This window comes from Podarcis gaigeae (genome assembly GCF_964106915.1).
Source record: "Podarcis gaigeae genome assembly, chromosome: 1".
Classification (NCBI taxonomy): domain Eukaryota; kingdom Metazoa; phylum Chordata; class Lepidosauria; order Squamata; family Lacertidae; genus Podarcis; species Podarcis gaigeae.
In genome coordinates this window covers 89810073-89882161 of record NC_139678.1, presented here as the reverse complement: position 1 = coordinate 89882161, position 72089 = coordinate 89810073, and the positions used below count along the sequence as shown (strand labels likewise).

General features: G+C 42.6%; 1 long non-coding RNA gene across 3 annotated transcripts; it reads right to left on the bottom strand.

The window, feature by feature from the left end:
- Positions 1-33487: 33487 nt before the first annotated feature.
- Positions 33488-59963, bottom strand: LOC310852492. 3 transcript variants are annotated; one of them, XR_014568125.1, is made up of 5 exons: positions 59404-59847; positions 56362-56473; positions 47895-48007; positions 33879-34007; positions 33488-33744 (listed from the first exon to the last, which is right to left on the bottom strand). It is a non-coding gene; the product is annotated as an uncharacterized lncRNA (long non-coding RNA). The 3 variants fall into 3 exon arrangements; XR_014568124.1 differs by lacking the exons at positions 33488-33744; positions 33879-34007 and adding an exon at positions 59894-59963 and having other exon boundaries at positions 47634-48007; positions 59404-59501; XR_014568126.1 differs by lacking the exons at positions 33488-33744; positions 33879-34007 and having other exon boundaries at positions 47634-48007.
- Between the last annotated feature and the right edge of the window lie 12126 nt (positions 59964-72089).

Below are 72089 nucleotides of genomic sequence, written 5' to 3'. Positions count from 1 at the left end.
TAGATCACAGTTTCTTGGGAGTGCCTGTTCTATAGTTATGGAACTTCCTCTTCAGCTGGTAGTTTTAGGTGGAAGGCAAAGGCTGTCTTGTCTACTTGAGCTTTTGCTTCAAAAATTCATTTTGCTAGAATTAGGCTACAATCCTAACCTTTCTTAGCTGGAAGCATGCTTCAGTGAATTCAATAATACTTATTTCTGAGTAGGCATAATTAGGATTGTACTGTTAATTGGTTTTGCATTTTGTCATTTTGGGGTGTGAGGTAATGCTTATAGTTTTGCCTTTCGTCCAATGCAGCACTAAATAAATGTCTCATCTGTGCAAGGATTTACTCCTGGGGCTCCCTCAACTCTTCAAAACAAATTTAGGGAGGATGCAGAGTGCATGCAAGGAGAGAAAAGATGGGATAGTCCCATTTTAAAACAGAAATCCTTGTGCTGTATTGGACACAAGCCTCAGTTTTAAATTTAATTTTGATTCATAAGGGTAGCTGTTTGAACCTGTCCTTATCAATTTTATCTACCATTTTTGAAATGACAGGCTCTCCTTTTATCCACTGCCTGCCTGGCTGTCTTTTTCATTGCTATAATATTTTGTTGATTTGCTTTAATGACTTTATATGCTGCCTTTAATAAAAAAAATTGACAGAGAGTTGGCATTAGCGATGTTAGATTTTGTAGAAAATATTGAGCTGAAAAAATGTCTTATGTAAATTAGGCTAATATTCACAGCGTAATTTACATGGAGGAGAAATTCAGTTGTGTCAAGAAAATTTTCTGATGCCCTAGAAAGTTATCTAATTTAACGTGCTTATTTAACTTGCTTTTAGGAAACAAAGTTGGTAATAGCAAGCTTGCCTACAATTATATTTACAATTGGCATCCATTCATAGTTATTAATGAGCTCAGGAAATGGGAAAGCTTTCATGGAAAAAGAAAGCACCAAAAATATTCTGTCCACATCACTGGATGGCATAGATATAGTTTGTGTAAATTCTAATTGGCCAAGTTATTTATACCTGAAGGAATCATTCTGTGCTTTTAGTTGACCATCTGCCCAGTACAGATTGTAAACTAGAGGAGTATTTGTTTTATGATGGAAATCATAAATACTGTAGGTAAAAACAATGCCAAATGCAACATCCAGAAAATAATTCTTGGACGCAAGAAGTAAAAATATTGAAAATGGAATACAATTAGAAAAATGCATGACTACTAAGGGTATGCTGTTTTAAAATTAGTAAATAGATCTGCTATTAATCATACAGACAGAGTAATTAAGTAACTGGAAACAAATCTACAGCATTGATTCTAACAGCCTCTGCCCCTTAAAAGTGGTTTTGTAATAAGGGGAAGAAGTTTGAATTGAAATATCTCTCCATTCCTCTATTATAATTCTCATCAGTGCATATTTTTATTAAAAACAGACTCTTATGCACTCAAATATTAAAATAAAGCACTTTACCAGAATTTAATTCAGCACATATAATTTGATGGTGCTTATTCTGCCCCCCTGTGCTGTGAAGTGTTATCGAATATGAGCAAAATATGCTTGCATTATATTCCACAAAGGCTGGCATATGAGCCAACTGTAAGTGCAATTATTCAGAGCTGAGCTAGCAGAATTCTTACAAGGGCTGAAAGAAGTATCTAAATATCAGATTAATAATTGGATTCTGACAAGTTTGCAATTCATAACTGTGTATTAGATGTAAAAAAAAAATCTGTTTATTCAGCACTAGCATGAAAAACAGAAAGATTTGTTTTGTATGGGACATTTTCTAAAGCAGAGTAAGAAAATAAATGGTGGAGTTTTTCATCCAGTTTGACAAACTATCTGTGCAGTATGGGAGTTTTCAAGAGGGACATCAATATAATTTAAAATTAAGATGACTCCAGAGTAAATACGTCAAATGCTAATATATGACTTCCACAGATGTTGTGTGTTATGTACTGAGTTGAATAGGATCCAAACTGCAGCAGTCTGATTGGTCCTAGAACAATAGGATTCAGAATGCAGCAGTCTGATTGGTCCCAGAACAATGCAGCAGTATGATTGGTTAGCAGGAACCACCCAATCATGCTCCAGATAGAAGTGAATCCACAACCTGATTGGCTTACAGTAGAATTCCGGAATTAGCCAATCATGTGCATCCCATTGTGTAAATAATGTATATAAAGCAGATACTTTGAGGGGACTTTGATTCATTCCTCCTCACCACTATGAGCTGAATAAAGAGCATGAAATCACTTTGCGACTCTGAGTATATTTCACTGGCGACGAAGGTGGGATCCCGCTGAGCTGACTGCCACACACAGCACCGCAGCACCGCCACCTGCCGCACCGCTGCCTCGCACCGTGTATCCAGGCTTCAGCTCCGGGACACAAGGAACTCAGAATGGCAACCAACAGCAGCTTCTCGCCGTTCAACCCAGCATCTGGAGACTGGGAAGCGTATGCCTCCCGTTTCACCTTCCTCCTAGAAGCCAAAGGGGTCACCGATGAAGAAGACGCCAAGAAGAGGGCAATATTCTTCAGCGTCTGCGGAGACGTTTGAAATCGCCCGGGCTCTCCTTGCACCTGAAGACGTCGCTACTGTTCCATACAAAACAATAATGGAACAGCTGAAGGGGCACTTTTCGCCACAGCCCTCAGTGGTGGCTCGTCGAAATGCCTTCTACGCAAAGCGGCAAGCCCCTGGGGAAACCATAACTGGGTTTGTGACCTCTCTCCGCCAAGCTGCCCGGTTCTGCAACTTCTCAGAGCTGGAGAACATGCTTCGTGACTGCCTCGTCGGTGGTCTGAAGGATGAGAAGCTGCAACGATGCCTCTACGCTAAGAAGAACCTAATGTTCCAGGTTGCTCTGGAGGAGGCCCTGGCAACGGAAGCTGCCGAGAGGTCGACGCAAGAGGCACGGCCGAGCCAGCCGTCCCAACCGAGGGTCCACCACAAAGACCTCACCGACGACTCAGGATCCAACAGGGAGGAGGTGCACCGAGTACAGCAGCGCACTCAAGCAGCCCACATACCACAGCTGCCTCTACGAGAAGGAGGGAACTGCGCAAGCTGTGGAGAAAGTCACGAGAGGAGGACCTGCCGTTTCCGCAACGCAGAGTGCAGGCAGTGCAGAAAATTGGGACATATCGCCCGGGTGTGTCAGGCTCGGCCCACCTGACACCAGGCATCAGATGACCAATCCAAGAGCCCCAGGTCCCGGGGCCCAACGCACCAAGGCAACTTGACGGAGCTCACAGACTTCCAGGTATACCAGTTGCCCCACCCAAACGTAGAGAAAATTTATGTAGAGGTACAGATAGAGGGGGCCCCATGCCACATGGAGCTTGACACGCGTTCAACTCTATCCATAATCTCGGCAAGGACCTTAAGGAAACTGTGTCCTACTGGAGGACCCAAACTCAGGCCGGCCCCATTCACCCTCCGGGACTTCCAGAAACGTAAGGCACCATGGTCATGCCTGCATGTGGACTTCGCTGGCCCCTTTCAGGGGAAAACATTCTTCATAGTGGTGGACTCCTACACCAAATGGCTGGAAGTCGCACTGGTGCCGTCCACTTCTACATCCGCAGCCATCCGGGTACTACGCAGGCTGTTTGCAACCCACGGGCTCCCTGACACTCTCGTCTCAGACAACGGGACTGCATTTACGTCAGGAGAATTTCAAACCTTCACAGTGCAGAACGCCATCCGCCACATCCGTTCGGCGCCATTCCACCCGGCCACCAATGGCCAAGCAGAACGCATGGTGCGGACCACCAAGGACACCCTTCGCCACATGACGCAAGGGGATTGGGAGTACCGCCTTGCCACATTCCTTCTAGCACAGCACAGCACCCCCAGCTCAACGACTGGCCGGAGCCCCGCTGAACTACTAATGGGTCAGCGCCTTGCAATCAGATTGGACCGCCTTCACCCCGATAGAGCTCAGGATGAGGTAGGGGTGGGGGAAGGCAGGAACCCCCGCACCTTCGTGGCCCAGGACCCAGTGTACGCAAAGAATTTTGGGGCAGGCCCTGCATGGGTACCCGCCACAGTCACCAGGGTCACTGGCCCCATGTCGTACGAGGTGCTAACAGATGGGGGGGCAATGCTGGCGCCGCCACTGCGACCAGATACGGCGACGATTCCAGGGAGAAAACCAGGAGGAGGAGGACAGGTCAGAGGAGTCCCAAGGGAACAGTGGGGCAGTGAGGCCCATAGAGCAGCAGGGGCAAGCAGGAGAGGCAGAATCAGTAAACACAGAGAGGACCCGTGAGGCTGAAAGGACACCGGAACCAGAACCACGACTGAGTGAGCCGGTTGCGCCAGACCAAACAGCCCCATCACAGCCAGCATCCTTGGAACACGAGCCAGAACCTGAACCCCGGACCAGGGAACACCCCAGGCCGCAACGAACACGTAGGCCGCCGGCGTACCTTGAGGACTATGAATGCGACCTCCTGGGCAGGACTGGAACTTAGAGGGGAGGGGTGTTATGTACTGAGTTGAATAGGATCCAAACTGCAGCAGTCTGATTGGTCCTAGAACAATAGGATTCAGAATGCAGCAGTCTGATTGGTCCCAGAACAATGCAGCAGTATGATTGGTTAGCCGGAACCACCCAATCATGCTCCAGATAGAAGTGAATCCACAACCTGATTGGCTTACAGTAGAATTCCGGAATTAGCCAATCATGTGCATCCCATTGTGTAAATAATGTATATAAAGCAGATACTTTGAGGGGACTTTGATTCATTCCTCCTCACCACTATGAGCTGAATAAAGAGCATGAAATCACTTTGCGACTCTGAGTATATTTCATTGTGGCAGGTCATCTTTTTCTTTTTTCTTTTAAGTGTAGGATTGTTGTAAAAAATGTGGAAAGTGACTGACATTTCTCAGGTTATGTAGTAAACCATGCCTCTGCTTCTCTACAGCACCGTTCAGACATTTGTCTGAATATATGTAGGGATCACGATCACTTGCCTCCACCCACGGGCACATTCAGAGAAATGCTGGAAATTAGCCCATGCATGCAGACATTGTGCGTGGTAAGATGTGGCCGCACAATGAGGCTGCAGTAGCCACCAATTCTGCAAACATAACCTACGATATGCAGTTGGTGTGTGCACCTGAAGAGGGCCAGGAGTGAGTTCCCTCTGTGTACATTTAAAGCACGTTTTGCATGTTTATAATAAGAATGCAAAACAGCATAGAGTAACAATGTGATGGGCTGGGTTGAGTTCTTTCGCTATCCCAACGTAATCAGTGTGGATGAACAACACTGCCAATTTCCATTTCTCTCAATTTTTCACTTTTCCAGTCTTTAGCTTCTGTTTTCCACAATTTTGCATCAGCTTTTTTTTTTTAAGTCCTCATGAAAATTCATCAGCATTTTAGTGTGGTTATATACATTTTTACAAGCAAATGCATTTTTCATAGAATCATAGAATTGTAGAGTTGAAAGGGATTGTCTAGTCTTCCCCTCCCCCCCCCCCCATGTAGGGCTTGAATCCACGACCCTGAGATTAAGAGACGCAAGCTATACCAACTGAGCTATCCATCATGTTACTTTCATTAATTCCTGCATTAATGAACACTTTCCCCTAATATCCACATTTTTGTACAGAATATTGAGTTTGACAACTGCGCTGTAACCTTTGAAAAAGTGAGACTTTTGAGGGATGCCAACATTTCAGTTTCAGAGAATACAAAATGAGGGCATTTCATATTTGAAATGCAAACTGAGCTGAATATCTCCCGCATCCATTAACAACGACTTTACAACTCACTGGCATGCTTGAAAATAACTTTGTTGAAAATAGCTTTACAAAAATGTGTATGCTGGGTAAAACTGCACATGAAAATGTATATATTAGGAGAAATCATGACTGAAATTCCAATGAATATTCCTGAAGACTGAAAAACAAACAAATCACACACTGATTCGGAAATATGGAAAACTGAACATGAGATTGGAAAAATGAGAAACTGAGAGAAGCTGAAATTGGGATTCATTTACCCCTTTTAGGGTGTGTGGCTGACATTTTTGAGAAGCTACTGGGGTGTTAGGGGAGGCTTGGTACCTCTGGTGGGGGGGCATGTCATGCTCCTTCTGGGGTAGCTTGTCCACCTTTGGTCCCTACCCTGAACTCAGGTCTCAATCTGTGGCTCCTAGAAGCTGCCAGCATGTGACAGTGGCCACATCCCAGGAATGGCTTCAACTGGCCAGCTAAACCAGATGACGGTAGCCGATGGGTCTCAAACCCTCAGTGAGTTAGGGACTTTGCCTGCAAGTGAAAATAGGCTTTGGTGGATTGAGCAGACAAGACCAATATTTAGTCCAACAGTCAAGAAGACCATTTCTGCATGTGCTGTAGAGGGAAGTGAGGGGAAGATGGGACTCGTCAGCCTGGGAAGGTAGCCCATCTAGGAGTTATGGGATATCTTTGAGAGAAGAAAAGGCTAAGGAGTAAACCCTACACAAATCTAAGGGAGTCCCTAAGATGGTTGGATGGTGCTCTGTACGCCTCCTTCCAGCAACTCCTGCAGCCAAGCTAGTGCCAAGCATACTGCTCTGCTTTCCTTTGGATGACATCAGTGAGACCAAGAGTAGAGTCTTGTTGTCTGGGAAGTCCAGGACCTCCACCTACACTATCCAGGCTTGCACCCTGGGAAGGTCACTTTGGTCCTGCTAACATGGTGGTTTGACTTCACCTCAGGGGTGCACTCCATTGTCTCTGAAGACAGACAAATACCAACAACTGCTAAATCTGAAAGAATAATATTGGAATTTTCATAGCACAGGATAATTGCTGGTTTTTGTTTGTTTCTAACAAGTTGTATTGTTCACTCATGATGCCATATTAATAAAAGATAACTTTAAAGTGTTTACATATACCAGCTTCTACCTGCTGTGCAAGCTGTTATATGAAAATTTGATAGCCCAAATAAAATACTAAGGAAGTCAAAATTAGGCTAAAGGCTTTCTTATGTAATTGTCACGCTACACTCTCTGGAGTTTCAGCAGCCCAAATTCATTCTGGTAAACAACGGTTTTCTTATTCTCATTTCCAAAGCCATCTCAGATTTTTGTTGCAGTTATTTTTGGTTGGTTTTGCAATATTTTGTTTTACTATGATTAAACATTGTTGTTTTATTTTTGGTCTTTAGTTTATGGCCATATTGGTAATGATAATGGAAAAATCAAACTGTATAATAAAAACCCTCTTTTAGAAAATATGTTTTTCCCCATCTTGGTGTGAATATGCTGGAAAACATTAAATGTTTGTACAGATAACCTGTGGAGAATAAGGCTATAATAAGGATCTGATTTCTTTCCGCAGGGCCTGTAAGACAGAGTTGTTCCACCTGGCCTTTGGCTTGGAGCCAATTTGAGTCCCTCCCCCTCTTTCTTTTTCCTTTCTCCTCCTGTGATGAGGCTGCCTTTTAATATTTTAATGTTTCAATATTTTTAATGTTGTATTTTAATCTTGTTTTTAAGTTATATTCATTCAACTTGTTTTTATTATTGCTTGTTAGCCACCCTGAGCCCAGCCTTGGATGGGGAGGGTGGGGTATAAATAAAAATGATGATGATGATGATGGTGTTCATCAGTGACCAGTGAGGGAAGCCTCCAGAATGCGGCTACTGAGGTGAGAAGGCAACCTGATCAGAAAGAGTCAGGAGGCCTTGGTGAGTTCAGGCTCAATTGCTAAACTGTTGATTGGCTCTTGATATTCAGTTTAGGCATGAGATAGTAGCCAATCAGGATCTGTGCTTTTTCTCCAGTGATGGCTGAGATGCCCCACTTACTCCATTGCCAATTCTCAACCATTTCTGGTAAGGGTATACTTTCAAGTCCCTACTAGAACCACCTCAGTGGCCACTGCTGGCAATTTGAAAAGGCATCTTCCTAAAAGCCAGTGTGAAATAGTATCATGTACGAAATAGTCTCTCCCTAAGAGCCCCAAACCCAGGAAGGAAAAGTTAAATGTACAGCTGATGCGACCACTTGCGCTGATCTGTAACATTTCTGCAACCGTAGTTCATGATGTCTTTTTAAATTGGAATTAATGATTGGTGGAAGTTCAGAAAGTCCCCAAAAGGCAATAACTTTTCTGTAGCATGTCTGCTTTGTTCTTCTGCTACTCTGTACTCCTATTTGAGTAAACTGATTTGTGGCGATGGAATCTTAACTGGAGGGCTACAGAAATGAATTTCCCCCATCTGGAAAGCTGCAAAACATTACACAATCAGTTCAAACCCTCTCTCAATCTTAAGCCTGGCTTGAAATAGCAACTAGCCATATTGGCTGTGTCATACTTCCACTGCCAATGGTTGGGAATCACAAGTTGGGAGAGTGCTTTTTCACTTGGGTTCTGCTTGCAGACCCAACATCAGGCTGGTCACTGAGAGAACAGGATACTGGACTAGATAGGTCCTTGGTTTAATCCAGCAGGGAACGTCTCATGTTGCTGTTGTCGTCGTTAATTGAATTTATATAACATCCTATACCCGCAGATCTCAGGGCAGTTCACAGAATAAAATCAAAATATAAAACCACAAAATACATAATCAAAATAACAAAAACCCAATAACACCCCCCTACACACATCTTTAAAGGGCATAGGATGTCAATCAAATCAACCAAAGGCCTGGTTAAAAAGGAACGTCAACTCAGTATCAACTGCCTCTACACTCAGGCTTACTGGTCATGCCCACCCCAAAAAGCACCCATATAAATGGGGGAGTGTATGATCATCAACTGGAAGGACTGGTAGGAGGAGTAATATGTCATATTTAAGGACTGGATGCTTATGTGGACTATGCAGAAATGCTGAGGAGCATGGGAAATGTTGTTTACAATGCCTCCCAGCTCAATCCATAGACCAGAAAGACACTGGAAATTATATTCCACATACTGTTCCGAAGTAGTAGGGGCATGGAAACCTTAATCCGTTGCCTTAAGTGTTAGGAAAAAGTGGAATATTGAGTCTTTGAATATATATGCCACTGGCGTTCCCTGCTTGCCTCTTGCACAGTGCCAGCTCTCATGGCCTTTTCATATGTGTAATTTATGGGGTTGTCATTGTGTGGAAGATCTTCCATTCTTGCATTAGAAGCCAGAAGAGAACCCTTTGGCTCAATCTCTTTCAGCTTTTTACAAGAGATCTCCAAGACAGCTAAAAGAGATTGAGCCAAATATGAAGCAAGTCAGTGGGAAATTGCTCACCATTAATTCTGTGGAATGTACTCTTAGTTTAATAAAAATAACAGTACAAATCACAGTGCCCCAAATACTTATTGCTAAATAGAAATTTGTTTCTAATATGCTTTGGGCTGCAAATATATACCACTAACCTGGGAGTAAACCTTTCATCTCAATGAGATTTAACTTCTGAATATACATGTAAAGGATTGCATTGTGCATTGCATTGTGCATATTCTTGCCAGAGAGTGCCTTCTGTACAGGGATAACATTCCCATGGTACTCCCCTCCCAAGGTCCTTTTTGAACTTGAGAAGCAATAGCAGATTTTTAATCAAGGCTCTCACCTTTTCCCTCCTAAAGTCAACTGCATCACCAAGTTAATAACTCTAGTAATTTCTGGTAAGCCTTTCATTTCTAATATTTTTTTTGCTGACACACAGTAAAAGTTCTATTGAAGCTGTACACGCAAAGTCAAAGGAAATCTCTCCTTAATTAAAGGGAGTGCATAAAATTGATTTAATAAAATTCTAACATTACTTAATGATTGCCCCATACGAGGTTCTTAGCAAATATAGTGACATTTTACCTTAATCGATTCATGTCTTATTAAAATCGATACACTCTACAAACTATTGAATGGAGCATTAATAAAAATCTAATCCACTACACTATGAAAAACAGTTTATTCTAATACCAGGACTATTTGGTAAAAGAATTAAGCACACGTAAACTGAATTGGTTTAAATCAGATATTTGCTTTATTAAATAAATTCTTGGAAAGATTTCATTTTATCCAAGGTGGAAAATCATACTTTCTAGATTCCATTCACAGATGAATCTGGCTATCACGAATGAACTTGATTTCTCATCTCTTAATTAATCATACCTGTTGATATGCAGTTGAATATCTGAATGGACTCCATTGCAAAACTCTGCATATGAGTGGACACGATGTGATAATAGGGAGCTTCTAGCTATGGAGGGTTTCCACAATGGCGGCTCACCCACCTACGTAAATTGCCAATTGATGTGCTAAGCAACATGGAGCTAAGGGGAGGAAGGAATGAAGAAAAAAACCTGAAGTGGATGGAGAGATGGAAGGTGGTAGGAAAGCACTGCCCATGCCATTGGTTCATACTTTTGTCAAGAAAGGGGGAAATCCAAACAGATGAAGAGAGATGTATGGGGAGGCAGGAAACAGGAGGCAGAGCAAGAGATAACTTTGCAAGCCTTCAGTGTTGCAAAGTCTGTACACTATTGGCTCCACCCTGCTGACTTTCCAATGGATCTACAGCCCTGGGCAGAGACAAGGTTCCTGACAGCTGATCTATATGCTCATTCATTATTAGGACCATAAACAGAGATACAGTGGTACCTTGGGTTAAGTACTTAATTCGTTCCGGAGGTCTGTACTTAACCTGAAACTGTTCTTAACCTGAAGCACCACTTTAGCTAATGGGGCCACCTGCTGCCGCTGCACCACTTGGAGCACAATTTCTGTTCTCATCCTGAAGTAAAGTTCTTAACCTGAAACACTCTTTCTGGGTTAGCGGAGTCTGTAACCTGAAGCGTATGTAGCCTGAGGTACCATTGTATACCCATATCCAGCTATCCAACCTAACATGCATAATAGCTGCTGCTTTGCAATGAATACTAATAACTATAGAAGTTATTAGTGTTATTATAATATTTTATAATTAGCATTTTAAAAGTATCTTTCCTTGTTTGGATTCCCAGACTTTGAAACTCTATGCATTGACATAAGGAGCTGAAAGTCCTTTAAAGTTAATCTTTTTTTATTTCTGGGAGTTTTTGCAGAGGCAAAATCCACTCTTTGTATTCCTCTGTATTATCTAATAATTAAACCACAAAGCTTGGCCCATTAGAACAGCATCTGCTAGAATATTTGCAGCTTGTTCTTTCTAATATGTATTTCCTTTTATGTTTAAATTAAGCTGAAATTAGCAGGCAGAGAACATTTTAGCTGAATAACCACGTGAAGAGAAACAATTAGATCTTCATTTTTGTCAAGTTTTCTTCTGATAAAAAAGCATTTCCCTATTCATGAGGAAGAAATTAATACAAATGGAACCTAAAAGTTTAAAACAAGATTAGTACATTTGAGAGGAACTTTGAATGTCATGTCCCAAGATTCAATATGCTAGTCGTATATATGCCCTGGGAAAACCGTTGAATTTTCAAGCACTGTCCAAACACCATTTCTCTGAAAGCTTTGAAATGATTGTGTTTTCCATAATTCATGTATGTTAATCTGAAAACACAAAGGCTCACTTCGCTGCTTTAAATTGAGAATTGCTTTGCTTAGTTAGATACACAATATTTGCTCAAGTCCTAATTTGCAGAAATTAAAAACAACAACCCACTTTCCAGGAGAGCTTCAAAGAGCTGTTTGCTTTGCCTGAACTCATGCTTAGATGTTAGGCTACTTTCAAACATCCTACATGTTACAGACTACTCTGTGGTGAAGACTTTAGATCTGTGTCTGCCTCTGTTGCTCTCTGGAAAAATAGACTGCTGTGCCTGTAAGTGCTGCCTAGCGGACAGAATTTCAACTCTTCCTTGTAGACTTAGGTAGTGATTCAAATGCTTTAACTGTTGAATTTCTGCCTTTTGAGTAGCTGTGGCCTTAAGCCTCCAGTTAGCATCTTATCTAATGCAACTGACATGCAATTGAGTCATGTTGGCTGTGTAGCTTTGACAAGATAAACAAATGACTGTATGAATATATATCTATATCTATTGAGGTTAAGTACTTAATTCGTTCCGGAGGTCTGTACTTAACCTGAAACTGTTCTTAACCTGAAGCACCACTTTAGCTAATGGGGCCTCCTGCTGCTGCCGTGCCGCCAGAGCACGATTTCTGTTCTCATCCTGAAGCAAAGTGTTTAACCTGAAACACTATTTCTGGGTTAGCAGAGTCTGTAACCTGAAGCGTATGTAACCTGAAGCGTATGTAACCTGAAGCGTATGTAACCCAAGGTACCACTGTATCTAGTCTGGTAGCACCTTAGAGAGCAACTAAGTTTGTTCTTGGTATCTAAGGTGCTACATGACAATATATATATATATATATATATATGTGTGTGTGTGTGTGTGTGTGTGTGTATCTATATATCTACTGTGTCAGACAAACACGGCTACCTACCTGAAATGACTGTATGCACATTTTGTAGATCTTTGTGGAAATCATGGAGTAGGCGGGAATTATGAGCGGTAATTCTTGTTCTACTTAAACTGACTTACCTCTACTATGATCAGTAGAAAGCAGCTATTCCTCCATCCCCGTGCTCAATGTTTATGCCTAGCTAAGCAGAGGTAATACACACACCCATGTACTGAAATGACAACACGACATGAGAGTGGCCCTAGCACTCACATATTCTCACAATGCATAGAAATTTTTGTGAACTGAGCCTATGTTTATGTTAAGGATAGAAGAGAAATTCAATTCAGTATGCATCCAAAACCAACTGAAATACTTGATTGTCACTTGTACAACTTGTATACAGTGAGATTACACAAATCTATCAAATTCATAATTTTCAAAACAATAAGTGAACTGAAGTGCAGCTATTCTCTCCCCACTGCAAATCACAACGATCTGAATTTTGCAATGCAATTCTCCAACCAAACAATGTTTACAAGAATGCAGATATTAGGAGAGCATGTAAAAAAAGGAAGATATTAACGAAAAAATTCTTATCATTATTTATTAAATTTGTATGCCACTCTTCATCTGAACATCTCATTTTTTTTTAAGCAAATAGCTGCAAAATCCAGAGAACTGAATTTAAGTGTGGTTAAATGAGGAACTGAGAGAGCCAAACTTGACAGATCCTTTCATCCTTAGTTTATGCATTTGTATGCAAACAGGATTTGTCCCTCTGGCTCTGTCCCCACTGGCTCTGAATGAATATACCGTATTTTTTGCCCTATAGGACACATCGGCCCATAGGACACACCTAGTATTTTTTTTTGGGGGGGAATACTTCCAAGCTTCCCCCAACCCCCAGAACAGGCTGCTATCCGCAAGCCTAGGGAGCCTGGTGGAAATTCCCGCCGGTCTCCCCAGGTTTCCGGATATCTGTCCCCCGAGCTTGTGGGGCTGGCGCTGGGGAGAAGCACGCTTCTCCCCAGCGCCAGCCTCCAAACCAGGTCGGGGAACAGCGGGATGGTGGCGCTGTGCCTCCCTGCTGTCCCCTGAGCTTGTGGGCTGCAGGCTGCTGCCCGCAAGCCTTGCAAGCTCGCGGGAACTCCCGCCGGGCTTGCAAGGCTTGCGGATAGCTTCCTGAAGCCTGCATTCACCCCATAGGACGCACACACATTTCCCCTTCATTTTTGGAGGGGAAAAAGTGTGTCCTATAGGGCGAAAAATATGGTATATTCCCATGAAACCTGGCTCATGCAAAACTTTCTGTAAACTGTGGGTAGGTGAAACTGAGGTTCACTCTTGTAACCCATTACATTCAGGTCTTAACCTGCTAGGACTGGAATTGAACAACCCTTGGACAAAGATATATTTGCATTTGTTGGAGACAGAGGAAAGATCAGCAGCCTGAGCCAGTTTTGAATATCAGTGCTGCAATAAAAAGCCAACCCTGTTTTATTTCTGGTGCTTTGAGGAACTTTCAGAGAAAAGCTGCAATGATCAGATTTTGTCATGGACCGGCAGGACAGTGAGGAGGAAGAGGATCCTGGTGAGGGGGGCAGATGCGACTTGGACCCACCAGGACAAGCCGGGGATAGGGATAGATAGGTTGGGGTTGTGGAAAGTACACATGGGATGATAGAGGACAGCGAGGGGATGGGGTCAGTGTGCAGGGACCAGAAGAGCAGAACCCCTGATCAGAGCCAGAGAAGCCCCTGTCTTCACAAACAAGATGGGCTTTGAGGTATAGGGAGTCATGGAAGGCACACTGTGGGAGACTGAGGCAGGCAAGGGCCCACAGCCCAGGTAGGGCTCATTAGCTCTGGAAGGAGGTGTGTGATTCCTCAGCTGGAGTAGGTGGGAAACAGATGAGGGCCACATGCCTCACCAAGCCCAGATGCTGCAATGAGCATGCAAGGTATAAAAGGGAAGCAGAGCTGAGGTGTCTTTCCAACTGCCCATAGTTAATGGACCTTGGCTTGGATGCTACAGGAACTTCATGAGACTGTGTCTCCTGACTGCTGGACTTTGGACTTGGCTTACGTGGATTGACCCCAGGCCAGGTTTCCTGACTGTTGAACTTGGGCTTGATATACTGTATACGCCAGCAGGACTTTCCATCAGGTAGGCTGAGTGTACACGACAGATTTTCCCAGAATGACAGATTATGGGCGCCGTGTACAGTAAAGAACCACAGGCAAATGTTTTGGCTTCATAGTTAATAGCACATAAGCCTTTTTTTGTACTACGTAAGAACACTAGCAAGAGCATCTTCATTAGGGGAGATGTTGTCACGGCTTAAAATTAGCTGCTGTTTCTTTAAAACAAAAGGAACTGAGTCAGCATAGTCAGCAGCCTACAATGAATCGGCAAAGCCTGCCATGACTCTTGCAACCTTTCACCTACACATGCCTGTAGAATGGTCATTGATTGTGTGTGGTGTGGGTTGGTCGGATGGTAAAAAGTTGGCTGAGTTTGGCATGTATAAAAAGCTGTCGGTCGTAATTGGAGAAGATGATTTTTAAGAATAAAAGCAGCAATACTCTGCAAAGATACTCTTTCTCAAGGACTCTTTTGTGCCAACTAGGGTCTGAGGACCAGGGGAAGGAGTCAAAGGAGGCCAGAACCTTTTCTTTTTTGAACACTGACAGATGTAATTAGAACTCCTTCTGAAATTCCACATTCACACTAAAGCTGGAAAAGTCAGCCTCCTACAAGTTTGCAAAGCTTTGCCCTCTTTCTAAATTGTGCATAGCAATTCAACCAACTTTACAGAGATGGCATTACCTGGAATGTCTATTTAAGCACTGATGACAAATCAGGAAGGAAAGGGGAGAGTGAGAAATTGTTGAGTATAATAGCTTGATACAACAATTAGGAGAATAGCTGCATTCAAATGACCTGGCTGCTATTGTTGTGCTCAGCGGAATATTTGGTGAAATTACATTTCAGTTGAAAGCTTGGGGTCAAGGTTCTGTTGAGGCAGAGTAGAAAAGTTGCGTTCATGAAGCTAAGGTGTTAAGGTTGGAGTTACCCATCGACTTTCCTGTATGCATCATAACTGATTTGCCTCCACAGTCCTTTGACAGATCACTGCTTTTTGCGTAAAATGGCATTGTCTTCCGAGGAAGATGTAGGAGATGCTGCAATTTTCCCAGTGGTCCTTTGCTTGAAAAGAAAAGCCTTGTGTAGTATTACCGAAATTAAGTAGGTGTAGATAAAAGATGAGGAATCTGTGGCCCTCCATATGTTGTTGGAGGATGGTCAATGGGCAGGGATGATGGGAGCTGTGGCCCAGCAGCATCTGAAAGTTTTGCATCCCTGGGAGGGAGGGATGGGGAACCTGTGGCCTTCCAAATGGCTATTAGTCATGCTTGCTAGGATTTATAGGAGTTGAGAGTCCATCAAAATCTGGAGGGCCACAGATTCTCTATCCCTATCCTGGTCAGTGATTTTTTTCTGGGGGTACGCATACCCCTAAACATTTTGTGAATCTTTGTACTTTTGTCCATTTACTGTCTTTATTTTTCCTGATTTGAACTATAAAATGGTGATTTTCTTGAGCCAAAATAAGAGTACTCCTAAACATTTTTGTTTACAAAAAAAGCACTCATCCTGGTTATAACTAGTCTTGAATCCAGACTGCCAATCTGGACAGTAGTTTTTATTAGTTTATTTGAACCCCTGTTTAATCAAATGGTTTAGATGCCCCTCCCTAGGCATATTGCACAGCAAAAGCTTCCCTGAGTTTCCATTTCATCTTTGAATATGAGCAGCTCCATATTTTGTGTACACTTTCCCTACTTGCTACAGTGCAATACACATTAATCCTCAATGAATCTCTCTCTCATGTTTGTGGATTAACGTGCTTCTGTGGCATAATGAATACTCTGTTCTCAGCTTTCCTTCCTCCACTCTGTTACCCACAAGGCCTGTTAAATATATTTTAAAACCATTGTGTTTTTGTTGAAGGTTTTAAAAACAAATAGCAGATGCCTTATTAATTTTGCTGGCTGTAGGTAGATTTTCATGTTGTGATTGTTATAAAACTGATGGAGAATTAAACAAACTTTACTAAACTGTAAATTTTGCAAGGATAAACAAATGGTGCAAAGGTTTAACTTATGGTGATGATGCAGTGGTTTTTTTCATATTAATGAAAGGAACTTTTATATGGAGCCAGTTCTCATGATTATTAATTTTTTTTAAAGAATTCAGTCATACATTGTACAAAAACTCATATTAAAGAGCATGAGAATGGAAAGCAATCATGCATTTGGGCCTCAGTACATATATCGGTAAGCCAATATGCATACAAATAACAGTAATCAAATAACAAACGAACTTCAGATTCACAATTAACAGTATGCAAAATTTCTTAGATGAAAAAGATGTTTATATTGCATGCACTGAATGAGTGCTACTTAAAGTATATTAGAGCAAACACAGTTGCAATCCTAATGCTCCTTGCCAGAGAGTAAGCCCCAGTGGATTCAGTAGAGCTTACTTCTGGGTAGACTTAGTTAAGATTGTACTGTAAATCACTGGATTTAATTGCCTTATAACCTAAGATAAACATTCAGAAGCAAGCCCTCACAAGTGCAATAGACCTTACTCTCCAGTAAGGACACAAAGGATTGTGCTTTAGGCTGCAATGCTATATGTGCCTACTTTGATGCAAAGTTGAGTTAAAATTGAGGGGGTCTCCCTTTGTGTGTGTGGGGAAAAATGTCTGTCTTGTATGTTTCTTAATAGACAGGGTTTTAATGGCCGGGGGTGGGGTGGGGGTAGTGTATTTAGAGTGAGGTCACTGCTGCAGGAATAATCAACACTCACACTTTACATTGTGGGTGCCCTTTGCGGGATCGTGTGTGGTGCTATAGTTCCCAGGGAACTTAATGGCAACACTGAGAGGCAGGCCAGTCCCTGTTTATTATTTGAAGGTTCACGTCCAGCCTCAGTGGTTAAGTTTCATTGCTGGGATTTGGGGCCAGTCCCATTTTTATATAGGGGGCAGAGCCGACAGTAGCCAGGCAGTTGGCTCAGAAGATTCACCCATGCTACTCTCCCTTAGTTTAATGTTTTCTTGTTTGCAAGTTAACTTTTTCTTCCTGTTTAGTGGGTGCTGCTGCGGTCTTTGATTGGTTGATGTTGAAGGACTGGGAAGAAATTTTCCTGCATTGGCAGGTTTTGTCTTCCCCGGAGCAACTCGTCACAACTTTGGTGGTTTATGGCCTTGGGTGGAATCCTTTAGTCTTTTCTTCCCTATTAATGTGTGGGTGTGGGTGTGTGAAATGGTGACTCATCCCCCTGTGGCGTCGATTCCAGGGTCCCCTCTAAAAAGGGGTTATATAATGGGGGTCACTGACCACACACCGAAAGACTGTCAGTGAACTACCCTGCGTGCGGGGATATGGGCTGGGCTGCCTGCAGTGCACCCCCATATCCCATTTACCCTGATGTTCCCCAGTTCCCCTGGCTGGGGGGCTGGGAGGAGGACACGCCCAAGGCTTAAGCCAAGGTCTTCTACATTTCGGAAGTTTAATAATGCTGTGGTCTAATTAAATTCCATAACACGTTGTCAGAGTCTTTATTCCTTTCCTATGATCCCTGGGGGTTGGGGCTGTCGTGGCATGGTCACACAATTGCCCTTAGTCAGCAACAAGTACATTTACTCTCAGTGACATCATGGTGAGGTTAAGTCTGATTGGCATTATGAAGTCATTGTGTTCATCCCTGGTGGTCTTTCCATAAGGGCAATGTGATAGAGAAACATTGTTGCTTATCTGAATTGGTTTTTGGAAACATTATGATTTATTATTAGTCTATTTATTTTACCTCATCCTTCCACACACAGTACCCAGGGCAGTAAAGGACCTCTGGATGGTTAAGTCCAGTTGCTGCACTTATCTCGCTTTTCAGGCCAAGGGAGCCGGAGTCCAGGGCTGGTAAACAACAACCATACAATGCAACATTTAAAACTGGGTTGAAACCACAAACTACAATATAGTACAGTAATCAATAGCATATAATTATCAGTGATGCAGTTGTGTCAGTAGGTTCACTCCTACTATGATCTAAAGGGCTACATATATAAATTGGTATTAAGCCTGAATGTAGTGTGTGTGTGGCTGGCGCCTGGGGTGGGCACCTAAGGGGGGTGGGCATGAGCCCAGGGGTAGTACACGCTTCTGGGGATGGGGCACAGAGGGTAAACAGAGCCCATGCCTAGATTTGGACCGAGGGAGATTTGTATTTAAAATGATGGATGGCTATCCACATGTGCCCTTGTAGATTGCCAGACTTTGAGCAGGGTAGAAGCTATTTGCAGGCTATTTTAATTTCCTGGTTTTCTGCCTGTTGATCAACAGCTGTAAAAAGCAAACTACCTGTTTATTTAGCAGCTAAATCTTAGACGAATCACTATTCAACCTGATTGTAGTGTCATCACGCGTGTCAATGGCCAAATGACTAGAATCCTTGCATGTGGCTGAACAGCTGCTCAGAAAATCTATTCTTAGTAAAAATCATATGAAAACGACTCAAGGCAAAAAGAAAAAGCACAAAATGGAATTGCTTTCTTTTTTATTTATAATGAGTGACATGGGATAATATGATGAAACCAGTGCGTGTTGGGGGAGAATTGAGATGAGGAGACAGAGGCCCACCCCCCTTCACAGACGTGTATCACCTACAGTTTAATATGACTTCTTGTAAAAAAAAAAAGGTAGAAGACTTCGTATTAAAATAGAAAAGAAAATTTCAGATAGTGGAGCATGCAAATCAATTATCTCTGAAGGCTTGTGACTGCTGTGAATCTTTTTAAACAGGCACGACTTGAGACTGTGAACATGAGCTCTCTGTGGAGCAATATGGCAGAAATAGTTTCTCCCCCCCCCCCCCGCCAACAACAAGGATGAAAATTGCTCTTTAATATTAAATGAGAAAATTTGTGGAGGTGAATGGGTGGCAAATTGGGAATCCTGGTGTGGAATTTCTCTATCAAAGAACACATTCTTTTTTGGGGTGGGTGTGGGTGTGTCTCCGTGTCAGAGAGGGAGAGAGAGAGAAAGATTTAAATTTTTTAAAGAACATCCATTTGCTTCATAGCAGTGCTGCTGTGAAGCCAGTTATGATTTCTTTGCTACATTTCTCTGGCTACGTCTGATCATGTATAAGCCAATATATATCCATCTCTTAAGTGTGTGTGTGTGTGTGTGTGTACAGAAATAGTTACTTGAATTCAAGCAAAGAAGGGGAGAATCATATACTTTTTGTACCCTCTCCCCACCCCAAATCTGACATTTTTTTGTGAGAAAGACACTGCAATGAATCTACACTACAAACCTACATTGGTTTTATTTCTTTTGAATGGTCATGGCTTCCCTCAAGGAACCCATGAATCTGGTGAGGATGTTGAGAATTCTGTTCGAAATCCTTCATCCTGCTCACTGAAATACAGTCCCCACAGTTCACTGAAATAGAGGTCCTCCAAATGACCTGTTTATTGAGCGTTCACCCAGAATTACTTGCACAAAGCTTTCATAGAGGCTAGATTATATCTGGACTTTATTGAGCATTAGTTCTGATTTGCTTGTGGTGTGGTTGATACAACAACAAGCATTCATCCAGCTTCATCTTGATTTGCTTGTTGGGTGTTCACATGTCTTCCCATTTGTCATTCAATCTTCACACACTTTTCAAAGCATTTGCCCATCACTTTCCTAACTGCAAAAAGTCAGGTTCTTTTTTAAAGATGGGTTGGTTGCACAAAGGACTTTAACCCACTTACAGACCTAAAGTTCTAGTATGCACGTGAATCATCCTCACAACATAGTGATAGTATGGAAGCATTCTAAGGCTGTAGTGTAGAGATACTCTAAAAGTATCTCAAGCAAGAGTTTTAGGCTACCATCATGATTTAGATGTTGCAATATACATCCCCACCAGCCTGCTCATACCTACTTAAGGACTAACACCCACTTACCTGCCTGTTGCAAAATGTCAGGTTTTCTGGTAGGAAACTGGGTGTCTGCTATAGACTGCCAAGCCAGACTGAAGACTTCAACGATTCCTTCCTACAGTAGATTACCAAACATTCAAATACTGCATTCTTCAGAGATTTTGTTTTTAAAAATCCTTTTCTCAGTACATTTCAGCAGCTTCCTAATTTGGAATTGCAGCAAGGGGATATAAGTGATGAGGAAAATGAGGAAAAGAAATCCTATCTCATCAAACCATATGCAAAGACAAAAAAAGGAGAAAGAGTGCTTTGCAATTACTGTAATTATGGACCATTTGCTGTGATATTTGGATGAGAGGCAAATATTTCCCACCATCCCCAAATGATGATAAAAATAAATTAAAACTCTTCGCTAAGAGCAGACATTGCAGCAGGGGGAAAAGACTTTTATTTAAACATCTTTATTAGTTTTTAAAGAATCAGTTCCTTTGATTTTACTCCAACTACTTTAACTATTCTAACTTTGACTTACTTTGTAGGGAAGCAAAAGAGATTGACAAGCTGGAATTCGTATTTATTGGCTCCATTTCAGAGCAAGTGAATCACATGTTGTGTTGAAATTATTGGACTTGAGTGAGTTGTTGTGACTAACTTGCCCAGTCTTTTAAATAGGATAAAAAAGGACAAACAAGGACAAAAGGAGATTGCTCTTCTCTCTCTCTCTCTCTCTTAAAATAACCAAGTGGTAGATTCGGGTTAAATATTTGTTCATGCTGCATATGTGCACAACCATCCCTGAAAAACTGTGATTCTTATCAAAAGGTGTTTTTCCCTTTTGGAATTCCTGAGGTGTTTCTTCTAAACAAGAACCTCCATATGTGTCTTAGTTATTTTGTTTAGGGCAAAATTGGCTGGCAGTTCAATGTTGGCACCAGCTGTACCTTTTAGGGTAGGGCATTGCAGAAACAGGATGTTACTGTGTAGAAAGTCCAATTATGTATCACCTCATGATGTACATCATCCTGTGGTGGGACAATGAGAAGGGACTGATTAGAGCATAAGGTAGGCTGCTACAAGATACCAAACACGCAGGTCATAAAAGAAGCCTGGCTATTATCCATGTAAATTGTGTCCTACATAGAGCATTTCCCAGAATCTTGGGCACACATGAGTTTTCTTGACAGGTATTCAGGAGTCCCTCCAGACATTTTTATGGGGAAAGTGTTCTTACAAGTTCAAAAGTTTGAAAACCACGGAACTAAATTTCAGAACAATAGATTGACACGTATCTGCATGTAAACCTGTCCTGAGCACTGGTGATATATAACAATTTTAATGAATCCATTCTGAGTATGACTAACATACCTAATGGATATATCATCCATAATTCTCTTCCTAAATTCCTAATTCAAGATTTGCAATGGCTCTCAGTGAGGTTATGCTTAACCCTTGTGCTCACTTCAGCATCTATCCACTGCCCCCCTCCCCACTTCTTTCACAAAGAAAACCTGAATATTTCTCATGAGTTTGCCCATCAGCTGAAAGTCATAACATTGTAAAGGTTCATAGCTGAATCTTTTTTGCTTTTGCATTAATCCATTCTTCTCCATTCAAGCTTTAAAGTAACATTATTAAGACATCCAACAGTACCAACATTTTAGCATGGAAAAAAAGACGTTTTTCACAAATAGAAAAGACTTTAACTCATTTCCTCTAAGGGAATCAACTAATTATACAAATCTGCAGTAATATGGTAAAGAAATACAGTAGTTTTATTGAAATCCAGATTACTCACATTAGAGATTTCTGTGTGGCCTGGGGATGCTTTTAAAACTAATTTTCATGTGTATATATAGTTGTCAGCAAATGTAACCACAAAGTTCCCAACACTTTTCAGGAAATGCTTCTAACAGTGTGAGTTTATCCTCCACTAAGCATTGGTGCAAGATAGGATTGCACCCAAGAGCTGGTGCAGATGGTGCTGCAGCCAATTTCTCAGTGTGATTTTTCTAATCACAGAGGAGCAGCCACTATCTTCTGAGAGTATTAGGGATGCTTGAGGAATTCAATTCCCCCTCCCTGAGATTCCAATATGAAATTAGCTGATCGTTACCTTTCAGACCGACGTGTAGATTGGAACCTAGCTATCCACCAAATTTCACACTTTTCCAAATGTTGCAATGTGATTCTCAGGCATTTACATGTAACAAAATGCCGATCTAATTTTCAGGTTAATGTGGCAATGGAATGGAATTATGAGGAAAATACACGACACTGATATGGACTTGCAATAGAGCCATCTATCCCTGTTGAATCATGCAAGTAGGCCACATTTGTGAGCTGGTGTTTCTCCCTAAAATAATGGCTGCATGTGTCTGTGTGTTTCTATGTGCTAACATACTACAGTGGTACCTCTGGTTACGAACTTAATTCATTCCGGAGGTGCGTTCTTAACCTGAAACCATTCTTAACCTGAGGTACCACTTTCGCTAATGGGGCCTCCCGCTGCCACCGTGCCGCAGCCACGCGATTTCTGTTCTCATCCTGAGGTAAAGTTCTTAACCCAAGGTACTACTTCTGGGTTAGCGGAGTCTGTAACCCAAGGTGTTTGTAACCCGAGGTACCGCTGTATATATATACAGTATATAGAAGAATTGGAATTAACTGGAACGATTCATTTGAGGATGCCCACTGAGAAATGTTATTCATTTGTAGGCAAAACAAGTAGATATTATAAGAAATATTGAGCTGCCTCCTTCCCCACCCCAAAACCCCTAGCTGAATCCATGCTGCATTCACTCCTCTCCATATCATGTAATGCCATGTGCACTGGCAATACTTCACTTTCAGAGCAAGATCTAAAGCAGGGTGGGGAAATCTGTGGCCCTCCAGCTGTTGCATACTACAACTCCCATCACCCCGGAGCATTAGCCATGCTGGGTCGGGCAGATGGGAGTTGTGGGTCAACCACATCAGGAAGACCACCACTGATTGAAATGTATATGATGTAGCACCCTTTCTGAATCTAAATGGGTCTAGATCTGGTTGGTGTTTGGAAAAGACACTGCCTCGGAATTTCATATTCCCCATGCTGAGTGTAAATGAAAGTGGAATATACAAGCACTTAAGTAACTGAGAATACCTTTAATATTTTGATCATATCAGTGATTGAGCCTGTAATGGGAGCAGCCATGTGGAATACAGGAAGCGGCCTTATACTAAGTCAGTACTTCTCTGTAGACAATCTAGCTCCCTATTGTCTACACTGAATGGCAGTGGCTCTCCAGGGTTTCTGAGGGTGTCCTCTCCCAGTCCTACCTGGAGATGCCAGAAATTGAACCTGGGACCTTCTGTGTGCAAAGCAGATGCTCAAACATTGAGCCATGGCCTTCTCAAGAGTCCATTAATTCTCATAGGAGTGAAAGGCAGCCCTTTGCTTAGAAAGCTTGTGTCCTCTGGAAACCCTGACTAGTATTTTTTGTGTGCTTTAGAGCAGGAGTAATCATGGTGCCCTCCAGAGTGCCAAAGCCTTTCTATTATTTTCTAAATGCTTATCTTAATGCAAAGTCACAAATCTAGTTGATAGACCCCATACTTCCTAGGAAAGTGTTGAGGTGTCTTTCCACTTGGACATCATACATGATAGAAGCTGGAGTGTTGGCCAAGGAAGTGCCCCATGTATCTTTTCTGTGCTTCCTCCCCAATATAACACAGAAGTATTGCATAAATAGCTCAGACACCAATAGATTCTTATGCAAAAGGCACCTAATCTATAAAGCATATGGCATTTTGAAATATTGATCTCTTCTGTGCCAGCAAGTAAGAGATATTAGTGTAGCATGGGATTCCATTTGTAACACTGGGATTAAATGCAGGGAAGTGGAAAATTGGAATAGACCAGAATTCATGTGAAGTGGAAAGTGCAGCTGGCAGTGTTACTAAAGCAAGAGAATAGAAAAATAAGGGGAAGCATTTCTTTGTATTAAGAAAAACCCTTCGTGGCAGCTAAAAAGCTAGCTGGGCTGGCTGTGGACAAATGGATGTTCTAGATCCAATTGCTTTCCGTGTTGCTGGTGCTTATTACAAATGCAATGAAGCACCAAATTAAGGCTAAACTACAAGTGAAATGGATGAAAGAAGGGGCCTGACACTGCTGTTAAAATAAGAAAGAGCAGTGTGTGGTATAAAAGCAGCAGTGAATTGATTCATAAGGAGTGGGTGTGTGTTTAATTTTTTTAAAAATCCCAATCTCAATTAGTGTTAATTAACTCTGGCAAATGTTATAAATAACATACTCAGCATGATGTTCATGTATGGTAACTTCATCGTCTGTTCATCTGCTTGAGTAGATAGCAAATACAGAACACTATCTTTCTCTTTCTACCCATCCATGAATGCATCCATTTGCTGAAGTCATACATCCATACTTATGACTTCAGAGCAGCAACATTAATATCACATAAAGCATTATTATACCACTTTAACAGTTATAGAGAATCCTGGGAACTGTAGTTTAAGGGTGCTGACCTCACAGAGCTACAATTCTCACCACCCTTAAGCTTGTTATGTGACGTGTGCAAATGCCATTTCTAGCTTGGCTCTGAGCTGGAATGAAGGATTTCTTCCTTTTAATATGTAGCCTTTTATTTGGGTTTACAGTAGGATTCAAATTTATTAAGCAAAACTTGAACTTTTCCCATATCCGCACCATTATCAAACTGAAAAGCTATTACATACCTCTCTTGCTTCTTTGCCTGCCTCATGAAGAAATGTCATTGACTGAAGTCTCTCAGTGTTTTTATCCACTTTTGGATCTACTCCACTTGCAATAAAAGTCTATTCAAATGCTTGTTCCAAATTTCCCTGGTCTCTGCAGCATTCCCCTCCCCCCTGACACCAGTATTCCTGGAGCTGTGGTGTTTTCCTTCTGACATTAGAAAAAAAATGTGTTACTGCTAAGTTTATAAAATGATGCTACAAGAAACAAATCTCACTTAAGACTTTGCAACTTTGACAGCTGCTCTCAAAAGTGGACACTGCTCTCAGCTGCAGTTATTTTCTGATGTTTTCCAGAACTGATCTCCATGGTTCCTATTACACCAGCCTCACAACACAACCCCTTTCTCTGTAACACATGTACATTTCAAGGTAAGACCTCACTGCCACAAGTGCAATTAAGTTCAAGATCAATGAGGTCACTTCCTGGCACCCTCCCTTTCTCTAGTTTCACTAGTTTTATGCAATGCAGGAACATGATCCCAGAACTATGTGCCAGTGCATGAAGACCCAGTGAAGGAATGTGTGTACATGCAGTGGCAGGTATAAAGCCAAGGTTACATTCAGCAGCATTTGGTATGAGTGTGAGGCATTTGCCAAGTGTGAGGTTTTATCATCTTGTTCAGTGTTACATGCTATATGGTGAAAGTATAGCATGGTGAGCTAGCACAGTAAAGTGCTAGTGGATCTTTCTAACACCAGAGAACTGTATTATAGTAGATTAGTTCATAGTTCATCTCTTAAAGTTTATGTAGCTAGTGTGTTTATGCTTGTCTTGTGTCATGAGACAATAATCACTTTATACATTTAACTGAACCATGTGGGCAAGGAGTATTCTTAACTGGGAACTCTAGAAAGGGCTGGCTACTGGAGAGCAAGGAGACTCTGATGTTCCGCTGCATGTCTCTGCCGGAGCTGTGCATGCTCTGCTCATCACATTGGTTGAAGTGTGGTGTATTATCAACAACAGATAGTGGGCCCAGTATAACAGGTTATGTATGGGCCAACTGAACTGTAGGTCTAACAGGCCCTACCATTAGGCAACTGAGGCAACTTCTTCAGGTGACAGTTTATTTGGGGGCAGTAGTAGCATTTCTCCTGAGGCCCCCAGCCATCCTATTCTGTTGCCCCAGGGGCCCCAGAAGTGACTATCTCAGATGTGGTGGAAGATACCCTATCACCAGCTGCCTGTCCAATTAGTTTCATATATCTGGAGTTAAGAGTGGGTGCATCTTGTCCTTTGCCTCAAGCAGCAAAATATCTTGGATCAGCCCTGAGCTAGCTGTAATGGTGATGAGAATGAGAGCCCACAGAGAGAGGAGTACAACAAGGGAGCCTTGCTCAATATCCCTCCCTTAGAGCAGCACTGCCCAAAAGAAAAATCTACAAATGGAGACAAAAAGATGTCAGTTTGGGTTCTTTCAGTTTCTCATTTTCCTAATCTTAAATTCAGTTCCCCACATTCTGTGATTAAAAAATAATAATATTGAACATTCATCAGTATTTTAATGTGAATTCCTCCTAATAAATACATTTTGTATGCAGCTTTGACTACTTTACTCGTTTTTGCAAGCCGTTTATTGTATCTTACTTTCACCAACATCAATCAATCCAATCAATCAATCTCCTTTACTGGCATGGAAACAGTGCATCATAAATATGGATCAGAACACAACACAGTTAATGAAACATAGTGGGAGATATTTTAGGATAAAACTGTCCAAACATCATGAGGTACAAAAATGGCTTTTTAGGACCTATGGTGATGTAATTTCATAGCATCACTCAAAATGATGCTCCACATTCTCCACAACATCATTACTACAATTGTTCAGCAGATGTCATGTATCACCTTCATTTTTATACATACTTCCCCCAATACATGCATTTTTGTGAGCTCTGTCTGAGCAGAGAACTGCATCACAAAATTCAGGAAAGTGTGAATTTCAAATGATAGCTGCTTTTCAGTTTCCATATTGTTTGAGGAAGTGAGAATTTGAAAGATTTGTCTTTAAATGAAAACAGAACTGAATTTCTCCTCCATCCCTATCTACAACCTACATTCTCTTTTATTCACAAGGCTGGTTCATTTGATTAATTACAGCAGTAGCAGCATGCTGACTTTTATATGTTTGTGAGAGCAATCAAAACTTGGCTACAAACACTACTACACCAGTGCCTGCCAGTAACCAGTCGGCACTGGAAAAAACCTCTGACCTGTCTACTATAGCTCTCACCTGATCATAACATTGCAACACCTTTCACATCAAACAATCTCATGTTGCTGTTATTTTGAATACCCACAAAAAGGGCAGTACCACTGCTTCCCTTTGGCTGGTCTCCCAGTGAGTTGTCATCATGTCTTGACCTGTGCTGAATCTGCAAACTTCTAATTGGAGAGTACAGGAGAGGCAGTGCCTTTCTATTGGAGTGCTTCTGGATAATCAAACCACTGCAACTGCTCCTAAAAGCATTTAATAAAATGACCATCGCAGTCTTGGAGACTGATAGAAACTGGGGAAAAACAAAAAAATTCCTTCCAGTAGCACCTTAAAGACCAACTAAGTCAGTTCTTGGTATGAGCTTTCGTGTGCATGCACACTTCTTCTGTATCTGAAGAAGTGTGCATGCACACGAAAGCTCATACCAAGAACTGACTTAGTTGGTCTTTAAGGTGCTACTGGAAGGAATTTTTTTTGTTTTGACTATGGCAGACCAACACGGCTACCTATCTGTAACAGAAACTGGGGAAGTTTTCAAAGCTCTTTGCCATGTGAAAGGTAACAGTGCAGTAAAACACTAACCATGCATTGATCTTGATTTGAACAAAGGCTCCTGAACTCCTGAGAAAAGCAGCGAGGAATTCATTATTAGTGCATTGTAGAAACATGGCAACTTGTGGATAGTCATGTAAAAGAAATTCACCCTGATTGTTGGCTAATGAGGGTTTTTCTCCCATTCTGTTATCTATAATGAGGGAAGGGTTTTGTATTTTTTTTTTATCTTAAAGTGAACAAGAGAAGTGGTTTAAAAACATCTGTAGAACCTCAAGGGGAGGGTGGGGTGAGGGAGTCGGCACCTCTCCACAGTGAGGATACTTACATTTGAACAATTCATCACATGGCAGCAACTCTGAGTCCAATACTAATTAGTGTTTAATTGACTTTACTGGAACATTCAGCTGTTTTTCACCTCCTCTAATTATGGAACATCCATTGTGAAGCTACATTTTCAAGCTGACGTTCCCCCCCCCCCCCGCCCCAGTATAATCTGTGATGGTTCAAGGCCTTTTACAAAAGTGTAGTGTGTTGTGCTTGAATTGGTTTACAAAAAAAGGAGGAGGGAAAAAATACAGGCATGTGTCTGTCACAGAATAATTAATAAACAACTCCTTCAGTTCTGGAGAGGGGAGTGTAAACACTAATAAAATGGATGAGCATTTAATGATGTGGTTTGCACCATAAAAGGTAAATGGCACATTAAAAAAGAAATGTTTCTTTGCCAAATGTTCTCTTTATCTAGCTACACAGGGCTACTCAATGATGCTACTAGGAGAGTGAAAGTTTCCACTGAATATATATATTCCATGGACATATCTGTGCTTTTAGTTACAACCTGAATAGTTTACAAAATGTTGAAAATGCATTAGTAACATATAGTGAATAGTATGCATAAATTTACAAAGCTTGTCCTTGTAATATCATTTCAATTTGCACTTTCAAAGGAGTGGAAATGTTAATCAAATTACATTTTCTAAAAGAAATCCATGGCTTTGTTCAAAACCATTTGGTGCCATTCTCCCAACAGCAAATTTCATCCCGCTGTTTTCAGCCCTGTAGTTGTTTTTAGGTGTGCATGTATTGAATTGAAATGAGATCTTACGTGGGGCTATAAGCCAATTAGATGCCATATAGGAAATTGGGTATGTATGTTTCATAATGAGTGATAAAGATGCAACATCAATGGCCATGGATTTGAGAAAGTTGTTATCCTGCATAGCCAACCAGACACCATGTTCACCAAGCTTGAGAATAGGACTACACAATTCAAATACATGTTGAAATGCCAAAATGCCAATGGGCACATATGAAAGAAGCTGAACCTGGGACATATTGGGGAAATTGTGTGTGTGTGTGTGTGTGTGTGTGTGTGTGTGTGTGTGTGTGTGATGCAGGAGGGATGAAAACAAGGCATAAATGGTATGGGTTTTCTTCTGTGTTCAGTAGTACAGTGGTACCTCGTGTTACGAACAATTTGTTCTGGAGGTCCGTTCTTAACATGAAACTGTTCTTAACCTGAGGCATGCTTTCGCTAATGAGGCCTCCCAATGCTGCCGGTGCACAATTTCCGTTCTCATCCTGGGGCAAAGTTCTCAACCCAAGGTATTACTTCCGGGTTAGCAGAGTTTGTAACCCGAAGCGTTTGTAACCTGAGGTACCACTGTATATTCAACCAGAATGTGATGTGGAAAAGCAAGAATTTGAGTAAAAGTGCTGGGTTTTCAAATTAGAGGAACCCATTGTCTCTGTATAAGTCCAACTAAAAAAACAAACAAAAACAAATAATGGACCAAGCACATGATCTATTTCCTTTCTTTTGGTTAGAGTTGGTGAAGAAGGGGTATATTTTGCTTTTCAGTTCTCTGGTGCCCTATGGATGCTATGCCTGTACAATATCCTACAAAGCATTAAGATGTACCCAACCAAATGGGTAGGGTGGAGGTAATGCACTGAAGCAGATACCCTGGTTCAAATCTTTACCAATAACCAATAAAAGAACATATATGCATATGTGTTGCCTGTACCCAGTGTGTGTGTGTGTGTGTGTGTGTGTGTGTGTGTAAACATATATAACAAATATTGCACAATTTCAAATACATCTCCAAATATTCAGAAAAGAAACAGCTTGAGTGAGCAAGTCTCCTGTCCCTCCTCATGCTGACCTGTGCTGAAGAGGCTGTGTTACATTAGCCTCCCTGGAAATAGCTGTAATTAAAGGTTTCTGGTTACAGCACTGTCAGATCCTTTTGTGTATCTGCTTTTTTGGCAAAGGCCTCAAATCTGAGAGCAGCATTAAACCAACCATCTGTTAGCCTTCATTAGGCCCTCTTTCATCAACAGCACCATTAAATAGAACGGAGCACACTAAAAGGACTGTTGACATCTGGGCTTTCAGTGGAAACATTGATCAATATTAATAACAAAACTACTTCACCTGAATTTATTATTAATGAAAATTTAAATGCAACATAAATATGGATGCTTTGCCTAGCAGCACACTTTTAACACAACTAATCTAAATGATAGAGTGAAGCCTTTCTTTGCAGTGGCTAAGAGGCATAATAATGAAGACACCTCGACTACCTGGCACTTTGAAATAATGAAGCTGTGGTGTGACAAACATTTCCCAACATCTTGAATCATATTTCTTTGATTTAAATCTCTGTATGTGAATATTTACCATCCCTGGGCTTTAGACCAGACCTTTTCTATTTTTAGGACATGGGAAGCTGACTTACATCATGTAGGGCTCGATGTGGGAAGGGTTGTAGCTTCCCTCAGTGTTGTTCCCTCGTTGGTTGAACATCTGCTTTGTACGCAGAAGATCCCAGGCATATCCAGCAAGAGTTGAAGAATGAGCCCTGCCTGAAATCCTGGAGAGTTGCTACCAGTTTGTGTCCCTCCAAAAGTTGCTGGACTACAGCTCCCATCCTCCCAAACCATTGCACGTTAGTTGGGCCTGATGGGGCTTGGTTTCCATCAGCATCTGGAGGGCTCTTGGCTCCTTAGCCCTGCTGTCGAGATGCTTGAGGAATCTGGCAAGTCCGACTTCCAAAGCAGACTCACCTGATCAGCACCTCTGAGAGAGGAGCTTTGGGATCCTGTTAGATTCTACAATAATGCAGTCTGAGGGCTGACTCACTTCATTTCTGCTTTCTTTTCTCATTTTTGAAAGCTACTAGTAAAGGTAAAGGACCCCTGGACTGTTACGTTCAGTCAAAGGCAACTATGGGGAGTGGCACTCAACTCGCTTTTCAGACTGAGGGAGCCGGCGTTTGTCCACAGACAGCTTTCCGGGTCATGTGGCCAGCATGACTAAACTGCTACTGGTGCATGGAGGACCGTGATGAGTGCCAAAGCACATGGAAATGCCATTTACCTTCCCACTGCAGCGGTAGCTATTTACCTAATAGTAATAATAATTTTTTTTATTTATATCCCGCCCTCCCCGGCCAAAGCCGGGCTCAGAGTGGCTAACATCATACAAGTAAGACAAGCAAGACCTACTTGCACTGGTATGTTTTTGAACTGCTAGGTTTGCAGAAGCTGGGGCAGAGCAACAGGAGCCAGTGGCGTAGCGTGGGTTGTCAGAACCCAGGGCAAGGCAAGTAATTTGTGCCCCCTAACCCGTGGATTTGCGCCCCCTAACCCTAACCCCCAGATGTTGCGCCCGGTGCGGCCGCCCCCCCTGCACTCCCACGCTACGCCACTGACGGGCGCTCACCCCGTCACGTGGGTACTAGCCATCTGGATGGCTAGAGAGTGCAGATCCTGCCGTGTGGAGCTGCAAGTCTCCCAAGAGCAAAGGGAAATGATGGCTCAGTGGAAGAGCACATGCACTGTATGCAGGAGGTCCCAGGTTCAGTCCCAGGCATTTCCTGGGAAGGACCCATGCCTGATTCATTGCAAGGAGGACTGCATACCACAGCACTGCAGCATATCTACCCATGGTTCATTGAAGTCAACGGAAGCCAAGCTTCCCATGCTCAATACCTAGAAAATGTTCCAAGTACAACCTTTGCTTATCTCAGTTGTATAATGCAATCGCATGCATGTTTACTGAGGAGGGGGATGACATTGTATTAAATGGGGATTACGATGTGGCTGGTTTGCATAGGACTGTAAGCTTATTCTTCCAATGACTCTCTGCAGTTTTGGGCATACCATCCAACTTTCTTTTGAATCTCTAATTTCATTCAGCAAAAGAGCTCTGGCACTATCTTCATCAAAGGGAAGTTGTATACATAAATCACTGCCTATAAACACTTGAATCTTCTTCTGTTAGAGAAGTTTCCAATTATATGTGCTGTATAGTCTGAGTTACTGTCCTCATCATATTATGTGAGGTGATAATTTGATCTATTGTTCTGCTTCCTTCCTCACAAAAGATTAATAAACACCTTCATAAGAAAAGCTCTGAGGTTAGGCACTCAACTAACAAATGAACAAATGCACTGAACAATCAAACAGTGGGATCTTAGCAATCCATAACCTAGTTGCCTTTGGCTGCAGTCCTGAACACTCTTTATTAGAACACAATCCCACTGAATACAGCTTGGCTTACTTTAGAGTAAGTTATGCATAGGATTACAATGTAAGCTTGCAATTCTGTATCTGTATATCTGGGAGTAGGGTCCATAGAAATCAACTGGACTTTTTTTCTGAGTAAATGTCCATAGGATTGCACTGAAAAAACTATTGCTTATATGAATTCAATGAACATACTGAAACCTTGTGTTTTTAAAATGGGGATGAACACTGTGATGCCCATCTTAATTTGCATCCCCTGGAAAGCAAAGCAGAGCAACTATATTTGGTCGCCCATTCAACATATGTCTCTAGATGTACACATCACTGAAAGCCATAGATATAGTTACAGCTGGGTGCATATTCCAATGCTTATTCCAATGGGCATTCCATTTGCTTTTGCTGTTCCTATAAGCGAGGCTATCCAAAACCCAGGGTTCCCATCAGTATCTGACTAGATATAAAAGAAGAAAACTACACAGAACTAAAGGGACAAAACCTGGTAACAACCAATCTTTTACTGCAGAGGTTAACCCCTCCTTACTAGGGCCTGCACCAGCTCCCTCAGGTGATTTCCTATGCCCCCTTCCCAATACACCTAAGAATTTGATGGCAGCAGTGGTGCATTTGTTTATACATTCATTTGTTCCTCATTTCCGTTGGATTCTGGTGCAATATAATGGAGTATTTGGCATATGTTTCTGATGCAGAGGAAATAATAAAGAGGGGAATTAGAAATGTGGGGAAATTCTGTTCAGACATGGAATATTATCCTGAAATGGCCATCTGGGGCCACAGGTTCAAATCCTACCTGCCAGAATTATGAGACGTGTGCATGGAGGGGGCCACATTTCACAGCACATGCTTTTTGACCAGTGGCATGTGACCCACAAAGGAATCCTAGGTGTAAATGTGGCCAAAAGCTTTGTTTCTCTCACACACATCATGTGCATGCACACACCCACATGCACAATCCATAGTAATATTGTCAAAACAGAATACAAAAAAAAAAAAAACCTGCTGTGGTCCTTCAGCAATTATTTAATATTATGCTGTTTTAGAATAAAGTATCTAGTCGAGTGTTTTGTAATTTCCCCCCTCATGTAAACAGTGCAAACAAAGCAGATAATTTAACTTGTTTCATATGTTTCCAAGAAGTTGTTTTGAAAATTCTCCAAGCACAATTATATTTCTATAGTGCAGAGATTCCCCCCCCCCCAGTTCCAATTTTATGGCAATTGAACCTTGTTTGAAGAAAAGATGATCAATTTTCTTTTCTGCTGTCCTTGGAGAACTCAAGTATGCCTGAAGTTTAGGTTCTTTAATGAGAGAAGAGATGATTAATGCTTATTTAGGGAGCCGACACACCAATTTTCCAGATACAGATTGCAGAAACAATAAATATAAATATATAATGATGAATGCAATATATAACAAAATGGAATATAATTACTTTTTGTAGGGGGTCACCCACAGTTCTTGTAGATTCACGGGCATGGACAGACAGGCATTATATACCCCTTGGCAAGTTGATCCACATAGATAAACCTAACTGGTAGTGCTGCAAGTCACTACAGTCTCCCTAACAAGGGATAAAGAGATTATCATTTTTATATGTTTTTATGCAAATAAGTTGAATAACTGGATTTACACCCAAATTGTATGTTTTGGACTGGAGTGTTAAATAAATTACTTGGGAGTAAGCCCCACTGAATTCAGCAGGAGCTGTTTCTGGAAATGATAGGGAATGGCATGCATATCACTTATTGTTAATCGGTCACTGGCATTTCCATCACAGTTCCCTTTTCTCTCCCCCCCCCCCATTTCATTTTTTTGTGTCAGATAAATGTAAGTGGCAAAAGACAGCCAAGTAGTCAGTTCTGTAGGTGGCAATGGATAATCTGAAAGGTGGCAGAAAGACAAGCAGTAATAGCATCAACTTTCAGAAACAGAATCTAGGTTATAAGAACAAGCCATTATAAAACTAAAATAGTCTTCAAACTGATGTATGACACTTTAGCCAACGTGATGTGTTAACATACATTTGAAACACACCTTCAGATTCTTCACAACTTGTACCAAAGTTCATAGTAGTTAGCTTTTCATGAACGGTTAATGATTCCGTGGAAGAAAAGGGCAGCTTTGCTCCTTAGAAGGAAGTCTTACATGTTTTAGAGAGGAGGATCCTTAGCTTGTCAAAAGCTGCTCAGATACCCTTTCCCTTGTGGTTTTCTGAGGTCTTCCACAAGAAATTTCATCCGAGATTTGATTTGTCTTTGAGTTCAAAAGCATCTGAACTCAAAAGACAGTGATTCATTGTGTTAACAATTGTCTCAATGACATTTTGCCATTTCCATGGATTCAGAACATGAAAGAAGGGTTGTCAAATCACCATTTGTGATGTAGTGACCTTCACAGCTAACCAGGCATGGGGGCTGATATGCACAGGGAAGGCTGGCACTCAGCCAGATCCATGGAGATTTCCTTTTTACTAAGTGACTACATGGAAGGGTAGAAAACAATAAAGGAAAACTGTTCTTCCCATTGTATGAAAGTGTGGGGGAGGCAAACAGAATATTCAAAGCACAGAAATTAAATCTTTGCAAAATAAATGTAGATGTGGAAGGTCTTGTACCCTATCTCAAGTCCTACCTTGACCCTTGGTTCTCCACCTTCTAGAACTGTCCTCAAAAGTGCCAGTGGAACTGGTGGAAAGCCCAGAGATGGCAGTGGAGCACTTGCATGGATGCCAGGAGTCTTGTGTTTTAATATTTTGTTGGAAGCCACCCAGAGTGGCTGGGACAACCCATTCAGATGGGCATATTAACAACAACAACAACAACATTCCCCATCAGGGATCTCCTCAAGAAGAAAGGTCTGCTTGAGAGGAGGGAGAAGAATCTGCTACCATCAGGGATCCAGCAGATGACCAAGCAAAGGAGGGAGGATATAAGCTTCTCATTGGCTACTGAGTCTTTGATAGAACTTTATTGCATAGCTCCTGCTACAACTGGCGGTCCTGGAATGGATTTTTGGGGTGGTGGTATTGCTTTATTAAGTCCTTTTTACTGCTTTCTTGGTTTTTCTTCATTAATACTTTTTATTGTTAGCTTTTTTGGTATGCTTTTAAGAAAAGTGAAGAAAGGACACTTAAAATAAATAGCTGCCCTATAGTTCTTGTGAGTTACTCATCCACACCACAAGCAGCCTTTTTGTCTTCTTTGAAAGTGTGCATTTGATGCCCAGGGAGAAACCAAAGCATACAATAAGGGACCAGAAGACTTGACTCCTCTTCTACTTTCACTGGTGTATTATTAAGCAGCTCCATTGGATCACATTTAGTTCTACTTTCGTAATGGGGGGAAGGTTAATTTTCTACCTTGTCTCAGTAATACAGCATGAATGTATGAACATCCACAACTGTTTTCCCTCTTCTTTCTCCCCTTCCCCAGTCCTGTAATGTCACAGAAATTAAAATTGACTGACTCCTTGTAGTCTGCAGAAACAGGATAAGAAACATCATTTGTGGGCGAGGAAGAAGACTGTCTAAAGCTTTTTCTTGAAGAAATCTGGACCAGTGTTAATTAAAAAGCCCCCAAAAAGTAGTCGAAACCAATTTTGCATGTTAAAACAGTTTCATGCCTTGGTGAAAGGTTCAACTCACTTTTTAATGCTTCTGAACCTATTAGTCTATCCTTAGCAAGTCAGCCTCTCCCCAGTAAAAAAAGAACAACAAAAACAAAGGAACAGAAGAAAGGTTAAATACTAAATTCTTAACTCAACTTTAAAGTCAGATGTTTCTGAAACATAGTGGAAAGGCCCTCTGTGGCCATCACCCCAAGTTTAATAAGCGTTATTTCCAACATTGGTGACAAAATGCAATTATGCTGTTGAGACAGGTCTGAATGAAAGTCACCACATGAAATATTAACATCCAGCTGCCGTTGAGCTGCCATTGTCTTGGGTTGATGAAAAACAATAATCCCATTTCAGTTTCAGAGGAGTTTTTATAAGAAAATCCTATTTAAAAAACTGAAAAAGAAAAGTTAACATGTTTACTAAGACAGTCTATGTTCAAACCTGGCTGGGCTGAATCATCACTGGAGATATTAAGGAATGTGGGTATTTATGCCATTGCTGTATTCCAAAAGGGAAATGAAAGTATCTTCTCAACCCCCAGGCCACTTCCTGCGTCCTTTGCCATTTCTGACCACTAACTAGAGTTTACTCTGTTCTACCCTGGGACTTGGGATGCGGGTGGTGCTGTGGGTTAAACCACAGAGCCTAGGACTTGCTGATCAGAAGGTCGGCAGTTCGAATCCCTGCGACGGGGTGAGCTCCCGTTGCTCGGTCCCTGCTCCTGCCAACCTAGCAGTTCGAAAGTACGTCAAAGTGCAAGTAGATAAATAGGTACTGCTCCAGCAGGAAGGTAAACGGCGTTTCCGTGTGCTGCTCTGGTTCGCCAGAAGAGGCTTAGTCATGCTGGCCACATGACCCGGAAGCTGTATGCCGGCTCCCTCGGCCAATAAAGCGAGATGAGCACCGCAACCCCAGAGTCGATCACGACTGAACCTAATGGTCAGGGGTCCCTTTACGTTTACCTTTACCCTGGGACTGGAAAAAAGAACATTTTATCACAGGAAAAAAGACTCCAAAAGATTTAAACTGATAACCTCTCATCTTGCTTCTCTTCCCAACTTTGGATGTTGGAGAATTCCAGGGGAAACAGGAACAGAAATGGCTGATGTTTGCTTATTCCTCCAATGTCCTGATTCCAGTGAATATCATTAGTCCCCCCCCCCCCCCAGAAACAGGGTAGAATGGAAATTGATGTCTTCCAACATCCCTATTCTCAATACAGCTTTTCCAGTCCTTCTTTTCAGGAAAAAAATAGTTAATTCTTTAGTACAAACAAATGTTTCCAAAACATTTTCAGCGTGCTTTTCAAAGGAAAATGGCTGGCCCTTAAAACTTACTTATTGGTATTCCCACTTATATGGTTTTGCTTTCAGCTGTGAGCAGCTTGTGATTGCTTTGTTTCATTTGCTTTTGTAAAAGGTTCATTAACCATGTAAATTTCACATAATACTGACCTCACCCTTTGGGGCGTATCTGAGGAGACCACACAAGTGAGAAATGAAAGCAGAATAACACTTTGAGAAGCAAGGGGTTTTGCTTTGAAACAGCTTTGCCTGTTGTAAGCGAGATAATTTCTCCTTGCAAACGAGATGTAATCCAATGCTGATGCTATCAATAGTTGGCTGTAAGATTAAAATATTGTTTAAAAACCACAACAGCTCTGTACAGTTGTGCCAGAAATGAAAATAGTAAACTTAATCTCGGCTTCAAAACTCCTCACCTATCCTCAGGGGTAGTTCATTGTAACCCATTCCCCATCTGGCATAGAAGTAAGGTGGCCACATCACCATCAAAATGAGGGGTGAAGGAGGGCACACCAATTTTTATAATATCTGCAGTTGCTAATTTAGATGTGGAGATAATTTAAATAGACATCCATGCCATTGTGAGGAAGACTGTGACTATGCGAACTGACTGCTCACTCAGCCTCTTGTCCATGAGGTAGCTATGGGTGAACAACTTCAGAAGAGCATCCTTCTCCTTAGGGTGCTTTGCCTTTGAACTGATCTAGATAGCTCTTCAAATAGAGGACTTCTTCAAACAGAGGACTGTCCTGTGGCAAATGGGAGATTGTACTCTGCAAAGTAGGACAAATGGCTATCCTACTCCATGCAAGCATTTTGGTGCATAACATTTTAGACCTCTTTTTTCTGGATCTATCCCTTTGTGCTGTTTATCGAAGTTGTTTGTCACACTTGCTGTCTGCACAAATCAAGGGGCTTATGCCTTCTTCCCTAGCTTTCTTACAAATGCACTTCCAGTAATGAGATTTCAGTAAACGCATTAGTGAGATAGGATAACTATCAGTAACCACAACAAAAGCCAGATCAAATACAAGGTGCAATCTAACTGGGAAACATGTAAACACTTAAATGAGATCTTGGCATCAATAAGGGATTTCTTGTTCTACTATAATTATGTTATAATGGTGAAAGTTGCCTTAGCATGAAATGGACATTGGAATAAATGCAGCACTTTTGAAGAAATATATATGTATGTATAATCCCTTTCATCAAAGACTGTGAAAGACATGTAGAATTACTGTTTTGTACTCTGAAATGTAGGTATTTCACTTGCAAACGATATTTTGCTCACTGCCACTTTAGCCAGAATTTTAGAGTGTGAAATTGTAAAACTGAGTTGTTCTGTGTATGTTTTAAAAAATATGAATGGAGTCCCCCCCCCCCCAGTTTGCTTCCCCTGCTTGTGTTGTCTTTATCTCTCTGATGTGACACTTTTATCATTCTGTTAGTGTATAAGTAAAACCTTTCACCATTACTTTGATTATGTTTATGTAGCCTCCAAAATATTTGCAACTCTGTTATAGAAAGGACACCTATGTTGAAACACAGTTGTGGTCAATGTATTATGCACAAGCAAAAACGTGCAAGGTGGAGTCACACGGATGACAGGGGCATCTGGATGAGAGCCTCTAAAGATGATCTCAGTGCATAGACAGGTTGTTATGAGGATAGACATTACCTTACATTTGAAATTTCTGGGGGGTTTTTGTACAGAAGAGTCCTCTTCACACATCAGATCAAAGCAAATTGTATCACAGAGTGTACACAGCAGATACCTGCAGGCCTCACAAGAGTATATCTCTAAACCATTAACATTTTTAGGTGCATACTTAAAACATTCTCAATATCCTGAGTGATTTCAAGTTAGGGCTCCTTCAGATGACTTGTTTATCTAGCATTCATCCTGATTTGCCTATGCAAAACTTGCTTATTTGTTTATACAAAAGTATTTATATGCTGCTTGTTATAAGAATTTTAAGGTCATACTGTTCATAACTGTATATATATAAACCACAAGTCTGAAACCCCACAGAAAAGGTCCTGAACAAATTGACTTCAAATATTTCTCTGCACGGTCAGAGTGGGAAACCTTGAAAAAAAGAAAAGTTGTGCTAGGGTAACAGAGCCCTTTAGTCCACTTTAATTGCAGAAAACTTAATTTGTGGCATGCACTTGAATTCCTCCCAAAAGATAGTGACAGTCTGCAGGCACTCTTAGTAAACTGTGCTCAATTTCTCAGCACCCGCTACTGACAGTGCATGGCTACTTGTTGCTGACATAGGAAGTCCTTACAAATGCAGTAGACAAAGGCAATATCCAAGAAATGCATTCTAAATGCTGCAGTGTTACAGGGACATTTCTGAGACCCCCCCTCCCCACTTCTGCATGTTTTCTTTGTTTACAATGGGTTAAAAATTCAGGCTTCCATTTAAATGTCTTATTTAAAGCCCTACTGGAGAGTTGAGAAACTGTGCCAGACACTTTAACAAATCTGTCCAAATATTCACAGTGTTACTTATCATTCTCACATCAATTAAATATGTGCTAACTGTAATTATTTCTGCTCTGCTTCATTATTTCTCCTCAGCCTTACTAATAAACTGCTCTAGACCATCCAAGTTTTCTTCCCCACCCTCCTTTTCTTATTAGGGCTCCAACATACATTACAGTAAGGCAATCAATATTCCAAGGTAAGAAAAACACAGCATGTTACACCCCATGCCTTTGCAAAATGTACGAATGTTCACTGTGACCCTCTCCAGAACTGTGTTGGAAATTGGTAATGAGTGATAATTACTACATTATAAGAAGAGCAGCATGAAGAAATTACAACTCCACACTATGTTGCTGCTTGCTACGGATACAGTTCCTTGTAAGGTAAACATGTTTTATGGTGGCTAGTAACTAGACTAAATTCTGTCACAGATATATCAGCGCCCTAAGCAGAAAATCCAAATGACAACAGATGGGCATCAGTACCTCCAGTGATGGAAAAATATTATTATGCTAATATAACAAGCCAAATAATTGACAGTTTGCTACTCTTAAATGGTACCAGAAAACTGTCATCTTATCCTAGCTAATCATAAGGACAGCCTGTTATTTTTGTTTGCATCTTCAGCAGTCCTACATAACATGTTCTTGCGTTACATAATTTTTAGCATAGGGTTACAATCGGATTGCAAAAGAGCTGAGAATTCTCTTTCTGCCCAATTTTTGCAGCCAGGCCCATTGCGTAAAAAGATATGAGGCCCAGACCCAAAGACACAAATTTGGAGAAACCTTGCACATGTTCAATTATTTCTTCAATGGACATTGGAACTAGAAAGTTGATGTGTAGCTGCTGTGAAACAGCTTTCTATGTCCTCCATCTCCCTGCCCCACCACAGACATTATCTTCCAGATAGTATGGAAACCTCCCATACAAAGCAATATACCAGACATGTAATAAGAATAAACCCCACTCTGTGTTTGCAGCCTCAGCCATCAATGCAAAAACAAACAAACAAAAAACCCACAAGAAACAAGCTAGATTTCCCCACTTTATAATGAAAAGGGAACTGGGTTGATCTCTTTAAAGAAAGAAACTCAAGGTCAAAGAAAAGGGGGAAGAAAATAAAAACACCTATTCCTGCTTCAGTACAGTTCCAGAAAGGATTGATGGTGGCAGTCTTGTGCCCACTTACCTGGGTGTAAGCTCCATTGAACTTAATGAAACTTCTGAGTGGGCATGCTTTTCAGAAAAAGCAAATTATTATATTCCCTCTGTGCTTATCCAATTTGATTTCTATGGACAGGTGTGGTTATTTGTGATGTACTGTTGCTGATGAGTGAATGGAATGATGAGGGGATGAGTGAGAGAGTGAGAAACACTGGACTGAGCAATGGTGAACCTGATGTGTACTAACAGTTGAACACAAGGAGGTTTCTACACTTGACCCAAAGGGGAAAAAAGAAAAGAAATCAAAACATTCTGAAGGAATGATTTGCATCCCCATCAGGTTGCCAAACTGCCAGAATGTGAATTGGTAGGATGGTGGATAGGAAAATTTGCTTGGAGTCCTGGCTTATATGGAGGTCACTCTGATCTGTCAGGCTCCTCTTCTTCTAGGTTGGGACATGAGCTACTGCCCAGGACAGGTGGCATGATAAAGAACACCTATTCCCACAGGTGGCTATGTGGACATCACTGGTTAATTTAGGTACTCAACTCATTCCTTTGTTACTTTCTATATGTTGTCCTATATGTTGTGGTGGGTAGTTTATTGAGTTCTGATGTGAGAGATCCAGTGATAAATGTGATAAAAAAACTGTACAGCACATTGTACATTGGAAAGTCCTATAGAAATGATTAATATTATTAAACAGAGACAGCTGTGGGAGCAAGACATGATTGAAAATCACACAGCCATTTAGGTACATTGAAAATGGTCCCTATATTGCATTTATGTCAGTTTTTGCTCTAATAAACTCTGGAATCCATCACAAGTATTTTCATAGTGCATCCATCATAATCTAGTTGCAGTGTGAGCAAAGTTTTCTATAATCAATGAGACACTGATTACCGGTAAGTTTGCCAAATGTCATTTGACCCAAACCCTGGCATTGCTGGGTGAGTTCGCTTTATGTGACAGCCATTGTTACATGAGAGTTACCTCCAGTTCCAACATGGTTACTAGGTAGATTCTAGCGACTGGATAGACTCATTTGCTGGTCACCAGTAGTAGGTTCACTAAAAGTAATTACTCTTTCCCATGGACAGCTGCTTCCTGAAGTTATTGAAACAAGAGATCCTTCATTAAATGGTGAAAGCTTTAATGATGTTCCTAGCTTCATATAATTATGAAAAAAAAGTATACACCATGAGAAAAGTTTGCATCCACCTTGCCATTCTGATCTGATCTGATACCATGACAGATCCTACTAGTATACTCTGTTCAGCATACAATACCTATAAGGAGGTAGCTTACAAGAAACATTAAAACACATTGAGTTGTACATTTACTCAGACTAGAACGGTTGATGGTAGATCACTCTGGGGATGGGGAGATGGAAAAGCCCTTTCCAGAGGTGGTCCATCCCTAACTTGCTAACTGATTAAAACTTATTGAGGCACCTCCTAAGCAGCCTATTTCCTTATATCAGGGATGGGGAACATTTAACTTCTCATCAGCACAAACCACCATCTTCAATACAGTGGTACCTCGGGTTACAGACATTTCAGGTTACATACGCTTCAGGTTACAGACTCCGCTAACCCAGAAATAGTACCTCGGGTTAAGAACTTTGCTTCAGGATGAAAACAGAAATCGTGCGGTGGCAGTGCAGCGGCAGCAGGAGGCCCCATTAGCTACAGTGGTACCTCAGGTTAAGAACAGTTTCAGGTGAAGAACGGACATCCAGAACGAATTAAATTCTTAACCCAAGGTACCACTGTAGTTAGGAATGATGGTCCTTGTAGTCCAACAAGAAGTGCAGTGCCTCAGGTTTCCCATCCCTGCATTGCACAGGTAGGGAGATACACACCATAACTTCTGATTCCGCACTGTCCCCAGTGTCAGTTTCCTTACATACCCCCAGCAAAGGAATTAGACCCATTCATGGAGAATGCCTGTCAATGGCTATTAACAGCTTAAATCTGGGCACTAGGTGCTAGAACAAAAAATGGGGTATCCATTCTAAGTTTCCCTCTGGATCTAGCTACAGCTGAAATATAATACTGGAACAGATGGTCTTTGGTCAGATATATATGAAGGAAATTATTAAGTTCATAGCACATACATGTATAGTATACTACAAATATTGCTGATGTTTAACATAACTCTATTGTTTTGTTTTGTTTTGAGCTTCCCATCCTTGAATTCCTGATACTAGCTGAGAAAACAACATTCTGGCTGGTTAGGATTCACAACTCTGTGTTCCCTTCTGTTGTCAGGTTTGCTAGCGTGCCTGCACACATGTCTTGCACTTGTAGTGGCAGAGAAGCTAATTTGGGAGGGATTAGCAATACTACTCTTGGGATCTTGACTGGAGCCCATTGGGAACACACAGACAGAACTGCATTGGCTAAGGATACCTGGCTAACTTTGGAAAGCATAGAACTGCCCAATATGGAAGCAGTATTAGTTTGCCTGCTTTAGCGATAACCACAACTTTGCAGCAATTGTGTGTGAGAGAGAGTTAGAGAGAGAGAAAGAGAGAGAGAGAGAGAGGGAGAGGGAGAGAGAGTGCACAAAAAAATATGGGAAGAAGGTATCACACACCAACATAAAATGATTTCTGAAGGAACAAAATGGTTTTGCAGCTTGAAATGCCACTGCTGAAGCATACAGAATAGAAAGGGTTAATAATGGATTGCACACGTTAACCCACTCATGTGTTACCTAGACCATAAACTTCACAGAGAGAGAAGAGAGAAAAGAGAGGCAGAATATAGCTCCATATGGAATGATGGAGAGGAGTCTAACAGAGCAAATCAACCTCCTGATCTGCCATGCTGAAAAAGGTCAGGATGGGGCCAAGGTGTCTTTCCACACAGTTGTGAAAACCTCTGCAGGCCTCCACTATTTGTGTGGAAGCTGCACAGGCAAGGAGCATCTCAATATGTCTATCCAAGTGGTATCAGAAGCAACTATTGACAGTATCCCTGTCAGGGGGAAACCTCAAAGCTGAGAAGAATGTGGATGCTCTCTGCTGTGCAGCCAAGGGTGAGGCAGAAGACAGAATGAACCAATCTCTCCTGAAATTTAGCAAATTCTGTTCTTCAGAAAGGCAAGTTTGTGCTGTGTATTTGCCACCTAGTTGCCTTATTTACTTATTTGCCGCATTCAAAGGCTGCCTTCCACATCTATAACATTACAAATAACAAAAGAATAAGAAACATCATCTAAAACAGAACAATTCTAAAAATCATCAGAGTGAGAGAAAACAGGACCAGCAGACTAAAACAATGTAAGTGTAAAAATAGACAGCAGCAAAAGCACATCCAAAGTCCATCAACAGGAAAGCATAACATAAATATCACCCTTTTGAAATGCACTGACCTTTTAGTCCTTTCCATCTAATTGTGTTGATTTAGCCCCTGGCATCTAATCTTGCTAATTTTATGTCATTCACTTCTCATGTGGAACTGATCTCTCCACTACTTTTGGTACAATATAAGATCTATTCTTTTCTCAAGGATGCACCCAAAGGGATGAATATCTCACTCATTGTAGCAACTGGAAACTGGTTTCTACAAAGTCAGATCCATTGGTCCTTCTAGCTCAGTAATGTCTACACCAGTGTTTCCCAAACTTGGGTCTCCAACTCGTTTTTGGACTACAACTCCCATCACCCCTAGCTAGCAAAACCACTGATCAAGGGTGATGGGAACTGTAGTCTGGAAACAGCTAGAAACACTAGTCTACACTACCTGGATCAGCTCCCGGGGTTTTCAAGCAGGAGTCTTTCCCAGATCTAATCATCATCATCATCATCACCATCATCATAATAATTTATTTATATCCCACCCTCCCCAGCTGAAGCTGGGCTCAGAGCGGCTAACAACAGTAAAATAACACAGTTTACATAAAATCACAATCAATTAATTGAAATACATTCTAAAATCAATTCAGAATCAAATTAATGGTGTGAGGACATAGAGCATGTCCATCAATGGCAACCATTGGGCTAGAGTTCTATGAGGATTACCGAAGGAGGGGGTCAGACTGTGCCTTGGCCAAAGGCCTGGTGGAACAGCTCTGTCTTGCAGGCCCTGTAGAAAGATGTCAAGTCCCACAGGGCCCTAGTCTCTTGTGACAGAGCGTTCCACCAGATCGGGGCCACGGCCGAAAAAGCCCTGGCTCTGGTTGAGGCCAGCCTAACCTCCCTGTGGTCCGGGATCTCCAAGATGTTTTTATTTGAAGACTGTAAGGTCCTCTGTGGGACATACCAGGAGAGGTGGTCCCATAGGTATGAGGGTCCTAGGCCATATAGGGCTTTAAAGGTTAAAACCAGCACCTTAAACCTGATCCTGTACTCCTCCGGGAGCCAGTGCAGTTGGTATAGCACCGGGTGAATGTGATCCTACAGAGTCTTGCCGTGGCATTCTAAACCCTCTGGAATTTCTGGGTCAGTCTCAAGAACAGCCTCACGTAGAGTCTACCTGGATTCGCTGGGGATTGAACCCAGGAACTGCTGCATCTAAAGCGGGTGCCCTGCTGCTGAGCGATGGCCCTTACCTGATATGTGTTATTCATTTGATTTAAAATTTACATACTGCCTGATTGTAATATAACCTCCGAGGTGGTTTAACAGTAAATGTTGAAATTGTCAGGAAAATGGTTAGAAACATTTAACGATAATTAAAATTAATGGTAAAATAGATTTAAAAATATCCGCACCCACCTGTCCAGACAGGTTGGCCTAAGCAAAAGTGTTTCAAGCAGGCACTGAGAAGAGCACAGCAAACATACCTGCCAGGTGTCAGTGGGCAAAGAGTTCCAAACTGTAGGTGCTGCCACACTAACGTGATGGGTAACGATTTGAACATATAAGCATATGTTTGTAAGCAAACCCTCATTTGGTGTGTGATTTTTTTCTACTTAAATACGCATAGAAACACAGCTTTAGATTTATAACCGGCAACTAATTAACAAAGACAATATGTTCTCTTGATTTAATTATTCCGCTGATGTTGGTTTCTTATTATCATAATTGTCATGATCACTGTGTAGCTCTCACTTTTAGGAATGATTTTTTTTTTAATTGTGGGTTGTTGTTGTTTTTTAATACCAACAGAAAATCAATAGTGGGAACTGCTCAGTCTATGAGAAATGCTTACCTTTTTGGGGTGATCAGTTAAAAATGTGTAGTATAAGTAAAAAGTAGGTATTATTCAATATTAGTCTTCAGAAATGTACCTATAGCACTAACTGCTCCATTTCTGCCTGTACCTCCTCTATACCAGGCATAGGCAAACTCGGCCCTCCAGATGTTTTTGGGACTACAACTCCCATCATCCCTGACCACTGGTCCTGCTCGCTAGGGATGATGAGAGTTGTAGTCCCAAAACATCTGGAGGGCCCAGTTTGCCTATGCCTGCTCTATACAGAGATAGAGAACCTGTGTACTTCAACTCCCATCATCCCCAGCCAGCATCATCATTAGCCACCACATTGGTCAATGTGATTGCAAGTTGTTTTAATGGTGTAACCCACCTGGGGACTGTAGGGGGACAGCAGGAAATTCATCCAGATTGAATATATAACTCCCTCTGTCCATGAACATGCAAGTTCGTCCTTCTAAGGCTTCTTCCAAATTCTGCCAACTCTGTGTGGCACTTCTAAGTTTAGTTCAAATTCTGACTTTTCAGCATCAGATCCAGACATGACTTGCCTCTTCCTCCCATCAGCCTATTTTTGTTACCTGCCATCAGATGCAAAAAGCTCCACACATATGTTCAGGGGAAAGTTTTGTCAGGACAGCATGATTAGACCTTCAAGCATAGCACCTTGTTTTTTTTCCTTTGTTACAGGTGACCAAAAGTATACTCAAGTTGTGGTTTTCTTTATACATTATAACATAGAAAATAAAATTGCAGGCTCGGTGCCCTGGTGTTTCTTTGTCAATTCTGGGAAGAAGAGAAATGCCGCTGCTTTGCAGCACTTCCACAGGGCATTTCTAAATACATTTCCCAATGTGCCAGGTGGCCCATGGCGATTTCCTTCAGTGTTCCTTCTATGAAATCAAATTAGTGTGCTTTGGAACCAGGGATATGGACAGCACTTCAGGTTTTAAGCGCTCATAAATGTCAAAATGTTACTGAAGGGGGCAGAGAACTTGCCATGGGGGCACTGATTCGTGTGGTGAGTGTGACATGTAGTCTAGCATAGAGTTGCTCTTCAAAAGCGTGTAAAGATTGCGGAGCACCTAGGAAGCTCCTATCGCTCAAGATGGAGGCCAGGTCATCACAATTCCTCCTTGTGGGGTTTGGATTCTCAGGTCGAACGGATTCTACTCCCTTTGTGATCAGGAGAATAAAGGTCGTACTGAATAGAAGATATATGCTGGAGAAACAAGTAGCCATATATAATAAAGGAAGGGCTTGTGGCCATGGCAAAGAGCAGCAGGAGGGACAGCGAGAACTCAAACAGTCCACTTTGTGGTTTAAAATGAACAAATAGTTAAACAGTTGTTATTCCTACAGCATTCTTCAGAACATCAGCCATGTCATTAAATGACACCTAACAACAGGAAGCAACTAAAAATATACAAACAAAACATTTAGGAAATCCTGCAGCTTCAGGAAAACAGAGCTTTGAATTGTGTTTTTAATGATTATGGTTCACGGGAGTGCAATAGTCAGGTTGCTAATCTGTCCAGTCACAAAGACAATGTTAGGTCAAGGCTTTCAACCTCAGGCCAGGAGATACATTAAGGAAGGCTACGCGTTTGTTTTTCTATAGAGAATTTACACTGAACAAGAACGGCAAATGGGCTAGACCAAGCCTTTTGTTTTTTCACCCTGACATAGAGTCATGCACCTAATTAGTTGACTCGGGTGTGATGACTGTTGGATATCGGTTGCCTCTTCAGCCGGTTTCCAATTAGATGAGCACCGGGTTTTGAGTTTTGTTTTCTGCAGCTCCTCAGGTCACTGAAAGAAAAGGTCAGGAGTTCACCTGCTCACCTGCTCATTCTTACCTGTCAAGGTCTTGGTGGTTTAACTCTAAGCAAAAAGTGTGCACTTGAGCTGGAACAGAGTTTTAAAAGAAAACACATTGTAAAGCGTGTTCTCACTAAAAGGAGAGCACGGGTTGCGGATGGGGCTATACAAGGCACCCCATGATTGCTAGGCAAGTTAAAGCCAGGGCTTGTTTAGATGGGAGGATCTGGTTATCTGGGGAAAGTTGATGTTGCAAACTTAGGGGTGGGGTCAGTGGCTATTTAAGCAAGGTCCACAGCTTTCTCTTTCTCTTTTGCTGTGGACATCGGATCTTGTGGACATCGGATCTCATCGGATCTCTGAGTGACTACAGCAGAAGTTTGGGTCGTATACCCTTTCCCTTTGTTTTTCTTCCTCCATTTTCTCCTCTTTCTTTAATTTGTTGCTGAAAGATCCTTCCCCACTTTATTTAATTTTCCTGTTTGTTTTGATTCCCTTTAATTTAGTCGGGGGGGGGGGGTGCTCGGCCTGGGCCCAGGGGCCGTGTGGGGAGGGCTTCCCTCAATTCCCCTGCCCTCTTGCAGGGTCGATCCCCAGTCAAGGGAACATTTCTTCTCAGTTTGTCCTTGCTTCTCCCTTCCCCACAGGCTTCTGTTGGTAGCTTCCCTGCGGCTGGCTGCCTGGCTAGGGGTGGCTTACCTTGCCCTGTAGCAGGCCCTGGGAGGCCGGCCTGGTGTTGCTGGGGGGCTGGGTGCCGCTGGTTGTCCCCAGAGGTGCATTGATTTGAGCGGAGAGCTGTGAGGCCTCCATTTTGCAGCCTCATTAGGCGGGAGCGCCATTTTGATTCCTCTCGGCCACGTGGCGGCCTCTAGCGTTCAGGCCTAGTAATTGCAGGGCCTGGTGGTTGCTTTATCCTAGGCTGAGTATAATTGGTACTACTGCGACCTCTTGTGGCAGTTGATATGTTTGCAGGCAATTAATTTCTTCAATTGCACGCAGCCTGGACGGCTAGTGTAGGTGTGTGTGCTGGTAAAGAGCACAAGGTTGTGGTTTGTTTCCGTATTGGACAGCTTCTGATTTGGTGGCTGGTGCTCTTCCCAGCTGCTCCTGGGTTACCGATCTGTTGCATAATCTGTAAGCAAGTGGTTGCCTCCTGTCTACTGGTGCATCATGTTATAGTCTAGGTCTTAGTTTTAATTAACTATTTAATTCATTCTGCTTCATTTTCTTGCAGATTCTAGCGTCTTAAAGAACTTAGTTGGTTTTTTTTATTTTTTATTTTTTATTTTTTATTTTTTTATTTTTTTTTTTTCTCCTCTACTTAATTTTATTTTCTTTTCTTTTCTCACCAGTAGTAGGAATGGCTCCTAAGAAGGCAGCAGGAAGGCCTGTTCCAGCCTGCTCCTCGAAGCGGCCTATAAAAGGCCCATCCCAGGCCTTGCGATCTCCGCAGCCTGGTCAGTCCTTGAAACGCATCCAGGCTATGGTTTCAAGTTTGTCTGGCGACCCGGTGACACTGGCAAGGGTAGAGGCGGAGATGGATGGCCTGCTACACCGTTGCTCGACCCCGTCAACGTCATCAGCATTCCCGCCTCCCCCGGTGGATGTTTCCTCTCCTGCATCATCATCTAGTGAAGAAGGGGAGCCACTGTTCAGCCGGAGTTGGCTTACCTGATGCTCCGCAGGTCCAACCTTCGGTGCTGCCTGTATCGCAGGATGCAGTGCCTAGGGGCCGTGGTCGTGCCAGGGTCGGCGCCAGAAGAAGCGCATCGACCCGGGGCCGCGCTGTACGGGGCTCACCTGTACGGCCCCCAGCGCTGGGGCATTCTAATCCAGTTCATTCACAAGTTGTCTCTGTTCAGTCAGCCCCAGGTGCAGTGCAACAGGGTGAAGCGTCAGATTCTTCGATTGAAGACAGTCTTCCTCTTCCTCCAAGGTCCTCTTCCGGTGGGCATCGTCGCCGAAAAAGGGGCTCCAGGAGGCACTCTAAGAAGAGACGGAGGGACACATCGTCCTCCACTTCAGGTACTTCCTCCATCAGCTCTAGCAGTGATGAGGGGGCCCCCCTTAAGCTTTACTGGGGCTACGGGGAGTCGTCGGGGCTGCCAAGTGGGTTTGGGAGCGTAGGGCAAATTCTCATAGGGCCAGGTATGGCGCCGTACAGGAGTGTCGAGAAGGGGTCCTGGTGCCTGATGTAAGAGTCTCCACCAATTCTGCTAGGGATATTATTCCTGGTGCCCACTTGTCTTCCAAATTGCGGTCTAGGATTCTGGATGGCCGCTACGTGGATATTTTCAGCTTGGCTCCTCCGCTTGATGGTCGGGAGCCGCTGGACAAGGGCCTTTCCGTTCCCAAAAGACGGACAATTGTAGCAAAGGCTGACAGGACTTTTGAACGTTGGATGGATAGTTTCCAGGTTTTTGCTGGTGTGATTTCTGCAGCGTATCCCAAGAGGTCTCTGCACCTCTGGGTTTATCTGTCTATTGTCCGTTCAGCTTTTACGATGGCTGGCGAGACTGCTGCATTATCATATGACCAGAACTTTAGGCGTAGGGCGGCCAAGATACCGACGGCCCGCTGGGACAGGAAGGACTTGGATGTGTGGACCACTTATGTGGCACCACGTATTGAGAAGAAGGCTTCTGAGTTGCAAAAATTCAAGCCTGCCACCCAAAAAGTTGGGCGCAAGTGGTTCTGCTGGGACTTTAATAAGGGCATTTGCCAACGTCAAGCCTGTAAATTCGCACACCTTTGTGACAAATGCTCTGGGAGCCACTCGGCTTCTGCTTGCTCCGCGGCCAGGCGGCCCTTTCGCAGGGGAGGGGGCTCCCAGCAGCCCCCCAAGGTCCCTGCCCAGCCTCCTGTTCCCGGAGCAGGAAAGTGATATCTTTTCTTTGGCCTATACTCCGGTTCGGCTACAGCCGTTACTGGCGTTACTGGAATCTTACCCAGACAGAGAGTCAGCGTCGTATTTGAGTAATGGTTTTTCGCTGGGATTTAGGATCCCAGTGGTCGTGGCCCCTGTAGCCCAGAATCCTAGGAACCAGAAATCCGTTAAGGACATGCCTGGTGTGGCGCGTAAGAAAATTGAAAAGGAGCTGGCTTTACGTCGTATGGCTGGTCCTTTCGCCACCCCCCCCTTTCCTAATTTGCACATTTCACCCTTGGGAATAGTTCCCAAGAAGGCCCCGGGGGAGTTTCGCCTAATTCATAACCTCTCTCATCCTAATGGTACGTCGGTTAACGACGTAATTCCCCCGGAGCTCTGTTCGGTGAAGTATGCCTCTCTTGATCATGCGATCAAGATGATAAGGAAGTTTGGGCCTGGTGCCCTATTGGCCAAGTGCGACATTGAGTCGGCTTTTCGTTTGTTGCCAATTCATCCTGAGGATTTCTGGCTGCTGGGTTTTCAGTTTGACGGGGGATTCTATTTTGATAAGGCTATGCCCATGGGCTGCTCGGTAGCTTGTGCGGCTTTTGAGTGTTTCAGCTCATTCCTGGAATGGGCCTTGCGCGACAGAACCGGTTTGGGCGGGGTTACGCATTATTTGGATGACTTTTTACTGGCCTCCGCGAGGGACACGGGGAATTGCGTGGTTCTGCTGCGTGCCTTTGCGTCCCTGGCTGAAGACCTGGGGGTTCCATTAGCGGCAGAGAAAACTGAGGGTCCCACTACGCAACTTACCTATTTGGGTATCTTGTTGGATACCGTGGCCCAAACCTCTAGTTTGCCGCCAGATAAGTTAGTTGCTTTAAGGAAGGTCATTGAAGAACTGCTCCCATTGAGGAAGGTTACCTTGCGACAGCTTCAGTCGTTGCTAGGTCATTTAAACTTTGCTTGCAGGGTGGTGGCGCCGGGGCGCCCGTTCTGCTCTCGCCTGGCCAAACTTACCTCGGGGCTGCAGGCACCGCATCATAGGGTTCGTTTGTCCGCCCAAGTGCAAGCCGACCTCCGTGTGTGGCTGGAATTCCTGGAAGAATTTAATGGCGTATCACTGTGGCAGGACACTTTGAACCTCCACAATGATTTTCAAGTGCATTCGGACGCGGCAGGGTCACTGGGGTTTGGTTTGTTTTGGGACGGCAGGTGGTGTGCTGAACCTTGGCCCCAGGCTTGGTGTGGGGAAGCGATAACTCGAGACCTGACATTTCTTGAGTTTTTCCCCATAGTTGTTGCGGTACACTTGTGGGTCGAGCATTTTAAGGACCATCGGGTTTGTTTTTGGTCCGATAACCAGGCAGTAGTGACTGTTTTAGCTAAGCAGTCATCCCGGTCGTCTAGGGTTTCGGCCTTGCTTCGGGTGTTTGTTTTGCACTGTCTGCGTTTTAATATTGTATTTTCTGCTCGCTTCGTTCCGGGTATTTCTAACGAGATTGCTGATGCTCTGTCCCGTTTTCAGATGGAACGATTCAGGTCATTGGCGCCAGAGGCTCGAGACCGTCCGGAGATTTTCCCGGATCATCTCTGGAACCTTGGCAACACTTAGTTTCACAGGGAGTAGCAGCATCAGTCGCCCCTTCCACGCTAAGGTCCTATAAGAAGGCCTGGGCTGATTTTCTGTCCTTTAATGGCCAATCGGCGGGGGCGGTCATCACCCCTCATTCTACTGCCCAGGTGCTTAAGTATCTGGCACATTTGTTCCAGATGCGCCGGGCGGCTAGGACCCTGCGACTTCACTCGGCAGCAATTTCTTTCTTTAGCAGGGCCACTTTTGACAAGGACCCATGTAGGAAGTTTGTGGTGCGCCGGGCATTGGAGGGATGGGGACGGCTCACCCCATCGAGGACTGTTCCCAGAAGTCCCATCACTTTTGAGTTGCTGATACAGATGCGCAGTAAACTGCGGAGCATCTGTTGGTCCAAGTTTGAGGCCCGTCTATTTTCAGCAGCCTTTTCCTTGGCATTCTTTGGGGCACTGAGGGTAGGCGAGGTGGTCCTGGAGCAAAAACGGGATGGAGGTTCCAGGGGTTTGCTGTTGCAGGACGTGAGCATGTCACAGTCGGACCTGAGGGTGCATATCAGGAATTCGAAGACCGACCAGGTGGGTAGGGGAGCCGTCATTCGGCTCTCGGCAACGGGAGAGAAGGGTCCTTGCCCCGTAAAGGATCTTAAGAGATACTTGTCCTTGCGGCCGGCAGGCGAGGGGCCTTTGTTTATTCATGAAAATGGGCACCCTTTAGTCCGGCATCAGTTCACTAAGGTGATGCGCAAGGTGGTAGTGGCCTGCGGCCGCAAAGCATCGGAATTTGCTCCTCACTCCTTCCGTATTGGTGCCGCAACGACAGCTGCCCATTGGGGTTTGTCTGCAAGGAGGATAAAGGACCTGGGTCGTTGGAGATCGGATGCATTCAAAGTATATGTGAGGAAATAATGGTGGTGTGTGTACTGACATTTTTGTGTTTTAACCCTAGGTCTGGCCGCTATCCGTATTTGGATAGTGGGACACAGCATTGTGCACTGGGCCGCTGTCAGAGCTCGTCAATCTGGTCTGGGAGCTGGCTTGGGCCTTCCGCAGCACGTGCAGGTGTCCTGGATTTCCAGACGAGGGATGCAGTGGAGAGAATTATTGCCTCTCATGCACAGACGGGTCCTCCACGCTGGCCCCCCTACAGCGATAGTGGTGCAGCTGGGGGAGAATGATATGGTTTCCTCTTCCTGCTTTGGGCTGCGTGCTGCCATATTACTGGACTTGAGGGATTTGGCGGCCTTGGTGCCTTCAACCACACTAATTTGGTCGCAGCTGCTGAAACGCCGCATTTGGAGGGGTAGCCCTTGCCCGGCGGCCACCGAAAGAGTTAGGAAGCGGATTAATTCCGCGGCAAGCAAATTGGTGGTTGGTTTGGGCGGATTTGTGATTCCTCACCCTCTGATTTCGTTCAAGGCCTCTGAATTATTCAGGGATGATGGGGTGCATCTTTCCCCGTTGGGGAATGATGTCTGGTTGGATGCAGTGGTGTCCAAGTTGAGGGTGTGGTTTAGTCTGTGAGTGGTTGGCGGCGAGCGTAAAGGGCTCGGGTGGCGGTTAGGCATTGGTTAAAATTGGTTGGTGGAGGGGTATGGATAGGCTGGGCCTGCCCCTCCAATGCTGCACGGGTATTCCGTTAAAGGAATTCTGGAACTTACCATCCCCTTCGTCCAAACCCTTGGTGCAGGGTGCGGGCCGTGTAAGTTCCAAGGAGCATGCGGGGATTAGCTGAGGGTCTGTTTCGCAGCTCCAGTTGACCCTGATCTTGCTCTTCCGCACTGACTACGGAGTCAGGGCTGTCCCCAAGGCGGGGAGGACAGATAGTCTAACCAATGCCTAAGCAACCACTCACAATTTGTATTGATAATAAAGTTGTGGCCAAAATTATGCCAAAAACCTTAAACAAAAATAATGTGTGAAGTTTGAGTTATTGGGTTTGGGGTGTCTTGGGGACCTCAGCACGCAAAGCGTGTTCTCACTAAAAGGAGAGCACGGGTTGCGGATGGGGCTATACAAGGCACCCCATGATTGCTAGGCAAGTTAAAGCCAGGGCTTGTTTAGATGGGAGGATCTGGTTATCTGGGGAAAGTTGATGTTGCAAACTTAGGGGTGGGGTCAGTGGCTATTTAAGCAAGGTCCACAGCTTTCTCTTTCTCTTTTGCTGTGGACATCGGATCTCCCGCCCGCCCTCCCTTGTTGGGCTTCGCTTGACCTTGCTATGCCTGTCATGGGGTCGTTCGCCTTGGTGCGGGGGCCCAGTAGGAATTTACCTCTTGGCTGATTAGTGTGTGCCAATTGGGTTTTGCCTACTGCGTAGCAAATCGTCACAACTTGTAAGGTTGGCGGTTAGGCATTGGTTAAAATTGGTTGGTGGAGGGGTATGGATAGGCTGGGCCTGCCCCTCCAATGCTGCACGGGTATTCCGTTAAAGGAATTCTGGAACTTACCATCCCCTTCGTCCAAACCCTTGGTGCAGGGTGCGGGCCGTGTAAGTTCCAAGGAGCATGCGGGGATTAGCTGAGGGTCTGTTTCGCAGCTCCAGTTGACCCTGATCTTGCTCTTCCGCACTGACTACGGAGTCAGGGCTGTCCCCAAGGCGGGGAGGACAGATAGTCTAACCAATGCCTAAGCAACCACTCACAATTTGTATTGATAATAAAGTTGTGGCCAAAATTATGCCAAAAACCTTAAACAAAAATAATGTGTGAAGTTTGAGTTATTGGGTTTGGGGTGTCTTGGGGACCTCAGCACGCAACAGGAAGGACAGCAACAACAATCCAATTTTTTTCCTTGTGAGCCGTGCAATGAGATTAATACACATTGCTAAGCTATTGCTATTAATTCCACTTTGTTACATTATATAGCTGTGGCATGATACAGAATTTGTGTTACTATGGAGCTGTGGTATTCTGGAATAATGCTACAACCTTAGACACCACAGGGCTGAGGAACGTCTGGCCCTGTGGGACTCAGTGGGCCTGGTTTGGCTCGCAAGGCTATTTCCCACAAACCACACCCACCTGCCTCATGCCTGATTTCATATATGATGTCAAGAGTGGGGCAAATATAGAAACAGTGAGGAAGGAACAATCAGGATTTTAAAAGGTGCTCTGAATTGTTCCTTTACAAGCAGGGTTCCTTGTCAGTACCAATCAGCTGATCTGGAGAGAGCAAACCTCTTTGAAAGCAGGTTTCTAGCACCATTGAAGAAGGTTGCTATAACTCTCAAACAGCCACCTCCTTGAAGATTAAAACTAATATAAAAATTGTATACCACTCTTCAACTGAAGATCTCAGGGTGGGTCCCAGAACTGACCAAGAAACATTTTGCATTTTTATGTTGTGAACTGTCCTGTGGTCTTCAGATGCAGAGCGGTGTACAAATATAATAAATAAATGATAAATAAAGAAATAAATAGTCTGAATATGATTTTGGAAAAATAAGAAACTGAACTTGACAGATCCCCAGTCCCTAATGCAACTGAAATAGTAGCAGAGATTCTTAATATAAGGTTTGCTATGAAAGAAAAGATGCCTCCTTGAAATGCAGGTGGTTTTCTGCAGATTTATCATGGTATGTGGGAACAGAATGAAACTTATCTAGGGCATTTGAGAGCAACAAATTAAATAAAAGATCAAAAGTGGCTTTGGGGTTTTCCACTCTTCATGTAAATTGCCTGAAGGTGGAGGGAATCTCATAAGGAGTTGGAAGAAATGTAGTTTCTTTTCTTCCTCTATTACTTCACTTCTGTAATACAAAGGAAGAAAATCTCTTAATAAACAGAGTTATTTTAAAAATGCCCTGTGGCTTAGCTGCCCAGCTAATATTTTCTCAGTATGATGCTTTGCAAAAAGGTTGACCATAACATTGTTCAATTACTTGCTTTAGGTGTTCAGACATTCCATTTCACCATGACAATATTTTCCTCTGTGTGTGCAGCCTTTCTCCCTGTCTGTTTGTGTATCTCAACAGTCAGGCAAATTCTGAAAATCTGAGCACAAGCACATTATTATTTCAGACCTTAAAGGTTGTTTTCATTAGGCCAATTTAAAGTCTTTTTTCCCATCTACAAATAACCAAAGGCAGCTTCCTCAGAACATGCCCAACCCACATCTTCTCATGCATCTATAAGCTATATGGAAATATTCATAGCTGTCAAGCACTGCCATCAGGATTTGTGTCCCCAGCGGTTCGCTGGAGTGAGAAGCCTCAAGCCTCAGGTGATGCCAAAAGAAACGGAAAGGAATATGCGAGCCTTTTTTTATACTCATCACATTTTAAAATCTTGTATCATTGCCACATAGATCTGCAGCTCTGCCTGTCTGTGTCCACCTCCCCTGAGCTCCTGTGGTGCAGAGGAGAAGATGCCATCAAAAGCTGAGAGGGAGGGAGGGAGTACAATATATACTGTGTTTGGGGATCGTCCAGCCTTTTTTCTGGGAGATTCTCTCAGTGTCCCCACAACTGAAGAAAGCAAAGCCAAATGCCCCCAGGAATCTCCCCAGCCCATATCTCTCACTGGCTTTGCGCTGTGCCTCCCTCAAGTGCTGGAATGTGTCTTTGAAGTGTGAGCTTGCCCCTTGCTTGCCTGGGTGGAGAGATGTGGGGGGCAACTGTACAAGCATGTCACATCCACTGCTCTCCATTTTTGCCTCTGGCCATCTCCTCTTTTGCTTCTAACCTTGCTTTCTACTACAGCATCTAGAAGGTTTGCCATGAGGTGATGCAGCCCTTGGGCTAGAAAGGTCTCCCCACTTCTGGTCAAGGGAACAGCACTACCTTTTGGTCTGCTTCAGTTTGGCAATGACCGCTCCCCGCTTAAAACTGGGGGCGCCCTTTGCGTGGATGTGCGCAGCCCCTAGATCTGGAGCGGCTCCAACAGCATAGGCTTGGTTTGCCTTCCCGCCTACCTCAGTCAGTTGTCCAATCCCACCTGAGGGAAGCGTTGCCAAGGAGATCAGGCCAGGTAGGGGAGGGATTACCTGCCCACACAATAGAGGGAGGATCTTACCTGGGAATCGCTTGGCTCCAGAGCTTCTCTCACCCTACCCACCCTCAGTTAATGTCTTATTTGCAGGTTAACTTTTCCCTGCATTGGCAGGTTTCGCCTTTCCCGTAGCAAAATGTCACAACTTTGGCGGTATCAGGCCTTGGGCGGAATCCTTTAGTTCATCTTCCTCTATGCGGCGGCGATACCAGGGTTCCCCATTAAAGGGGTTTCTGAAGGGAGGCTTTGACCGTATGCCGAAAGGTCGTCATTGCTCTCCCCTGCGGCGTCGGCGTAACGGGGGCGGCTATTTCTGCTTGAACATATGTTCTCCAGAGCCAGCCCATCCCCCCCACAAACACACTGGATAACCCTGATGCTCCCTAGGTCCCCGGCTGGGGACTGGGGAGGGAGAACGCCCAATGCCTGAGCCAAGGTCTACCCACATTTGAAATTTAATAAAGTTGTGGCCAATTTAATCCCATAGCACGTTGTCATGAGTCGTTATTCCACATGACGGGGGGGGGGGCCGCGCGGGATCTGGGGACTCCGCCTGTCCACGCAATAGAACTGTTACCATTATTCCAGTCCCAACCTTAAAACACTTTGTATGCTTAGCAATCCACAAACTTCCCTCTAATGCAAGGATAAGAAACCTGTGGCCCTCCAGACGTTGTAGAACTACAACTCTCATAATCCCTAGCTAGCACAACCCAATGGTCAGTGGTGATAGGAGCTGTAGTCAAACAACATCTGGAGGGCCCCAAGTTCCTCATCCCTGTGGATACCTTGCTAATTTTGTTGGCCCCATTTCATGGATTTGGGAGGTAGACCCAGGTGTGATATTACTGCTTAGTTGCTTGTTGAGTTGCTTGCTTGCCTGGTCTCAGTTAACAAATAGGGACAAACTGGAACCTGCTAGTGGTTTGACATGGAACATACACAGCACAAGCAAGAAAGATACTGTCTAGTATTGCAACTGAGGGATGAACACAACATGATGTTATTCATGCAACTAGGAGATTGCACATTGTTGTTGGAAGTAAATAGCCAGCAAAGTGCTCTCTGGTCCCGACTAGGACCATACATTGTGGGAAGGGAGGCTTTAAATTCCCATGAAATTGCCACAACACAGATTAAATCTCTCTGTGGTCCCCCCCCCCCTTTTCCCATCAGGGTAAAATCAATCCATCATTCACACAGTTGGACCATTGGATTGTGTGTGCATGTGTTCATATGTGTAGATGTTTGGGACAATGAGAGCAGAGGCAGCATGGAACTTATAAACTTATTTTTCTATTAGTTTATGAAGCTAATAGTAGCTATAAAGTGAATGGGATTATTTATATTTGCTAATCCCTCCCCACCAGTTGCCCTCTTAAAGGAACAGAAACATCCACCCAGATGGATGTTGGCAATTCATCAATTAGTAAAACAGCTCTGTGAAAAATGAAAGTCCAAATGTCATTTCCTCCCATTTCACATTTGAATGATTTGTCTCCATTATCTCAAATGAGGCCTGCAGAACATAAGGCCTGCAGACCTACTGCAGTTGTCTACCTGACTTTTTAACAGACCATTGGGGGCAATCTCTGCTACAATTATTGCTACTCTCAGTAAAGTTTAGTTCATTTAGTTCATTTATAGGCCTCTTTTCAGTGGTGCCCAAAATACAGCATCATAAAAACAACAATTTAAAGGGACGGGGTTAAGGTTTTGCAGAGGAATTAGAGAACTCTAAATTTGGAATTCTGCAAGGAAAAATTGGAGCTATTTCCCCCATCTTTGGGTGTGTGTGTGAAATAGCTTGGTTTACCGAGTCCACTCCTGTATCATCCTCAGAGGGCTGCGCATAACTGACGGGACTAATGGAAGAAAAGAAGAGTAATAGTGGTAATATTCAACTGGCCAGAAACACAAGCAAGCAGACTGACATGGGTATCTGACTTTCTTCTAACTGCAGCTTGGCATGTAGGAATCAACAGGTGAAGCTTTTCATCACAGAGGTAGGCACTGTATCACTTGCTAATGTCTGAAAATCAAATCACCAGATGCTGGTAAGGCAATCCAAGAGACAAGAGAGGTGGGAGCACAGAAAAGCATGTGCTGATGCAGGCGGAGAGCTTGAGTGTGAGAGGAATTAAAAAGCAACAGATAAAAGAGATAGCAGAAATGGCAGTGCAGAGAGAACTGTGAATAAAAGAGTCCACTAAGGAGTTCTGACAGTGGAGCCATCAGAATAGGACTTTAGAGGAAAAGTCCAGGGCCCCACCCTGCAGATTGGGGAGCCCTAAATGCAGCTGGGTCAGTTTACCACATTTTGAAGTAATGCAGTTACCATTTAAAGTGGGAGCATCTGTAAGATCATTAATCCTAGAGTCCAAAATTACCTAACGATAGCACAGAGTACAGAGGAAATCTTACAGGCAGGGTGGGACAAGTTAACAAAGAATAGGATAAAAAAGAGAGCATTGGGTTAAAAATATGTCAGAAATGCTTTCCTATTTTGCGTTGCAATTATGCACACAACTTTCATGAGCAAGTCCCACTGAACTAAATGGGACCCACTTTTGAGTAGACATGCATAGGCTTGTTGCCTTAGGATTTAATCAAAATGTCATGGTTCTCAGAGTGATTTGGTTTTTGCAACTCTGACTTAGATTGTTAGATCTGTAAGACAAGACAATTGAGAAAGTACAAGAGGAAGTTAGCCACAGGACAAGTGATATGCAGTCGCAATGTAGGTTGTGAAAAGCCCATTAATCAGACATCCATGGACTTTTTTCTTTCTTTAAATAGCTCAAATATTTACTCATGAGTAGCTGTAGCGAAATGCCTGGATTTATTCCAGAAAAGGATTTGCGGTGTAACTTCCTCCACTGAGTTTCGTAATTGAAATAATGTGCAAGATAAACTGACAAGCTACTTTGGCGGAATTTATTATAAATATTAATACCCTTCTTTCTCATGACTCATGCCCAAGGCATGCTTGTAAACTATTCTGGAATGGAGTAACTGATAGCCACATTACAGCTGATGTGCATTTAAAGAAAGACAAACCCAAACTTTCAGAGGACACCTAAAGAGATTAAACTGAAATGCTGCTCCAGGCTCTACTGCAAGTCCAAAAGACGTTGATAGATTTGCTTTCCTTTCAGATTAAATTGAATGTCTGATTTTAAAGTAGTTTACCTGCCCCTGACTTTGAAAGCAAGATTTTCCTTAACTATTTTTTTTTTACTGTTTTTTAGAATCCACTCATTTTTGTGTGTTCTAGAAATTGGCACCTCTGTATGAAAGTGATCCCTGAGAATGTAGCCTCTCTGCCTGGATCAGAAAGAAGTCTGGGTGCAAGTGTGTTTGCTTGGGGACCACAGGACTGACATGGAACCACTTTCAGCTTCAGAAGCTGGCAAGTTCTAGCAGGGGCACAGAGCAGGCACAGATATTTAAGGCCAGGCTGACCACCCCCACCACCTCCTCTTCCTTTCTAAGCATAGTGTTCAGCTCCCACCCCTGGTAGGCATTGTGAGTTTAACTGGCTGCCACAAAACAACTGAGGAGTATTTTTATTGTCCTTTTCTGTGATTGGCTTGCAGAGGTTTTTTGGGTTGTTTTCGTTGTTGTTACTCAAATGTTACAGTGTTGGGTGCTGGATAATTAGGCTGATTGTTTTAATTGTCTTTGGTCACTTGTCAGCTGTGTGCAGGAAGAAGTTGAAACAGATAGTATCCTAAGGCACATGCTCTGGGTGGGGTTGCAACCTTGAGAGGGCTTGAATCAGGAAGACCTACCTCTTCACTTAAGGGTGGGACAGGAGGAAAGAGTTGAAAATTAATTGTACTCTCTGCAGGGTAGGTTTGTCCAGTCTACAGGCTTAGGAACTGGATAGAGTTTGAGGATACTTCCTGCACATGATTTCATTTTGCCCCTATGTACTTGCAAAAAATCATTATTCTACAGAATTCACCAGCATGATAAATCCTGGTGATCTATAAAGCTTTGTTTCTCATGCAGAGCCAATGGGCTTAAAGTGTTTTGCCTTCTCCTGGATTCACTTGAAGTCTGTTGATTAGAAAGAGAGTATGCTCAAAAACCTTCCTCAGTCCTCTTGAATGAAGGGGTAGAATGACAGGGACAGGGACAGATGCAAGCCTCCCCCAGCCATTTTATAGTCAGCGAAATCAGATGCATGGTTTATAAGAGCAAGTTGGTTGCGTATGTAATTTTTCCATTAGCGATTCTGCAGAAGGAGCATTGATAATTATGCCCCCCAGTGAATCTTCCTGAGGCACTGTTCGCCTGGCATTGTTGAAGGTGGGGAAGGAGGTGGGACGGTGGCTGAATATGTGCATTTTAAATTTCTGCGATTGCATTTTCACTGAAGTGTGGGGGCCCTGGAAGTTTCTTGATGGTTTTTAATGCAATTGGTTCCACTTAGGAAAGATGACATGTGAAAATGTGATGAGCTGAACGCTTCATAGGTAATTGGAATTCAGGCAGTGGCAGCCGCAGCAACAATAACAACAACCTGTTGCCTTGTCACAGCTCTTAAGGAAAAGGAGGAAGGGGTGGGGCTTCTGTTTTCTTTCTACGTTGTAGAAGTCAGTGCATGCATCATATTACGCACTGATCCTGGATGTCGGCTGCTTAAACCAAAATTTTCTGAATGTCAAAAGTTTATGCACTTACGACAGAATTGGTTGTTACCCAGAACTCATGAGTGACCTCCTTAATCCCTTTCCTCCTTAAGTATAGTAATGAGACCCACGGCAGCATAGTGGCTAGCACATCAGACTAGGACCTTGGAGACCCGTGTTCAAATAGCCACTCAGCTATGAATCTCACTGGGTGACTTTGGGCCATTCATTGCCTCTCAGCCTAACTTACCTTAACAAAGTTGTTGTGTGGATTAAATGAGGAGAGAGAACAATGTAGGCCAGCTTGTGCTCCTTGGAGAAAAAGGGGGGATATAAATGCAATAGAGAAAAAATGGGAATAATGAGATGCATGATGTGGCATGATCACACATGTTTCTCCACTCTCATTTGATACCAGTTATGGAGTCTGACCATTGGTGCATCTGTGTCAATGTTGTCTACACTGACTGACAGCAGCTCTTCAGGATTTCAGCCACAAACTTTTCCAAGCCATGCACAGAGATGTCAAAGATGGAACATGGGTCCCGCTTTCCTGTGCTGGGACAGCCCAGTTGAGGACCACTGGGCTTTTCAGCAAACATGGGCACTGAAGAAGGCTCCATAGACAATGGAACAGATGAGATGTAGATTGAAATGAAGGATACTCACAAGCACTTTTTGGCCACCTTGAAAGCAAGGTAAGCACAACCAAATCCCCTCACTTCACCCATGAGAAATTCACGTTTAAAAAAAAGAAAAACCCCTTTTCATCATTTTAGAATGAAATTCTCATTATTTTTATTATTTGATGAAGGAGTGTCAGGAAAAAATGCCTGAGATTTTTTTTGGGCATATCGCTAGAATTCTCCCAGACTAACTAAAAAAATAATTTTAAAGGATTCATTCTGAGCAACCAGGAAGAGTTGAATTGTATGATTGGGCTTTTCTCTCTCCTAAGCTTTTACCTTTTTTTTCCTTAGATTCTTTTGTTGGTATAAGAGCTAGTAGGGTTTGAGATAGAGGACTCCTATGAAGCACAGTATATCTTCAATTCCACTCACAATTTAATGAATTGGAGGCAGACTCTTAATATAATTCTTATCTATATTTTAGCATAATGACTGCAAATCCAATTTTATAAGCCAATATCTTAATCCCTATCACATTTTAATGTGCATCTGTGCACGCACATTCCAAATAGATATAAATTGGCTTACATAACACTCTTTCTCTATACTATATTACCTTCCTAAATTACTCTGGGTGTGAGGATATGCCTTTCTTTAGCATTTCAGTGTTGTTTTAATACATCATATAGCCCTTAAATAATATGCAATTCATGTCTTTGTCATTCATATACACCTCTGAGCCAATAAACTGAACATTAAGGGTCAAATTTCACATTATGTTAAATGTGCTTAACACTGGCCACTTCCTTTTTCAAAGATAAAACTGCTGAGCAGGCATTCAGTCTTGCTTAGGACTGTGTTGCACAGCCAGGAGGGTTTAATCCTTCCACCCACTCCCATTTGCCCACTGAAAATTATATCCCACACAGGAGGTGTTATTTCCCCACTCCAAGCCCAATAGAATCTCAGAATGGACATTTTTATTCTGTAGAAAAGGTAGGAGATGAGCAAATTCTGGAGAGATGAAGATGCATTGTGAGTGACAGAGGAAGGCCGGGGAGGGAAAGGAACATCAAATAAGGAGATGGGAGGGTCAGAAGCCAGGAAGATACAAGGGAAGCTGACTACAAGCTCCCTTGCATAAATGGGTACAAAAATTAGAAAGAGGAGGAGGAGGAGAATCTAGGGGAAGAACGAAAAGTAAAAGGTGACCAATTCTAGCTGGAGATTCCTCTCAAAGAACATAAGAGCCTGCTGCACTGATCACTTTTGCAGTATTTTGTATGTGTTTATATCAATAATTTTTTATATTTTAAAAGCCTGCTGAATCAGGCAAAGCATGTTCTCTTTCATGGAGAGCACGTGTTGCGGTGGGGGCCGCCAGGACACTCCAAAGTTGGGGGGCGGGCTAATTGATCGTTGGCCACTGATGCGATTGGGCTTCCCTTGTTGTTGGGAAGAAGTTAATGTTGCCATTTGTTGATTGACAGTCAGAAATGCTAAAACTCCTTGCACGAGGCTAGGGCTTCCTCTTTTCACCCGTGCATCGGATTCCCCGTCCCCCCTCCCTAGAATTAGGGTTGTTCGCTTTGACCTTGCTATGCCTGTCATGGGGGCGTCTGCTCTTGGGGCAGTGGCCCGGTAGGAATTTTGTCCATCTGGCTGATTGGCTGGGGCCATTTGGTTTTTGCCTACTGCGTAACAAATCGTCACAGCTTGTAAGGTTGCAGTTAGGCATTGGTTTATGGTTTGGTTGTTGAGGGGCATTGATTGGCTGTGCCTGCCCCTCTAATGCTGCTGCTGCAAGGGATTCCATTAAAGGAATCGGGGGCTAACTATTGCTTGTCCACCCTGTCAAGGGGGCTCGGGCCTCTGCAAGAGCTCCTGGCTGCATTTGGGGAGGGCTGAGGGCAGGTTCCCTGCTCCGTTCGCTACCCCCAAGTGTATTCCCCTTTTCTGACTTTTGCATCATGTGGAATGTCAGTCTGTCCCCCATGGTGGGGGCAGTTAGTCGCAACCAATGCCTAAGCAACCACTCACATGTTTGTATTTTAATAAAGTTGTGGCCAAAATAATGCCAAAAAACCTTAAACAAAAAATTTGGTGTGATGTGTGAGTTATTGGGGTGGCCCTGGGGACCTCGACATGCAAATGGCCCATCTAACCCAGCATCCCATTCTCACAGCAGCCAAACAGATCCCCCTAAGAAACCCAGAAATGGGACAAAAGCTTTCTCCCCTCCTGCAGTTTCTAGCAGCTAGTATTCAGAAGCATTATTGCTTGTGATTGTGGAGGCAGAGCAAAGCCTTCCTGCTAGCAGCTGCTGATAGCTGTGTCTTCCATGAATTTGTCTAATCCTCTTCTAAAGCCATCTAGATCTACAGGCCACCACTGTCTCCTGTAGTAGCAAGTTCCATAGTTTAACTATGAGATGCACAAAGAAGCACTTTCATTCACCTGTCTTGAATCTTCAAACATGCAGTTTCATAGGATCTCCAAAAATTCTAGTGCTATGAGAGAGGGAGAATTCCCCTCCCCCCCTATCCACTTTTTCAATGCCATGCATAACTTTTTATTATGCTATGTTTTACTAAACTAAAAAGTCCCAGATGCTGCAACCTTTCCTCACAGGGGAAATCAGTCCTCGAATGGAGCGTTACAACAACTAATACAACAGGATTATATTCCTATACTGATCTTAGTAGCTCTCATGTGCAGCAGCACGGAAGCATAGAGTGTAGCCGTGCAGAAAAAAAACTCAGGCCCCAATTGTCTACAAAGGAGGAGGCCCACATGAAGTCTTCGACAAGATATGTAACCCAGAAATATTGGGGCTTCAAATCTCACAGGACGCTTTCCACACAGAGTTGTATATCTGAAGGCTGCTTCCCTGTAGATGCTCTCGTAGCAGGGCTGGATTTAGGTTAGATGATGCTATAAGCTACTGGAGGTAATGGGGCCCATTATATGTCCAGCTGTCCTTTGTCAACAACAAATTGCCCCTGTTTTTTGTGTTGAACATATGCTATATGGTAATTTAGGGACCTAATAGGTATCTAAAGCCATTTGCACATGTTGCCATGCAGAATGTAGGCACTCTATACATAGAAATGAGCAAACCAGTGATATTTTTGGGAGCAGGCTAGCTGGCTCATAGGAGCCTACACAACACAAAACACTGTTGCTGTATGTAGGTTTTATTTTATATGTTTTTTATCTTATATTTTGGAAATGTACATCTAGTTGTTTTTCCTTTTATTTTTTTGGGGGGGCCCCAAGAGAGTGGGACCCTAAGCTATAGCTTGTTTAGCTTATACGTAAATCCAGCACTGTCTCATAGTGTGCACAGATGTTGATGGAAGGGATAGCTGGAGCATGCAATACTGGAAGAGGGGTAGCTACCAACAGCTATACACCCTGCTACACACTGCTTGATCATAAAACCCGAAAAGTGTTCCTGTACAAGAAGGTCGTAAGGCCTGAATAGGACTGAAGTCATAAAAGAAACTCTGGATCAGACAAATAGGTGATCCCACAAAACCGGTTTTGTAATATATTGTAATATATAGTATTTAAGCTATGAAATATATATTGGTCAAGATGGCAATGCTCCTGAAAATCTTATATTTTGGAAATGTACACCCAGTTTTCTTTTCCTTTAAATTATTTTGGGGGCCCCAAGAGAGTGGGGCCCTAAGTTATAGCTTGTTTAGCTTATACATAAATCTGGAACTGGCGAACATCAAACCAACACCTCCTGCTATCTTTTACTGTCTTCCTGAGGAAATAACTTCTGATAGCTGCCACCCTGTGTCTATTCAAGGCCAATTTAAGATGTCCACCAGCACATTATGACACTAGATGTACAGTAAACTCTGGATACCTAAAGTATTTTTTTGGACTTCAACTTCCATTATTTTAAGCGATAAGTAAGAAAACCTTTTCTTTTCCAAAGATAACTCCTCTGACTGCAGTGCTTTTCTGCAAGCGTGTGATAAGGGTATCTGCAATACAAATGTAACTCAACTATCTTGAGCTGGAATCTCAGCACTGAACTGTGCAGGAGAATTTTTCGTCACTGGATTTTTAAAAAGGGTTGGTGGGTAAGCTGAGAATAAAAGACTGCTTCTTGAAAAGATCCATTTAGCTTGTGATGGTGAGACACAGTGGTATTTTGCAAGATGAAAAACTGCTAATTTTTTCTCTTCAAGTACATTTTTTAAAAATGAATTGTTTTTATTTTACTTTAATTATATACTACATTTTCTCCTTTCTTTGCTGTCAGAAAGTTTTGAAGAGAAAGTTCACCAAGCAGCTCTTCCCAGAATGTTGTAAACATTCAGTTCTTTTTGAAAGTTTTTATTTTTCAAAATGCGACATTGTTACCTCTTTGTTTTTAAAAATTCAAGATTATATTCCACTTTCATTATAGGTGTTAGACAATTAAAATATCTCTTTTTTCAGCTATGGAATATATTAGGCAAATTGCTAATATTTCTGGTAGCTTAGAAATCTCTTGAAAGAAGCACACCATACAAAAAGTGAAGCAGCTATCATGTACAGTGGTACCTCAGGTTACAGACGCTTCAGGTTACAGACTCCACTAACCCAGAAATAATACCTCAGGTTAAGAACTTTGCTTCAGGATGAGAACAGAAATCGTGTGGTGGCAGTGGGAGGACCCATTAGCTAAAGTGGTACCTCAGGTTAAGAACATTTTCAGATTAAGAACGGACCTCCAGAATGAATTAAGTTCTTAACCTGAGGTACCACTGTACTTGTCAGTAGCAAAATAATAATGCAGCTCTTCTTTGGGCAGATTGGAAAGGCCTTTGAGCCTACAAAGTGACTTACAACTTAACTGAAAAAAGCATAAAATATCATGGTGAAACAAATTAAAAGAATACAGACCACAAACCAGAACATATAAAACACAGAGGTCTAATGCTACTATGACAATTAAAGCACTTCAGCATCATTTATTGTCAAAGGCTGGGAAAACACATTTTAAATTAGCAAGAATAGTATTGTTAGTGCCAGGCAAAGCAGTCCCAGATGGCAGCAGTTGTCATGTGTTTGGCTAGACAGTTCAGATGTTATGTGGTTATAATCTAAAAACTACATAGAAATTAATTAAAGCAGCCCATCTTCCAATAAATCTAAATGGATTTGGATATTACTTAACCATCCAGGGGTCCTTTACCTTTTTAAAACCTATATGTATGTATATGTACAGTATATAATATCCAAATCCATTTAGATGGGGTTGCTGTGCTCATCTCACTTTCAGGCCAAGGGAGCCGGCGTTTGTCCACAGACAGGTTTCCAGGTCATGTGGCCAGCATGACTAAACTGCTTCTGCTGCAACAGAACACTGTGAAGTCAGAGTGCACAGAAACACAGTTTACCTTCCCGCTGCAGTGGTACCTATTTATCTACTTGCACTGGCATGCTTTCGAACTGTTAGGTTGGCAGGAGTTGGGACACACCATCGCAGGGATTCAAACTGCCAACCTTCTGATCAGCAAGCCCAAGAGGCTCAATGGTTTAGACCACAGTGCCACCCACCATTCATTCATTCATTCATTCATTCATTCATACGTGTGTGTGCATGTGTCTTTCAAAAATTTCCACCCTCCACTATTTTACATGTGGGAAACAGGATAGGCTACATATTTGTTTGTTTGCTTGCTTGCTTGTGGGGGGTGAGGGAGATGGACTGGTAAAGTTCTCTCTGGTGGGCCCTTCTCTATCCCAGTGGGCTCCCCTTGGACCCAACCACCTGATGAAAAGTTTCTTTAAAAGGAATCCAGGGCAGGGTTAGGCGATGGGCTCTACCTCAGGGCTGTAGTTCCAGCAGCTATCTGGGATAATGCTTGCCAACACTGGGCCAGCATAGGAAGAAGTCTTACCAATGGGGTCCCACAATTTCACTGAAGGTTAAAGGCCTGTGATCCAAATGCCATGTGCCAAAATCAAACCACCAGGTGCTCCATTCTAAGGATGGGGCTCCCTACTAGTCTATTCTTGCTTAATGCTTACTGTTCTCATCACACGTGTTCAGTTCAAGTCAATACTTAGTCCACTTTAGCAGTACCTGATGCAAATGTGCGGCCCTCCCCCATGCATACATGGCTTTCTATAATGTATATTCTATATGATACACAGTTACTTTAAGGGTGTTAATGTCTGCTCTAAAAAACAAATAGCATTGCTTTGTGGTCCTTCCTCCCATTTCACATTCTACATTATTATTTGCCTGCCTCCCACCTCCAGTACCCTTTGCTTCAACCACCCAACCCACTAGAGGGAAACCCACCCATATAGGTGGGCTATAAATAATAAATTATGGTGATGATGCATTTTTTGCTTGCAGAGCAAAAACATTTAACAAACAAAATTATTTTTCTTCAAGCTAGCCTTTTATTCTTTGTTAGAATTACCTAAATTACCTACTCATCCCCCCTGCTCAGAGATGGACAGTTTTTTAATTGTTGTTGTTGTATTTGCTTGAGTTCTCAAGGCATTTTTGAAAACAATAAAATAAAATTAGTATTTTAGTAAGTATTTAGTAGTTTACTATATTTGGGGGATGAGCAAGAGTCTAAACGAAGGTCAGCACTATCAAATCTTTCAACCAGATTTAATGTTAGTCTAATATACTGTAATTGTTAGTTTACCATGTTGCACTAGAAAAAAAAAAGTAATTGCACAGTTTGAATAATCTGGCTACCTTTTCATTTTATTTACAAATTCCAAAATTTACAATTTTAGTTAAAATTTTAAAAATATGTGTTGAATTATCCTTGACTTTTCTTGGGGGGGGGGCAATCCACTTCCTAAAAACAAAGTTTATTCAATTAGTAAGTGCATATTTTCTGAAGACAATTTTCAATATTCAAACTAATACAAAACATTTATAATCCATCATAAGATTAAATTACTGAATAGGTCACAGGGTTTGGGTGTATGTAAGTGTGGGTGTATATTAGGGGAGAAAAGGGTGGGCATTTTTGTAAATAAAATAAATGCATGATGAAATTTTGAAATCTTCACATATATAAGAAATAAAAGATTGCTGATTTCTTTTCTTTTCTGTTTTTGGCATACATGCTGCCAATTGCTGAGAGAACTGGAGAATATCTGCATTTTCTATATAAAAAAAGGTATTCTGCAAGTTTGTAGTGTAATGCCCATGCAGGGCACAGAGATTGAGAACAGTGATAAGAAGTTGGGGGTGAAAGGTTTATCAAAAGATAAGTATTGATGAGCTCTCACATGTAGATAGGTTTCTGCATGAGTGTGTGAGTTTTGATAGAGCTTGCTCTTTTGCGTGCTTGTAATTAACTTTGTCACCATCCCTACACCATTGACATAATAAATGCACTAACTTCCAATTGCCCATTGTGGCTCAAGGGCTGATTTGTCAGAAGGCATCTTGGCTAACTACTTTTGGGACTACTATCCATACTCTATGCTGGGTTTGGCATTGCTCGTGCCTGGATTTCCTAATCATTCTTCATCAGATCTGACTCAAGTCTGAAATAAGATTGAAGTGGATTCTGGTTCTGAATTATTCCTCATTATGAATGTGATATCTGACAGATAGTGATCAATGATCAACAAGTCTAGACAGTCAGAGCTGACCTTGTGGCCTTGGGATGGTCTGGGTCTTAAGTGAGCTGAAAAAAAGCTAGAGGCAAATAATGAAACCAAAGAGTAGATTGTAATCACAAGAAGGTTAGGTCACAGCTAAAGAAAACAGAATCAAAACAGGAAGCAAGACTGTATAATGGCAACACATATTGTTTCAGGAATTGGGCCAAGAATACTTAACAGCCCTGGCACTATAGAACCCAGGAAAACTTATCAGGCAAGTTGACAGGTGAGTCAAGTAGAGACAGCTTCCTGTTGGCAGTCTTTGTAAAATATTGGCTTCAGACAGCATTGATTCAAACTTGATTTTGCTTTTATAAACCCTCTTTATTCTTAATTTCTCTATCTCCTCTTTAATATATCTATTACATATGCTGGGAAACTTCTAAAATATGTCAACATGCTTCATTAAGAATAAGTACTATCCTACAAGAACAGCAAGCTGAAGGAAGCCCTTTTTCTCACTTTGCGGCACTCAGTTATACCTGATAGCTAGTATAAAGATGTCCAATGTCATGAAGAATGCAGAAACAAGATGTTACATGGTAGTAATGGAATCAGGAACATTGCTACATTAATCACAAGAGGACTGTGCATATGTGGAATTGTCATACATTTCAGCTGAGTGACTAATTGTGCTTTTTAATACATTGTTTCTTTCTTCAATGTTAAGTTCAAATTAATGATGGATTGTCCCACTAAAGTTGATTATGCTGAGTGACTGATATATTTTGAATGACGGCAGTTTTATTAAAAATAAAATGTCAACACACCAATATTTCTTAATACAATCTCCATTACAAAAAAATTCATTGGTGGTTGTTGCTGTTTTTGGACACAATCTGATCAAAGTCAAACATATGTAACTTTACAGGATGCTCTAGTAGAATATGAAGATTTTGATAGTCAGCTGAAGTCAATATTCACAATCTCTGCAGGGCTTTTTATGAGCTGGAAACAGTAATGGGTCTCTGGGAAACCACCCTGGGGGTGATAGGATGGATTTAATTGTTGAAACAGAGCTCTGATCTCATAGATGGAGATTCAATGTTGGATCCTCCCAGCCATTACCAGATCTTCTAATCCTTGAATTGCAAGGAGGACATCATATATGACATCTGAGAGAGTGTTTGGTACATTTGCTCCTCTTGCCCCTAAGTGCTTCTGCTTTGCCTACTGTTTAAGGTGTTTTCATCAGAAGATCTACGTGCCTTGGACCATGAATTATTCTTTAATGTAGCAAACCGAAAGGGTGGGTGGGGGGCTCTTCCCCATTGTTCTACCTGTCTGCTTTTCCCCTTGTTTCCATTAGGCCCAACATGTGCTGTAGCAGCATAATGAATAGATACAGAAGTCCCTAGTGATTTCTGGCTGACAAATCCAAATAGCCCTCAAGTCTGTTTTAGCATTTTCTTTAAATAATTAAATATGATTCATGCTGCTTGATGGATTCCAAAACTTTTCTTCAAGAAACTGAAGGGCTGTTGTTGTTTTTGTAAAAAAGGCATAGTATTGATCACCTGAAGTTGGAGGATCCCGTTGCTAGTATATCCATCTTAGATATGACGCATCCTCAGGCTTTTTTGCTGGTATAAATTAGGATGATTTAGTATATTCTGTTTTATATACTCTGATAATCTACTAGCAGGATCACACTTACGGTATTCAGTTGGCATTTTTCAGGGAAGAAATGCC